This window comes from Lissotriton helveticus, chromosome 1_1, assembly GCF_964261635.1.
Source record: "Lissotriton helveticus chromosome 1_1, aLisHel1.1, whole genome shotgun sequence".
Classification (NCBI taxonomy): Eukaryota; Metazoa; Chordata; class Amphibia; order Caudata; family Salamandridae; genus Lissotriton; species Lissotriton helveticus.
This window is the reverse complement of record NC_136057.1, coordinates 1,411,706,237-1,411,778,175: the sequence shown is the minus strand read 5'-3', so window position 1 is coordinate 1,411,778,175 and position 71,939 is coordinate 1,411,706,237. Positions and strand designations below refer to the sequence as shown.

At 46.2% G+C, this 71,939-nt stretch overlaps 1 protein-coding gene across 1 annotated transcript; it reads left to right on the top strand.

Annotated features, from left to right (window-relative positions):
- Nucleotides 1-25,189: 25,189 nt before the first annotated feature.
- LDLR (low density lipoprotein receptor) lies at nt 25,190-63,231 on the top strand. Its single transcript, XM_078684939.1, has 18 exons — nt 25,190-25,453; nt 35,596-35,718; nt 36,531-36,653; nt 37,339-37,719; nt 38,386-38,508; nt 40,725-40,847; nt 41,979-42,098; nt 42,868-42,993; nt 43,749-43,920; nt 44,097-44,324; nt 44,797-44,915; nt 45,095-45,234; nt 46,740-46,881; nt 49,078-49,230; nt 49,814-50,062; nt 50,888-50,965; nt 52,069-52,226; nt 60,602-63,231. Exons 1-18 carry the CDS (start codon nt 25,387-25,389, stop codon nt 60,635-60,637), a joined length of 2,661 nt encoding a protein of 886 aa, XP_078541065.1. The 5' UTR covers nt 25,190-25,386; the 3' UTR covers nt 60,638-63,231.
- Nucleotides 63,232-71,939: the final 8,708 nt, after the last annotated feature.

The following is a 71,939-nucleotide window of genomic DNA, read 5'->3' as shown; positions in this document are numbered from 1 at the left end:
GCCACTGGAATAGAATTGCACTTAAGTTTTATCTTGTGTTGATAACCTTTCAGGCAGCCAAGACCCGCTCTATATACTTTGGGATATTCCTTCTTCAATGAGTCAGCTATCCCATCATCAGTAACATTCTCAACACAGCAAGATACCTCAATAAAATGGGGGGATCAGAATTTGGGTCCAAATATATTCCTAAATCCCCCTGATGAATCCAGCTTATGATGCTATCACCATTTTTTGATACGTAAATCTTTCCTGAAATCATCCTATCCTTAAACTAAATTAAACCATGAAAATAACCATGAATCGTTATCGGTTCACCACCATAAGCTATTGGAATGATATCTGGTTTGAAGAATTGTATCTTATCCATCAAATTCTTAACGTAAAAATCATTGGAGATAATGGTTATCTTTTCTCCTGAATCGAACAAAACACGTGTGTAATAACCATCAACTTTGATGTTATCCAACAGACAAGATTTTTTTGTAGTTCCACTACTAACCACAGAAACTATTTGTCCACATTCATATTCTTCTGGAGAGGAGTTAACAGAATCTCGGAGATGATCAAAAACGTCTTGCCCTTCTGATCCAAGACAATGAAGCAACAAAGAAGTTTTCCTTTCGGCGCTCAACGATGCACCACAAACTTTAGCATAACGCTCAAATACATGTTTCCACTTATTCCACCTAATTGGTGGTTCACCAGAACAGGCCAAAAAGAATGGAGCTGCAGTAATATTCTGCATTGCTCCAAAAAGTATCAGCCCCAAATATACTAAAGTAATTTACAATTTAATGAATTATACCAGAAAATAGGAGAGATGAAGCTTATAAAAATACCACAAGTAAACTTGTTATTGTAAATCAAATATGTGATTTGAAGATATTAGCATCAGACTCAAGTGTATACTCCACGAACATGTAAAACATTTGGAATTACTATTATAATACAGTAGTGTGAAGAGTTAAATAAGAGTTGCAGCTGAATAATAATTGTCGAAATGTATGACATGAACAATATAAGTTATTAGCTCAATGAAACTTGCTTGTAGAAGTTTTCCATCTAATCCGTGCATATCACAGAACAGTCTGTATCACAGAATAGTTGGAGAGATAGACTCTTATGAAAAATAATAGTTAAGCAGTTCAACAACACGCAAAGCGTGGTGTTCGGTAGTGTTTATGCTCCTCCCCCGCTGCAAGAAGCCCTGATAGAGAGACTGTTCGATGTTTGGGCTGAGGTCCCGCATGCCTTGACGATTGTGGGTGGTGACTGGAATGACGTGATGGATGTGCGGCTGGACCGCTGTAGGCCAGGGGGGGGTCAAGCGCCTGAGGCCACCACGAAATTGAGCAGGATGGTGCAGGGGATGGGTTGGATTGACGCCTGGCGATATCAACATGCCTGTAATCGTGAATTTACGCTTGTTTCTGCAGTCCATAAATCCTTTTCTCGCCTTGATTACCTCTTCATCCCTCAGCCCTGGATAGGGAGGGTGGACTCTACCTCCATACTTCCGAGGGGTCTGACTGACCACTCCCCGGTAACTCTGACGCTGCTCTTAGGTACGAAGCGACAGCCGTTTCGTTGGCGCCTCTCCGCGTGGCACCTACAACGCGATGACTATCAGTCACACATGAGGGAGGCTATATCGCATTATTTGACTGACAATGATGGCCCAGATACGGATGCCATGACCCTGTGGGAGGCCCTAAAGCCGGTGTTTCGTGGTGTAGACATTGCATGGTGCGCGGCGCACCGTAGGGCCCGTAAGTTGGCTATCGTGGAGGCAGCGAGTCAGGTTCATAGCCGAGAGGCGGAATGCATGTCGGGAGGGGGCAGCGACGCAGTGGGGCAGTTACTTTATTATCAGCATACATATGCCTCCTTATTGATGGATGAGGCCCGTCAATCTTGGCTGGCCACACAGAGTAGAATTTATCAATGGGGGGACAAATCCGGCACGATGCTTTACAGACTATGCCACGGTGCATATCAGGCCCAGTCCCTGCCGGGACTCCGAGATGAAACTGGTGGCCCCATAACGGCCCCGGAAGTTCTGGCCGAGACCTTTGCTCAATACTATGCGACGCAATACGCACCCCGGGAGTCCCTTACGGTGGAGGAAAATCGACAAATTTCTAGCGGACCTTCCGCCCCGGGCGCTCTCGGATGAAGGCCGTGCCCGTCTGGACCTCCCGTTGTCGGCGGCGGAACTGGGAAAGGCGCTTGGTGAACTGAACGCTGGCAAGGCCCCTGGGCCTAACGGCTTCCCATGCGAATTTATGAAAACGTTCCATCTCCAGTTAGGGATGCGCTACAGGAAGGCTTTGGAGGCGGCCAGGGACTGTGGGAGTCTGCCAGCAGACTGGCGTCACGCGGAGGTAGTGGTCTTTTGCAAACCGAGGAGACCGCCGGATCACCCGGAGTCGTACCGTCCGATTTCATTGCTTAACTTTGAAGCAAAGATTTTAGCTAAGGCCTTAGCAAAACGCCTTCTCCCTTACATTACAGACCTGGTCCATCCGGACCAGGCCGGCTTTATGCCCCACAGAGCGACGAGACACAACATTCGACGGGCGCAGTTGGTGGTCGAAGCGGCGCGAGCGGCGGACATCCCAGCGGCCCTCTTACTAGCAGACATAGATACGGCATTCGACTCCCTCAGTTGGTCGTATCTTCAGGCACTACTTCTCCGCCTCAATCTGGGCCCGCGTTTTCTGTCCTACATTAATTTACTATACACGGACTTGACAGCGGCGGTAAGGGTGGCGGCGGCGGTCTCCAGCTCATTCCTTATAGGCCGAGGCACCCGGCAGGGATGCCCACTTTCGCCATACCTGTTTGCCCTGGCAATGGAGCCGCTGGCGGCTTGGGTGAGGATGGATGCACAGCTACGTGGGGTGGAATGGGTGGGGGGCCCGTCCGACAGAATCACACTCTATGCCGACGACGTGCTTTTCTTTCTTACTGACCTAAACAGATCGGGTCCTAGGGTCCTTGATATAATGCGTATCTTCGGAGAAGTGTCCGGTCTCATGCTCAATGTGCAGAAGTCGAAATTGTGGGTCTTGGGAGGCAGGGGGGCCCTGGGTCCTTGGGCCTCGGTCCTTCAGGAGGCGGCGGGCGGTATTAAATACTTGGGGGTCTTCTTGACAAATGTGCCAGGAGTTTCGTGGTCCCGCAATGTGGTACCTGTGTGGGATAAAATACGGTCGGACATGCAAATATGGTCCAGGATGCCCCTGAATGTCTATGGACGCTCTGCCATCTTTAAGATGGTAGCTTTACCCCGTCTCCTGTACCAGCTCCAAAACCATCCGTACCCTATTTCGCCGCAGTGGTTTAAACAGGTGAACTCGGCATTGGGTCGGTTCTTGTGGACCGGGGGGGCTGTCAGAGTGGCACTCCGCACTTGCTTCCTCTCGACTTACTGTGGGGGACTAGCCTCTTCCGACGTCCAGTCTTACTACCAGGCGTCACACCTGCTGGTCCTCAATGAATGGTGGTACGGGGACCGAGGGGATCTGACCTATGCTTTGGAGAGATATCTTATGGACCCATACACGCTCCATACAATCTTATACTCGGCGGCCATCCGGAAAAGACTCCCAGAGGTCACTCAGACAATTTTCCGGGTGTGGCGCGACGTGCTCCGCCGCATGGGATGGTGGAACAGACTAACGGGGGAGACCCCGCTGTGGCACAATGGGAGATTGCCGGCTCTAGCCTCCCTGCGAGGTTTTGATGGCTGGGATGCTATCGGCGTCTCGGCGCTGGGCCACGTCATGAAAGGCACGGCCCTTAAGTCCTTTCAGGCTCTGCAGGATGAATATGACATGCCCCAATCCCAATTCTTCCGATATTTCCAGCTCCGACACGCCCTGACCCCTGCTATAGCGGACTTGACTTCTCTGCCAGAATTCAGCCCCCTGGAGGCTAAGTTGTTCATGGGGGAATTAGAAACCCGAAAGATCTCGAGTATATATCAAACACTAGTTACCCACTGCTCCCCTTCCCTTGATAAATTGCGATCGGTTTGGAAGGGAGAGTTAGGGAGTTTGGAGGAAGAGGACTGGAGAGAAGCCCTGGAGGCCCCTAGGGGTGCAGCGATAGCAGTGCGCTTGCGCTTCATTCAATTTAAGTACCTTCATAGGGCGTACTATACGAGGGAACGACTGTGGAGGGCGGGGCTGATAGCATCCCCGGAGTGCCTGCGATGTGGAAGTGCTGTGGGCTCCTTTCTTCATACAGTGTGGGAATGTGTGAGATTGCAGAGATTCTGGACTGGAGTGTGGGATTGCTTGGAGGAAGTGCTGGGCTGGGTCTTCTCCATGTTATGGAACAAGTCGGGGGAAATGTATATAAACGTCATCTGCTTCTTTTGGGCCTCACAGTGGCCAAGAGAGATATAGCCCGGGCCTGGAAGGCTCCTAGAGCCCCATTGCTGGAGGTGTGGAAACGGGGCATGGACTTTAACATGGGCCTGGAACGCCCAATATTTGAGGCCAGGGGGTGTCCCAATAAACACTTCAAGGTCTGGAGGAAATGGGCGGACTACAGGGGTCTACTGCTGGACCCCCCGACGCCTCAAGCCATAGACGCGGATCGAGTACCTACTGACTCTGGGTGATTTGGTACACACACAGCTATTGAGATTGCAAAGCCCCTCTGGATGAACAATGTAGACACCGTGCGGGGTGGAGGGTGGGCACCGGGTGGGATAGTTGTGGGTGGGATTCTGGGGGAATGTTGATGGAATGTCCTTAAAGATGATGCTACTATATGCACACCGCCTCTCTGATTCTTAGGGAGCGGTGTTTTGTTTCGTATATTCTGTCAACTACCAAAATCTAATAAAATTTTGTTCTGAAAAAAACAACAACACGCAAAGCGTGCGTGTCGCTGTAGAAAATTATGTGCACTTGATTAAAACATCTGTGAGATGGAAGTGTAAAGCGCGTGTGTCGCTGTAAAGACACACCACAAATTGCAGAGAGATAACTTCCTTGAAGCGAGTGTATCGCTGTGGACACACTGACTTTTTAAAAGAATAATGCTCAACAAAAATGTGAAGAATAACCTCAAAACCACAAAGTGTGCGAGTCGCTGAAGAGGTATGTAAATAAACTCACAAAGATCCAACTAAATTATGTTCGGCAACTAGAGGGCTTGAGATTGTTAACATGAGTGCTTAAACAGGCTTCACGTAGGATTTCAAAATGGTCTCCACGTCGAGACGTCTTGACGTAAGCTTAACAACGGGGTTGCTTAGTAACCAGGGAAAAGGTTGGAGCTCCTGCGTCAGATCCTTCCGTCGTGCTTAATGCCATTGTTCCTGTAGCAGCCGAACCTTCAAGATGCATTCGGTAAGTGTGAATGTTTAAATCCAAACAGTGCGCGTAGAGGTATTAACGGGAAAGATACGCTCGCGCTGCTAATGTTTAAAATAAAAGTCGTTTCAGTGCCTTTTTGTCTTAAACAAAATTAAGACAATTTTTGCGATTAATAGAGTTAATTATGAGCAAGCACCACACAAAATAAGCTCAATCCTGAGCAAGCACTACATCGATTAAGCTCCCAATCAGATATTTTAATACAATTAGAATTGTTGGTGATGAGCATGTGCCGAATATTGCTCAAACTCTTAAAATAGACGAAAAGGCACAGCATAGAGATTATGAATAATTAAGTTCAAAACTCAACTGAAGTCAAATAAATGTCTTTCACCAATAGATGAAAATGTCTATAGAATTCTGTTGTTGAGATCCCTGAAGAAGCTTCCGACTACGCCAGTGTAATATTTAAAAGAAGGAAGGTCCAAACTTGAAGGTGATCATTCAGTAGTTTATTCTTAGATAGGATCTCATCCATCCAAGTCGGAATATCAACTGACCAACTCACATTCCTACAGTCTGACATACTAGAAGATCTAGAACTAAGAACTAACACATCTCATAACCATAGAGAATACCTTAAAACCTCTGTAGAAAGTAAACAATGATCATAGAAAACTTATGATGGAAGATATCACAAGATCCTTCTTCGTATTCTTGCTAGTGCTGTGGCCTGAGATAAATCCTCCATAATCTGCATGGATTAATGCAGGAAGCACTTTTTTCAACCCGTTCGCCATTGTTTTGATAAAAATGTTTGCATCAATATTAATTTGTAAAATAGGGCAGTAGGAGTCGCAGAGCCTGGGCTCTTTGTCCGGCGTTAGTATTAGGGAGATTGATGCCTGTGCTATTGATGAGGGTAATCCACTTGTAGGACTAAAACTACTGTAAAGTGTCACGAGTAAGGAGGTTAGTTGAGGAGCAAAGGCTTTGCAAAGTGTAGCTGTGAATCCATTTGACCCATTATGTTTGGCCAATTTCAGGCTCTCTTTTGCTGTTAATATTTCTTTGGTGGTTAGAAGGATATACAGGCTCTTTCTTTCATTTTTTTTCAGTAATAGATTCCAGATAGGTGTTTCTATAAGTTTTGTGGGAAGATTCCACTGTGTAGTGACTGGTAAAAGTCTTGAAAGGTACGTAACTTTCATTCCTGCATACCTGGCGTCTCCCATCCTTGATTTCAGGAATGAAGCTTTGTATCTGACATGCTTGCACTTGACTGGGTAAGAGTCTCCTTGGCTTGTTACTTGCCTCATGAAAGCTTGTGAACATCCTTGCTACAATGTAGTTGACCTTATTGTATTTGATGGTACGAATCTGACCTTTTCAACTAATAAGACAGCACCACTCTACCCTATAAGGGCAGACATGCATTTCTCCTCCACTAGTTTCCGCTCACTGCAATGTTTAGCCAGGTCAGCTTTTCTCACTGCTTTTAGTCGAGTGGACCATTGATTCAAGGTTCCGTGTATTATAGATTAGAAGTGCCCCACACCACTGTCATATCCACCTCTCCTGTTTCTTTAAGCTAAATGTATTCCCCTGTTTCCTCACAATAGCTATCACTAACTGGTCTTGGAGGAGAGAGTCATTAAGTCTCTCAAACCGCCACTGTCTCGGTAGATGACTTGAGGTCCAGCCTGTAGTTCCTATTACGAGCCATAATCAGACAAGGTGAGTGGGCCATGCTCTATTGTTTCGAGATCACCCGGTAACAACCTATTTATGAGCATGCAGTCTGTCCTAGATTAGGTATTGTGGGCAACCAAGAAATGAGAATAATCAGTTGTTAAAGGATGACGGTAATGCAAGGCATCAATAAAACCCATATCTTCTAGGTCCTGTTTTCCTGCGGCTGACAGCTCAGGTGTCCCTCTGTATCTTTGCTGTGAGCGCTGGTGACCCATGTGCATGTTTATGTTAAAATCCTCACCTGTCCCCAGCAGGCTTGAGCAAAATCTTCTATCTTGATTATGGATCGCCTCAAGATACTTCTTGTCCCTTTGTAGGGATATGTATTGAGGCCAATGAAATTGGGTGATTGTTCCACAACCCATTCATTACTTACCCTCTACCATCCTTATCCTTCATTACTCACTTCTCCGCAAAGGGTTGTTGGTCATTTACTAATATACCCACTCTGGCTGATTTTCTTAGTGCGGACAGCATGATACTGTATGGAGTTGAGGCAAGATCCTATTCTTCTTAGATGTATTCTAAGTAGATGCAAATCCTGAAGGAAGCAGACATGCACTCCAATGTCAGACATCTCTGTTATGATATGTAGACACTTAACTGGGTTGTTAGGACCACAGAAATTATAGGAGGCTAGCTTTAATGGCGTCAGATCTAGTGTTTGTCCTTTTATCATGCATTCCCTAATTGGTGTGGCGTTCTGTTAGCTTTCTCTACCTCACAAAGAAAAGTAGAAAAGGGTCCGAGGGAATTTATAGACCCTACATGGATTAAATCCCCCTTTCCAATTAATCACAAAAACAAAAAAAATAATCCGGGGTCTACTATGCTAGCTGCCTATGTACGTGAAAAACTATACAACTGTGTCAACCTGAGTGTCACCAAAAGGAATACAAAGAATTATAGAATGAGAAGACCATTCTTGATGAGTGGATTCCCATCACACACCAAAGTGATCATTATCATCATTTGGGTTTCCAGCCAACCTCCCATTTGCCCTCTTGATCATAGAAGGGTACTGGGTGGATTGCATTCTCTATAGGGTCATTCAGAGGAAAAAGAGCAGAAAAGAAGTAAGAATCATATCTGACCTCCAGGGAAATCCCAAATACGTGTGGAAAAGTGCAGTGCAAAAGTTATGTGCGTGATTAAAATAGGATTTGAAAAACCTCACAGGTAGATGTAAACTGCATATCGAATGAGGGCACGTGGTATCCTAATTCTGTTTTGCTCCCCCCACAACCCGAACAATCCATAAAATTTCACAGTCATTTTAGTACAAAGAACAAGCCCTTTGATAACAAACTGCCTTATACCCAAGGGTATAAACATAGCGGGTCCTTAACCACCCAGCTAGAAATTAAAGTAATCATTGGTGATAGGCCCTGTTTGCATCATAAATCCTGTAAGCTCCCCAGACCCATCACCTCACCCCTTGCTCTCAGTGTCTATAGCGATACCCATGGGCTTCCACTGTTTTTTTTTGTTTATTGGCATTTACAAAGTCAAACAATTTCAAACAGAAATTAACATACAGACCGTTGCACAACAACATCCATCATCCAGTTGTGACTATACAGTATAATCCTTAATAACAATTAACAGTAGTGCAGCTAATACATACAGTTAGTCAACGTTGTACGTTTTCAGGTATTCTATTAAATATTTCCAGTAATCTCTAGGTCTCGAACCCGCAGGGCCGGCTCTAGGCTCACGGAGGCCCTGAGCAGGGAGTGTAGGTAGGGGGCTCGAGGCCGCCAAATCCCTGCCAGGGGCCGCCACGCAAATATGTATCTAAGGATATATATTGGCGTCGGGCCCCTGGGGTTTGGCGGCCCTGTGCAGGTGCACAGCTTGCACATGCCTTAGGCCGGCCCTGCGAACCCGCAGGTAACTCTTCCTCATAAGTTTGCAGGGTGTCTCTACAATAAACCAAATCTTGAATCCAGTGTTTGATCCTCGGGGCCTTTCTAACACCCCAGCCCAATAATATTCTACATTTGGCTAGGAGTAAGGCAATTGCACAAAATTTGCTCTTAACAGCGCATACATCTGGGACCAGGCCTAACAGACATGTGCAAACATTGTATTCAATAGTTGTGTCTACCATGCTACCCAACATTTGTGTTACCTTCCCCCAATAATCCGCCACTACTGTGCAAGACCATGCAAGGTGTATAATATCTGCGTTTTCAGCGTTACAGCGTTGACACTTGGAGTCCATACGTAGGCCATATCTGCAAAGCCATGCAGGCGTATAGTAGGTCTGATGAAGATATTTGAAATGCAATATACGCAAGTTCCCATTACGTGTTAGTAAGCCTGTCAATGCTCCAGTTGTGGCCCATTCTTTTTCTGTCAATGGGGTATCTAGACATTCATTCCATTTCTCCAGCGCTTTTTGCGTAGTGTCTGCTATATCTTCCTGCAATTAAACATACAATTTGAATACCATATGTTTAGGAGTGCGAGTGGTAAGTAGTAGTTGTAGTGATGACAATTGCTGCGGCTACGCAGGGTAAGATGGGTATAGTTTTTTTATCGCCTCCTGTAATATGTGATATGTATATCTAAACAATAATGTTTGGTTGCTTATGAATAAAAGGTCATCTATTGTTTTAAACAAACCGTTGTAATATAGGTCCCCCATGGTGTCAATGCCCACTTGCCTAAGTAATCCCATACCCACCTCTTCCTGGGTCACTGATAGATCCGGATGGTAATGTAGTGGCAGTGCAGAAGCATATAACGGCAATTTGTGTGCCTTACGTCCCATCGTGCGCCAAGCATTGTTCGTTGTGTATATAGTGTTGATATCTCAATTGTGAAGTGGGGGTCTAGCTGCAGTTAGCAGAATCGGTAGTGCATACCCTTCTTCAATTGAAACATGGGTGAGGTAAGGGACTTGGTGATAGCAAAAATGGGTGTTTTGTGCTTGTGCGCATAAATAATACAACAAAAAATCTGGGGCTTTAAACCCTCCTCGTGTGTAAGTTAACGTTAGTGCGCGCATTTCGATCTGGGCCTGTTTACCCGCCCATATCAAACGTAGCACCATAGCGGAGAATCTACAAAACACTTCCACAGGTGGTTTAATGGGGATATTATTAAAAAGATAGAGAAGTTTTGGCAGAATGACCATTTTCACAATGGCCAAGTGATCCGCTAACAATAGTGGTAAATGGATCAACCTCTCTATTTTCTCTTCTAACGCACTGACTGCCCTACCGTAATTCATGCGAATGACTACTTCTGGGTTCCGGTGATACCAGGCACCCAAGTATTTCACTGGTTCTGACTGCCACTCTAACGGGTAGTCTGTCAGATGTGGATGGGTGGTGTCTGTTAATGGTATGATTAGTGATTTGGACCAGTTGATTTTGAGTCTCAACTGTTGCCCAAATTTGATATACTCCCTCAATTGTGGGTTTAAATGTTGCGCTGGGTCTCTGACATATAAAATCATATTGTCTGCGTATAACGATATATGCAAAGGTCTTTGCGGGAATTGAAGCGCTGAGTAGTGGTGCCCCTGTCTTATCTTACAAGCCAACGGCTCAAGCGCAATGGCAAACAGCAGGGGGGATAGAGGGCAACCTTGTCTTGTCCCCCGTGCTACAGGTGTGGTGTCAGACACATATTTGTTGATGTAGATGCGTTCCGCAGGCGCCGTGTACAGCACTTGGACCCATTGTAGAAAAATAGGGGAGAAACCCATTTGCCGCAAAATCATATGTAAATACGGCCATTCTATAGAATCGAAGGCTTTAGCCGCGTCTAGTAAGATCGCAACAGCTTTGGTACTAGGGATTAGATAATGTGATAACGCAAAGAGTGTTCTAGTATTATGAGCCGTCGATCTTGGCGGAATAAACCCTGACTGGTTTGGTAGAATTAAGTTGGGCATCAGTGGCTGTAAACGGGAGGCAAGCAATTTGGACAAAATCTTCGTGTCCACATTGATTAGGGACAGGGGACTATAGGAATCACAATATTCTGGATCTTTATTAGGCTTCAATAGAGCTATTAACAGGGCTTCTCTAAATGTTTGCGGTAGTAACAATTTATCGTGTGCATCACTGTACATTACCACCAGATGAGGCGCTATCTGATCAGCAAAGGATTTATAAAATTCGCATGTAAACCCGTCAGGGCCTTGCGCTTTCCCATGGGCTTCCAATTTCAATCCCCTACCTCCACTTTGATTCATCTTCACCCAGTGTCTTTATCACCTGCTTATGGGAGCTGTCTGTCGTTAATCATTTGTGCACTGGTCTCAAGCAGGTGTTGATGGGTCTGCTCTTTGTTCGTGTTTATCATGGCAGAGTATATGTGGTTCCTATTGTTAATTTGAGAGATTCTGTACAATTTTCCTCTAGTAGGAAATTCAACTCACCCCAAGGTACGGAGCACCTCAGTATCCTCTTCAGTATCCCTGGTTCCTACTGGGAAGATACTGCCCTCTACTGGTCCTCCCACTGAAAGAGTATGCTAAAGGTGTGTCCCCACCTATAACGTATTTATATGGAGCACAGTAATCCCATAACTGGTTGAATGTTTTCACTTAATCAGAGTCACTGTGGAGAGATCCTAGAACAAACACTGCGGGTTTCCTTATAGGAAATCAGCCCCCATTGTCTTGCTTTATCCACTTTGTGCTATTGCTATCCGGATGAGTTTCTTACCTACATGCTCCAAGAGTGAGAGTGAAAGAAGTCACAAACTTAGTTGCGGGTCCTCAGAGCAAAGGATTCTATGTGCCAGGTCCACAAACCAATAAAAAATTGGGTGAGCTGGTGTTAGTTTCATGAAGTTGTGACATCCAACTGGAGGTCCTCCATTGAGCCCGCAGGCACCACACAGATGGTGTTATGGAGCGGGGTTTAGTTCCTCTCCACCCTTAGCGGCCACTGCAAGCCCCGATCCAGAAGATATTTTGGGCCCATCAGTCCCAGACTGATGTCTCGCCATCAGTTCACACCCTCAAGCGTTTCTCCTGGATTCGGGCTTGGCCCCTGCCGCACTTGAAGACTCCTTAAGGCCCTCCAGGTGCACAGCACCAAAGCATCCTAGGTAACAGGGAAACCCACTATGTCTCTGGCTATATTGTCCTGATTCACTGCCATCAGCACTTGTGAATGAATGACTTTCATTTGTGCAGTTAATCAAAACCATTACAAAACGCATCATATTTTAAAAAGAACAGGAGCAAAACCACTTTTAGAAATATAAAACAATAAATATTTGTTCAAAAAATGATTAAAAAACACCATTTGTTTTTGTTTATAAAATAAGACAGAAATTTGATAAAAACCTGTTGTGGGCAAAGCAAGTCAAAATTTCAGTGTTGTCCAAGCCTTCACAACCCGGGCCCAGCTTTCTATGGAACTCCAAAAAGTGCTCCTGACTCGGCATGTGGAGAGTTGCCCTTCAATAGTGTGCGAGTGTGGTAAACAAATTTCGCAAAGCTCGCCATGTGCTTTACAATGTCCAAAGTATAAAGTTGTTGGACTGCCTCTTTTGCTGCACGGGTGCCCAATTGAAGGAGGACTGGTCTAAGATAAGTTCTACGAGCTGGCTGGAGGGCTGGGCAGCAAAATAGAATGTGAGCCAAGGATTCTCGTTTGTAATTGCAGAAGCGGCACTCCCTAATACTTTGCCTTGGGTTCACGGTTGGATATAGTTCCTTTAAAGGAAGAGGGTGTAATCTGGCAGCTAAGATCCTGTGTAAGGCTGGCCTCCCCACGGCCTGCCTAAGGTGGTGTTTCTGGCTGGACTGTGTGTGTGGGAGACTTTGGGTCTCATGAAAGCCTCTTGCTGCCGGGGATTCCATATCCAAAGTGCGAGAGCGTAGCCACAATTGCTTTTTTATTGTTGCCTTGATGATAGCATAGTTGGTTAAACTGGGGTCCCAATTCTCTGTGGCAAACTGCAGAAGATCTTTAGCTAAGGCAAGACAGGCAGACCATGGGTTGCTGGTTTGTAGGAAAATAGATTTTAAAACCGCCTTCATAGAGTTTATGGGGGCTGCCATTGTTAAGAAAAAGTATTTCGAGAGAATCGCCAGCTCCTCTAGTATTTGTTGATTGAGGTAAAATTCCAAACGAATTAAGGTGTTCCTGGTGCAAACTGGTAGACGAAATATCTTTTTGTAGGCGGTGCAATTTATTTTTTCCAGGTCTTGCGCAAATTTCCCTGGAAATGCCTGTTGCGCGTAATTGAGGGACGGTAAAAGTTTGGCCCTCAGGACTCTTTGTAGGGCTATCCAGAGTCGCATATAATTTGCAAAGAGCATAGGTGACCACTTTCCCCTTCTGCTGCAGTTTGTGGAGGTGCACCTGTGGGTGTCCCGATTTGCTGATCCAAACTCCCAGGTAGTTGTAAGATTTGACATAGTCCAGAGTCAGCGTGCCCAACCACCATTTTGCCATCTTTTTTTCGGGTAATGGCCAAAAATTACTATTTTGGACTTCGTTGAATTAGCGACCAGCTTGTTCTGAGCATTGTATACCAAGAGGGCCGTAAGCGCTTTTTGAAGCCCTATTTTAGTATGGTCAAAAAGAGCTATATAAAAACGCATAAAATAAATAAATAAACCAGATCATCGGTGTACTGCAGCAGCTGTATCTTTGTAAGGCCAATCCTGGGAGTGGCTAATGAGGCTCCATGCAGTGCCCGGCCCATATCCGCAGTATACAAATTAAGGAGCATCGGGGCAAAATTCCCTGTAGCGAACTGACTGGTGAGTTTGACTCTTACCCAGGTACGCGAGTATACTGATTTAATGGATTGTAATAGGGGTGGACTGATGTTTCAGCAAGCCAGTTTCTGCCAAAGGATGGATCAGTCTACACCATCGAAGGTCGCAGAGTAGTCGATGAAGCAGGCAAAAAGCGGCGGTGTAATGGGACACTGCCTGCTGGGCTAGATACAACAGGGCAACAATGTTATCCACAGTTTAGCCCCCTGGTCTAAACCCGGTCTGATAAAAGGGCAAAAGTCTTTGCCCCTCGCCCCAGTCCACTAATTCAGCCAAAAGTAAGCTTGCATAGGCCTTGCCCTCGATGTCCAGGAGGGCGATCATTCGGTAGTTCGCAGGGTCAGTGTTTGGCCCTTTTTTATATATTGGTTGCAACAGTGAACCCCTCCAGGAGTCTGGGACATCCCCCGGTAGCCTACATTCCGCATATAATTTCCCCAAGGTGTCTGACCAGAAGTCTGTATCGTCCCTAAAAAGGGAACCTGATGACCACTAGGGCTGGGGGCTCCATTCTGTTGTATCTTTTTTAGAATTAAACGGACCTCCCCTTTGCTTGGGAAAGTTGAAGCGGCTGCTAGGGTGTTTCCATGTCCCTCTCCAGATGTTGAGGCACTATTCTACGGAGTGCCATTCGGGTCATCGGTATACAGTCTTTTAACATGAGCTACCCATGTAGCTGCATCAAGAGGATTCTCTCTGCTTGAGGTCCCGTGGAATAGTTGGTTTAGATATCGCCAGAATTCTTGAGATTTACACAGTACCAACAGGTCAAAAATGTTCTGCCATTTTGCCTCAGTGAGTTCACGTTTTGCATTCCAAACCTGTTGTGAATGATTTTTAGCTGCTGATTTGAGTTCCTTTTTGGCTGACTCTGACCTAGTTTTTTGAAAGGCCATTCGTTTGGCCTTTAAGCATTTAGCGCATTGCTTTATCACTGGAACTTGACCCAGGGCATATGTTGGATTTCGGGGGATATTGTATATGGAGTGCCCACGCAGCAGTGTGGCCAGTGCGTATGCTAGTTTGTCCCATTCCCCTATACTACCACATTTATTGGGGCCGGTCTGCCATCCGACCCATGATGTTTTCCATGAGGCAAGTTCATTGGTTGTCCTTGCCCCCCATTTAATCCTTCTAAGGAGCCTAGACTGTTCTTCACCATGGGATGCTCCGATGCAGGGGACGGTATAGCGGATGTCTGTTCTGATGGTACAGTTCAGAGTAAAGGCGGCATGATCACTTTCGCTCCGTGGAAGCACTTCGAAGTTTAGCATGTATTTTTGTAGCCTCTCACCTAATAGAATGTAGTCTATGATGGCCTGGTTGTTGTAAGTGGGTGCGTGAGATACCCATGGCTTGACCTTTGTAGATAGGGAGTGCGTGGTGGCCAGGTTATATGCCCGCATAAAGGCATTAAATCTCCCAGCGCTCCCAACGGAGTGGCTTCCCGGCACATCCTCGCCTATTTTATGCATGTTGAGATCCCCAAGGATGACAGGTTCCATAGAAGCAAACTGTGTGAGCAAATACTCAATTTGTGCAATCAGTTGAGTTAGCTTGTCCTTGGGGGCCGGCCATGGGGGTTGTAATATACATTGATTAAGAGAAGGGATAGGGGACCCTCGCCCGTATTAAGCCCTTTCAAGATCCCAGACAGGAACATGTCAGAGTCATTCTTTATCTCGGTGAAATGGACTTTCAAGGCATGTTTGATGTATATGGAGATGCCCCCCGCAGGTCTCCTGAATATAGTGCCTTTGATTGCAGGTTTGAAGTATTCCACATAACCTCCTATTGGAATGGACGTGGTTGACCACGTTTCTTGAGCGCAAAATACATCAGCTCCTGCAAGGAGAGTGGTCGCCGAAGTACTTTGCAGAACCTTCGCCATCCCTGCGACGTTCCAGGTCATTATGCTTAGTGATTGGGTGTTGGCAGAAAAGGGCCTGGGCTGAGCAGGGCTGTTACTTAGGACGAGCCAGGCCTTTGTCAATCCGGGCCCCTCACATGATGGGGCCTTGAGTTTTGTTGGCCAAGTTGACCGCGACCCACCCCCAATAGGCCGAATTTGGAGACGGTGGGGAGCAAAAGGGGGTGGGGGTTTTGATGTGGAGTCGACCTGTCTCTCCCCTCCCAAGTCCCATCGACCGTGCATTGAATGTTCAAGTTGGCTTGAGCAAGGGAGCCCTCCCCTCCTTGGATCCCTTTCAATATGCTAACCATTGGGGAGTTCTTTGTGGGTGCCTAGAGGATATATGGATACTTTTCCTGTTCCAAACTCTGTACTTTGATCCCCCATTCAGCAAATTGTTATTTTTCCATGAGGACTCTGTCAGCAATGTCTATGTTGGCCCAGGTTACGATGGTTTGTTCTTTCCCGGTGTGTGAAGGCAGGGAGGCAAATTGGACCCTGACAATGTCCCCTGTTGAGATCTGGGAGAGTGTCTGTGTATGTTGGAGGAGGGTCAAAATATTTGTTCTATTAAGAGAATCATGATTGCCCTTTGACGTATAGCTTGGAATCATACTCGTTTTTGAGGAATGGGCCTCTCCCAAGGTTCCCTTGGGAGGCTTTGTTGACCCAGGGTTGAAAAGAGGTCATTGCGTAGTGTGATTAGTGCCCATGTGGGTGGATCCAGGCTGGAGGGCTTTCAGGGAGCCTGGGGGGTCAAATTCCGTTCCTTGCTTTGATCTTGGAGACACAGTTCTGGTGGGGGTGACATTAGGCTGATAGAGTTGAACTACTGGTGGTCCTTAAACATTACCCGGGCAGGATGTTAAAATTCCTCTGTGCCTGGTGTTATTCTGGGTACTAGTGGAGGAGGTTGGAATCGGGCTGTTAGGTTGATGGAAATGTGCCATTGGTTGGCCTTGTACATTTCCCGGCCAAGTTGTTAGACAGCCTCCATGTCTGATGTGATTCTTGATACTGGTGGGGAAATGTACCGTTTGTTCGCCTTGTACATTCCTGTGGCGGGTTGTTAAGTGTTTTCCATCCCTTCTGTAGTTATGGCTGACATTCAGGGTTGTGGTAGGAGGGATTGAAGTCCTGGTAGGGGACCCGATGGTTCGTGAGTTTCCGTTCAACCGCCTTACTGCTGGGTCGGTGCTTTGTGCACCCGACATCCCATCATTATTGTTGTTTAAGTTGGAGGGGCTGGCTGACTGTCCAAGTCCAATGTTGGCGCAAGCCCTACAGTGTCAGGCCCCCCCAGCGTGTGGCTCCTCGACTTCTTAGGACCATTCCCTGCAGCTGTAATCTCTACTGAGGGCTGGTTAATGGTTTGTGTGTTCAATGAAAATAGAGCAGGAGAGGGCTTGCCGTTAGACTTCTTGCAGAAAATTGGGAAAAGAGGCTGATTGTGTCCCGGCTCAGTTGTCCGATTGAGTGCAGGATTTGTTTGTTCTATGGCCATAATATTGCACTGGCGATTTCTTAGCGCTAGACTCCTGACTTGCTTCTTTTGTTTTTTGAGGCGTTTCTTCTCTCTCCGTTTTATTGGCGGGGCGACCTTGGGAACTTCCGACCGATTAGTGGCACCTTCCGACCAAGGAGTGGACCCTGAATTGATGGAAGTGGTGTCTCCTGTAGTGTTGCTCAGTCCCGTTGAGCCCTGTAAAGCTACCAGAGGGGAGGGCTGAGTGGCCGATGTTGATCGCTGATGTGATTGTATGGGCTCTGGATTTTTGTCCCCGGCGACTGGTGTGTGGCTGCTGGTATACTGCTCCGTGTTAGATGCGACAAGGCATGTACTAATACTGAGCTTTAGTTCCTCCACCAACAAGGAAAGTACCGTCGGGAGCAAAGCCAGTTTGTCTATTAGGACTGGACATCGGCAATCGGGGAGGAGAGGAAAGAAGAAAGTTGTCCCTATTTGCGGCCAAGTTATCTATTTTTTTTGTCCATTTCTACCATTTTCGTTGCCATGATTTGCAGGGTGTCCATTTGCAACTCGAATTTCTCTGATTGCCATGTTAGCATGTTAATGGCGGTAGAGAGGGATGTGCTGACTGATCTTAGCAAGTTGTCCTGAACGCATGAGAGCTCAAAAGGCAGGAGCGGTGGTGATCTGTATAAGGAGTCCCTTGTCCCCGGATCAAACTCAGGAGATGATCCTATAGAGATGCGTGATACACATTTGCTAGTATGGGCTACAATACCTGGGGTTGAGGCGGTATTGGCTGTGTCTTCTTTCGGCATTAGGCAAATAATCGTCTGGATTTTTTATATGTTATGCGGGCTACAGGAGCCGGTCAGAGTCGCCCCGGCTGTTTCCGGGTCCAAGCCCTCTTTCTGATTATGAGAAGTTGGCCTGATGTATGATGTTCACTATTCTAGTGATCACCTTGTATCAGTCCAAACAATCCCTGATGGTGGTGGTTGTAAAGTCAACCTTATGGACAAGCTATCCTAAGGGTAGCATGGACTAAGCAGTCTTAGGCTTAACTCAAGAGGGCATGTAAAGCCAGCTGTTTTACCATATGCAATCTTGTAATATCAAATGAAAGGACACAACACAAGTTATATATTATAAAAATATATGTATTTATTACTAGAATAATCCTCTGTACTCTTTATGAGTCCAGAGGCATAAGCGTTTAAACAAAAGCACAGTTAAACATACACAAGTTGCACAATTTTGGATATGCACGGTGGCCACTCTAACCATATACTAAAATAGTGGTTTAAGTACCACCTCTTGAACAATGGTAGGGCCTAGGGCCTTGTGAATCGCTGGGACTACTCGGGACTAACAGTGATGAAGTCGGGAGAGGCCCGCGGGACACGGGTGCAGTGCCTAAAGCACACGCATGCACCAATGCAAAGTCAATGGCGCATAAAAGTTAGAAAGTTACTGTTTTGGAAATCTTCCGACTGGAATAGAATTACCCCACTTTAAACTAGGACACTAGAGGTGTAAACCACTACAGGAGCACCGGTGTTTGATTGTTACATCACCGACAGGAAGCGGGTGCATAGGTGCCAAAGTGTGTCAGGTTTGGTCGTGGAGATCTATGGAGCCTGGAGATGGAAATGCTGCAGGCGGCCAGGAGGGAAGAGTCCGGTCGGATCGAAGATGTAGAGTACCTCAAAGCAGAGGGGACAGAGTCTGGGTCACTAGCCAGTGACCAGGATGGAACCAGGAAGGAACCAGGCGATGTCTGGCACAATCAGGTGGTTGTCGAGAAGCTTGTCTCCGCTGCCACGTGGACTCTGGGGCATCGAGAACGTCCAGGAGTGGATCACGAGCTGTCCCACAAAGGCTGTCGCTGTCGGCGGTGTCGGCTTCCGGATCGGAGTTAACAGGCCTTGGCAAATGCAACCCATGCAGGAATTGAAGATCGCTTCTTACTCTGACCAGCAAGGTCAGAGCGGTGGCTCCTTTTCCGGGGAGTGAGGGCCAGTCTGGAGCAACCAGACCAGCAGAGTAGTTTTGTAGTTTCGTCGTTGTAGGGGCCACTAGCCAACGGGCAAGTGACCGGCAGACGCGTCAAGCAGGAAAATGTAAAAGGGCCCCACGCAGCACTCGATGAGTGTGGAGGGGAGCTCTTCGGTGCACAAGCTGCTCGGGGCTGGGGCTTCTCAAACCCCAATGAACAGCTTCGAGGGTGCCTCGGGACCTGCACGGTCAGCACTTCGCAGTCTTTTCAAGATGGCCGGCCCCACACTTCACGTCACCTCCACGGGTCTCAGATTCGCTGGGACTGTGGATCGGGCTATTAGAAGTCAGGGAAGCTGGGTCTTGTCGATCTCTGTCGCTCGAGTTCCGGCGGGAACTGCAACAAAGCAAACCGTTGGGCACTGGATGGTGCCTGTTTGCACAGGGTGGTCACTCCTTGACCACAAGGGAGATTCTTCAGTCTTCCACGTCGAGTGGGATGTCGAAGGGTCCAGAGTTCTGTATCAAAGTTTTGGTCAGGATAATCTAATGCTCCTGGGCACAGCTCCTATCTTTATTCCAAATCAAGGGGCTGGATTACCTGCTAGGTCCCTCCTATGGGTGGGACCCAGGAAGGGGGTGGTTACACCCCTTTCCCTTTGTTCAGTTTCGCGCCAGAGCTGGGACTGGAGTGTCCCAGCACCGGTTTGAACTGGGCTATGCATGGGGAGCCTTGTGCGCCCCAGGCAGTGTCTAGTTTCACTCGCCCTGTCTGCCTCAATCCACTATCTCCTGTCTGGGGTGGTGTAACACCTCCCTGTGACAGGAAACCTTTTGTCCAGGCCTCCCCTGCCGGAGTTTCGGTCAGCAGCAGGAGGCCAGACCCGTGTCTGTGGCAGCAGCATCCATTTTGTGATGCTGAGGCTCTGGTTAGATTTAACCGCGCTTAAGTAAAGTAACATGTCTTCTCCCTCTAGAAGGGTGGAATGCTACCTCCGTCGCCAGAACTGGCGAGGGGGTAGTATTCCAAAGTGTATGACACCTTACACAACATGTTTTGATAAAGCCTAACCAAAGTTAGCAATAACCGCGAGGATTATAATGCAATTAAGAGTATATGGTATGGCAATATCCCAGAACAGCTATAAGGACTTGGTTCCGAAAGCTGCAGACAGGCTCAGCTCATGCTAGAGCACATCTCACACAATACCAAGCACTCTGCCTCCAGGATTGTTAAGGCCTGCCATAGGAGTGACTTATAGGCATATATGTGTCCAGATATAGGTTTAGATATAGGTATACTATATCTAAGCAAGGGGTGATTACACCACCCTGCCCCAGCTGAGTGATCAGCCAGTTGTGTCTGTATGAATGGCCAGCCAGGGGTGGCAAAAGATATGCTGCAGCCCCTGGTAGGCCTTGGATGCACCTATGCCCTGGGTGCCTATAGTACACTGTACAGGGGCTGATAAGGTGTCCAGTACCAAATTGGTGATGTACCTAAAGTACATGTCTGTGAATTTAGAGAGAGAACAGCAGTCTGTGGGTCTGATTAGCAGGCCCACAGCCATATTATGTCGAAAACCAGTGAAGCAAAAAGCAAAAATTGGGGTGACCATAGGAAAGCAGACCCTACTCTCCTACACTGATTTACTGCCTGTTTTGTTATATGTGGATCAAATAAAGCTGGAGAGGCTCCCAAATTGTGGCAAGACAGAGACCTTTTCGTCCACCCCCTGAGCAGTGTAGATGAGAGACGATGGGAAGATGACTTTGTCCCCATTAATGGGAGGATGGAACTGTTGACCCTTCGAATGTTGTTGTCCTGACTCTGGGGGATTTCTCTTTTGCAATTATGGCTCCAGGAGATGTTGTGGCTGTAAAAAGCTCTGGGCCCTTAGGAACTTCTTAGTCGTCATATATGAGTATGGGGGATGTTCTGTCAATGGAGATATCTACACACTTTGAGGGCTGATCATTCCTGTGTCCAGCGTACAAGTTTGTCCGCTCTGGGCTGCCCGCTACTGGGATGAGGTCCTTGGTCTTTGCCCAGCTGCGCAGGTCATATATATTCCCGCTCTTGGTGTGGCCCTTTGGCTGGACCTTTGGCCCGTCGGGGCCCTCCCCCTTAGCGCCCTTGTTGGCGGGCATAACCACAGCAGTGGCTACAGCCCTCCTGAAAGGGGGTGGAGGTGAGGCAGTGGGGGCAGAAGCGAAACAAGATGAGAGGAGAGAGTCCGGGGACTTCTGGAGTGTCAGAATTATAGGGCTTGCAATCAAACCTCCTCACCGTCTCGGCAGGTCTCAGCAAGGAGGAGAATTCCAGGCAAGCGCAGCGGGTGGGCCAACAGAGTGGTCCGCGTCACACTCTGCTGGCCGTTCCCGTTTCTGAAGCCTCCGGCAGCTTCTGCAAGGTGGCGGGCTCGAGCTTGCAGGACAGGTAGATTGGGAGTCGCCGCTCCGAGTTCACCGCACCCCAGCACCCCACAGTTGGCAGGCTCGCAGGGCGGACAGAATAGAGACTGCCGTCAGTCCAGTCTGTGCCGCCCCGCGCACTCCATTGGTCCGCTTAGAAGCTGCCTCCGCGGGTGGCAGGAGTGGGGAGAAAACAGTCCTCCAAGTCCCGCAAGTCTGCGACACCCCTCACGCTCCGTTGGTCCGGGGGCTTTTAGAAGCTGCCTCTGCGGATAACAGGTGATGGGGCGGGGAGGAACAGTCCGGCAAGTCAAGGCTGCAGCCCGCCACACCGCACTCAGATGCTGCTCTGCTATGAGGGCGCACAGGAAACTCCGGTTTGGATTCTCTGCAGCTCACCGGAAAGATGCAAAAGTTGACCCCCGCTAATGGCTTTTGCTGGTCTGACAAAGACTTGTTTAACTTATTTGTAGTAGGACCATGGGCAGCTGAAAATTGGCTGAAGATTAGGTCGTAAGGAGGCCTGTGGCAGTGGCAGCGGCCCAGGGGTCCAAGGTCCGGGATCAGAAACCACCAGGCTCTCTGACAACCCACAAGCACACCACCCCCAGCTGGGCCACTCCAGCCAACGCCTGCCAACGCCTGGTTACGGGGCTACTGAGTTCACGAGGGCTGAGTACAGCTAGCATTCAACAAGGCACCCCCAACGTGACAGGCCGCCCCACCACACCTCAGTTCAGCTCACCTTGCAGCCGGCAGTCCGAAGAGTCTGGAGAATCAGGCGTCAGTTGCAGCTGTTAGGCAGTTAGACTGTTAGGGCTATAGGAACAACAGCAACTGCAAGTGCCTGCAAGTGTTGCTCAGGGCGTGAAAAGGGTGAAAATTGGAGCAGCAGGGAGGTTTGTGGTGCTACCCACACCGCACCACACCCCGCCGTCCCGGCCCCAAGAAATCGGCTGGAGTCGGGTGAGAAGCAGTGGGAGGTGGCCTCAGCAGCCCGGCACCTCCCAACCTTCCGTGGTTCCGGCCACTACTCTCTTGATGTAGCGTTAACCCCTCTGGCGTTCCTCACAGCTCCTCACCTCGCCTCACTTCTCCTGCCACCAGCTGCTTGCACCTCGTCACTCGCCTCTGCTTAGCGCGTGTTGCTTGTTGTTGCGGCCGCCGTAGTGGTGGAGGTGGCAGAGTGCTTCTTGCAGAGTACACAGGGAACTGAGAGCTGGAGAGCGGAAAGACCTGGCCCGGTCTCTCGGCAGCACTTGTGCCTCAACTGTAGGGGTCCCCTGCATGCCGTCAGGTGGGTTTCAGGCCTCAGCAGAGTTGCATCACCATTTTAGTTGCTCACATATGGCCTTGACTTCGCTGTAGCACAATGGGGTACCAGTTGGTGGGCGAGACCCCTAACTTGCTATCCAGACCAGGTATATCACAGTATTGCACCTATGCTGCTCCATGGTCTCCTGGGTTGATTTTTTGAAGGGCGAGGTCTCACGATTAAGCAGGAAGCAGAGAGGAGATCTGGGGTCAGGAGGCCACATCCACGTTGGCTCAGCCACACCTCACCCCAGTCCAAACTGTATTTTTTAAATTAGTTTTATTACATGTGGATATAATTCAAACATTCGATCGGACACTACCCCTGTGAAGAAGAGGTAATAGTATATATTTATTTTTTTCAGAGTTTTATATAGCGCGAACTAGACCCGAACCGAATCAGGTATCAGAGCGCTTTACATAGCACCAGTTACGTTACATGAGGACGGACACACAATAATATATAATATATATATATAGTATATAATCAGTTCAATCCATAGTATGACATTGAGAGTCAAATGAATCTATCATTTTCCTACATGTGTTTTGGGGACTCTTTTTCTCTTTGACCTAGTGTGGCGTCTAATCCAGGAGACCTTGAAACCATAGGATTAGGCCCACAGAACCCTGGGAAAGAGAGAGACAGTGGCTCATTTTAAGGGACTTTGAGTGGTGGAACAGGACATTGGGCTTTTGCATAACAAAACCAGCACAGTTATGCTAACATATTGTTCTGTTAAAGTGCTTTGATTTAAAAAATATGTATATAGATTTGTACACAACCAAATTACTGAGGCGGGTCAGCACTTTGCTACAGGCTAAGTTGAAACATCACTTGGTGCCAGTGTACCCTGTTTCAGTGGGGAATGTGTGCGAATAGAAAGGGCTGCATGCAATAATTTGCTGCATTGTTTTACTAGAATCGTATGACCTAAAGGTTGCCCGCACAAGCCCACTAACCCATTCCCTGCTCTTAGTACTAGGACGTGAATCAATGACCTGCAAATTGCACACCCATTCCTGCAACAGGTATATAAACCCACCAGACAGTTTTGAGGCAGATTACAATCTATAACCTTCAGGTTACACCCGGCTTTCAGCAGCAGGTAGGTCAACTGACCAATGGATTCCACTGTTATTGGATTTTTTTGCTCATGAGATCAGATTACAGAAGGACTTCAGCTGTAGCAGGTTCACTAATCATTGAATTAGCTTTATTTGGTCATATGCCATCATCAAAGAGCAGACAATTACAATCTCGATTAAAAAAAAATAAGAATACATTAAAAACATGTGTTAAAACCATTTAAAAGTGCTAATAAAACCCTGGAGAGGGTAATAGATGAGTCAATTCCACAAGTCTAAAGTTGTAACACCACAAATGATACTAATCAGTTTCTGTTTTATATTAATGTGCCTAATCCTCCGCACAGCCAACAAATACCTTGAGACTGCGAATACCACACACCGACTAGCGTCACATTTCAAAATTCTCAGCGCTGCTCGGCACGTCCTAACCCCCAAATTACATCAGAGTGGACGGATGTACAGATCCCTGGGGCCACGGTACGCTGAGCAAAAGAATAAAACATGCTCCAGCGATTCATTCACTGAAAAGCATGAGGCACATTCCTCATAAGGTGTCCTCTGTTTAGCCCCCCTCCCCGCCTAAATGTAAAAGTAAGTAGGGGAAGGGACCCGTATCTAAATTGGATACAAAGTTTCCTTGCTGTTGCCGGCACAATCCACGAAATGTTCTTAATCATTTAGAATCTGGGCGTCCTATTTTCCTTTTCGGGGATTTCTGCTGTGAAATGCATCTATTTCAAGAAAACTATTAGTAATGTATGCCTAGAGTGAAAGGAGAAAAGAAAGAGAAACTAGGGTGTATTTTAATTTCAAATTAAGAAAGATGCTCAGAATCGAAAGAAGCTTTATTATTCACAAATTTTAACAAAATATAGTGCAATTTAAAATATTATGGGGAGAACTAGAAAAATGAAATGATTTTTTTCCCAGCAGCTTGGGGTATTCTTATTACGTAATAAATACGGAGAAGGGCTGAGCCAGGGTCATTTTGGGGGAAGCACGCCATAGACCATAATATTACATATACGTAGGGTGAGGCCATGGGAGGTGGAAACCTGCTGATGTCATATCATGTGTTGGTGTAGCACCACCCCCAAGGCCTGAGAAGGCTGGAGATTTGAAAATCACACCACCTAGCAGTCTCCTCCCACAGCCCTGTAGTAAAAAGCACATTGCATTTCTGCCCGCAGCTTGCCTTCCCAGTGCTATAAGCCTTCAGAGGAGGAAGAGGCCCGCTGGCAGGATCACCCACTGCCCCAAAAGAAAACACCCCCAAAATTCAAAGAGCTCTGAGTGTCCCTATCCAGCCAAAGGAGACCCCTGCACTATGGTAGCATGTGTGGTGCCTTTACTCTTCTTTGTACTAATGTGCCACCGAGCTGCAGCTACATCAGGTGAGTTTAAATTGCCAAACTAGTCGGGTTTAATGTGATTGAAATACTGGGTTAATGGGATTGTATATTTAATTCGGTGTAGAAAAATATTTATTTGCTATGCTGCAAAATGACGATGTTCGCATCTTATCAGTTGTCAAATTGTTTTATTTCTGGTTTGGGCCCCTGCTTGTGACCCAATTTATTTTTCGTTTCTATGCTTGTTTATTTCAATTTGTGGAACTGTTTCAGAGTGTAACGATATCCCCATGTGTTCATATTTTGGGGACAGCTGGGGAAGTGTTAAAGGGTCACGGCGATGTGAACTTGAAACCTAGATGGTCCGCTCTTGGTTTGCACCCTCCCAATGTTTCCACTCATTTTTTGTAAGTTTAATTGTAAAGTGCACATGATATAACACCCTTGCTTGCGAGTGGTGCCCACTTTGCTTGCACGTCTAGCGTGGCTTGGGTAATGTTGTGGGGTATATAAAAGGGGTTGGGCGTGGCACTTGTTTCTAGTTCATTACGATTCTCTTCTTGAACAGTTAATTTGACTCCAGCTGCCAATTAGAGGTAGTCTCATTCATTTATGTGAAGCAAAGTTTTTGTCTTCGGTTCCCAGCTGACAGCGGGGCTGTTTGAAATGGTTTCCACGTCAATGCATAGTAGGTTTAAGTTTCGACGCTTGTTCTATATTCATGCAATTGTATGCTGTTAAAAGCTTCTCGTACTATTAACACTCGCCCACACCCCCTCCTTTCACCTTACCAGCGAGTGAATGGGAGGGCGATGGAAGCCGGTTTAGAGCCTCTCCCATTGGGCGACGTCATAACTGCCGATCGCGAGCCCTCGACTCGTAGCCAATGGACGAGCACAGCGCGTGAGGCCCGAGGGTGGTTCGAGGCGTGGCGACTGGTGGCGCGAGGGAAGAGGCGTGACGCATGGCGTTGCGTGGGGCGGTGTCCCCGCTATGTTTCCTGTTATACAGGGAGCCCGGCGGGTAAGGGGTGTACTTTGGTCTGCCGGCTGTCATAGGTCGAGCCAGCCCTTGTGGCACTAGGAATGTTCTGGCCCCTCGATACATATCTCGTTCTCAGAATGCCGTTCCTTTTCGCGAAGATACTATGTTAACCAGTGACCTCCATTCTCCCAATTGGAACCGTTAGCTAGCATCCACCTTTGAAAACGAGTAGTGTTTTACTAAACTGTTGACGGTGGCTATAAAAATGTATCATGCGTGCTTTCCACATAGGGCATCTAACTTGGCAAAGTAGCGCGTCGAGAAATACTACCTACCACTTGTTCAGAAATCTGACGGGCGATTTCACCCTTTACTATTTTACCATCTTAGTGCTCTTTAAAATTCTTCTCTTCCTTTTAATTATTTTAGGGCACTAGCCTGCCACATTTGGGGGTGGCGAAGTACATATTTGTTTAGTTGTTCATTATCAAACTGCTGTTTCAGTTTTGATGGTTCTTCCATAAACGCATTGTCTCAACATGTCTAGGGCACGTGTGTTATTGGATTAAACAAAACCTGGTAGGCCTTTTTAAAAGTATATCCAGTGTGGTTTATCTGAACTGGGCTTGCCTGCAGAATACACGTCGCGCACATTCAGAAATATTTCCCAGAATAGTAATGGAAAGTTGCCTCCCCTCGTGCAAGAGCGAGACCCACTAGAAGGCCTAGTTACATCCGGGTTCCTCTTTTAGTTCGTTACTGTAGAATCACAGGCACCGCCCTATATGTTCTGCAGTTTGAATGGAATGTCTTAACCTAACCTTTTTATTTTAAGACTTCCCTTTGAATCCATAATGATGCACCTGTTGTCAAAAAGGAATGTATGTAATACTAGCAAAAATGCAGCAGAGTGCTACACATATTTTAGGTTTATGCAGGTGTGCACCTGGCTTTTAAACATAACGAGGTTTGAAGCAGAAGTACTGAAGATATGTGGAATATGCTTGCAAGGGGATACTAATATCTCTCAGGCGATTATTTTTTTCTCCTCCTTGTTAAATAGTATTTTGGATCTACTGGAGTGAGATGTGATCCCTTGGATCGGAAGATGAAGTCCATAGAAAACGAATACTTTTAAAGTGCAAGAATTTCTGAATATCTGTGGGTTCTTTGGAACAGTGAGCTGAGCGTTACACCCAACCCATTGCAAGTGTCAGGCAATTTTATCCGATTTGGTCCAAGTAATGCCGCCATCTTGCACCCCACCCCCTTTTAAGATTAATACTTTTGGCTGAAACCTAAAACTTATGAACCTCCTTTTTGGCGTTGTTGGGGATTGCAAACCTGCTGTGAACGAGGGTGTGGCAGAACTCCAGTGCAACGTCCATTTCCTTGTTTGATCTTCCATCTTCTGCTCAAGTCGTGCATTAGTGGCCAAGCAATCCAATGCCTAGTGCTTTTTTTAGCCAATTGGGGTCAACTTTCCAACTAACCAATCAGAGAAGATCAAATGGGAATTCCCTCAAATGTGAGAGGTGCCTAAACATTCTTAAGTTGTCGGACACTGTAAATAACTTCTGTAACCCCTTGACACCCCCTCCACCGACCCCCAACTAATTATTTGCCCTTTTCCAGGCTAATCAGATAGCTGGATGTTGCTGAGACACTTTTCCAGTCCCAGGTTTTACTCTTGCAAATAGTTTGTATCAAGAATGTTAATCTATATTTCATGTTTAGCAAACAGGACCACCTAACTTGAGCTGCGGTGCTTCTTTACACATGCATGAAAGCCCAGTACTAAAAAGATTGTGTCTTCGTGACATAGTCACTTGCCAACCATATGTATTACCAACCTCATAAGGAGGAAAAACAGCCAGCCCTAGCAGGATACCTCTGTAGGTGGCATTCATTTTGTTAAGTCATCTTATTTGATGCTTTTGTGGAATACACGCAAGGAGCCTTACTGTTTCTATCCTTTAATCCAAAAGGCAGCAATGAGGCCTTGGTATTGAAGGGCTATACATGCCTTAGGTGCTGGGAGGGAGGAGGGCTCAAGAACGGTTATAGGTGCAGAGTACACTCTTCAGAACACCTTAGCCTCCCGAGGGGGCAGAGAGTAACTTCTAGTTGACATGTGTAAGCATGAACTCTGGCGTGACTGCGCTGCTCACACCTGATAGGAGACCCCTTTGAGATTTTTGGACTGAGGCAGCAGCTCACACTTGACATGGAGCAACTAGAGAACTCTGTACTGGGTGGCATCAAAGCAGTTTAAATAGCATGAAGAGAGCATGTGACCTAGAGATATGGCCCAGAAGGATGAAGGAGGAATTGGTCGTCAGGTGGTTAGATCCAGCGATCTTCCCTGTCTTAATCCGCATAATTACTTCTAGGTCACATGCTCTGCTCATGACACGTAGATTACTTGCGTTTTGTATCCTTCATGCAGGGCACACATCCGGGTTTATACATGCAGCACTCCCCTGCTAATTGGGCCTTTTTCTCAATTCTATAAATATAAAGAAAAATCGAGTGAACTCATTATGCTCGAGGCCTCTGGAATGAAGGAGCTACACAGGCGTCAACTCGGGCAGTCTGAGATCTGCGCTTTGTGTGAGCTTCTCACACCTGACGAGCTGGCTTGAGATGTCTGGCCTGGTATGGACTGCTCATACATACCTTGAACAGCTTCAAATAAGCTCCAGGCTAACTTACGATTTCTGGATTCTGTGGGCTACTTCCCCCAGATATGGGCAGCTAGAGATATCGAAGTGTGGAGACATTTCCTTGTCTTGCCCACTCAATTATCTCCTCGTTTCATGTGCTCTTGACCTTTCCTTGTTGTGGCCTTAATGCACCTTTTGTATATTAAACCTGGGCTGGCCAGGCCTACCTGTGTCTTGAAAGCACCCTCCCTATTGTGTAATATTAGTATTCCTTGGGTGATAAGTATTCTGCAGAGAGATGCTCTGTTTAAGGAGTCCTGTTGGGCCAGTGCCACGGATAGGACGGGACAGGCCCCTGCCTGGAAGAACACACTCTTAATTTAGGTGTCTTCAATAATATATAAAAACCCTGCTGGGTTGTCCACATGTTGTCGACCTTGGAAAGCTAAAAGCATGATTTGGCTCTCAAGGCTTGCAAACAATTAGCAGACTGCCTCAGCCTACCGTGCTATAGCTAAAACGACAAAAAAAAAAAAGAAATGTCACAGGTTTGGCACCCCTTGTGACCTGGTTACACCTAAACAGTGCATTCCCCCAGTCAAGGCCGGTTCTAGGATTTGCGAGGCCCTGGGGCCTGGGTTAAAAGAAAATGTGCGAGGCCCCTCTAATGTAGATAAGTGGCCCTTTGCAAGGAGACCATTCACAGACACTGTGGGGGGCCTATTGTCCAGCATTTTGTCTCCCCCCCCCCCCCCACACAGTTTTAACTTTGAGGCCACAAGAATTTCTCACACCTTCAGTCCGATAGGTGTGAGAATTGCTTGTGGGCTAAAAGTTAAAACTATGGGGGCGCCAAAATGATGGACAATGGGCCTCCCACAGTGTCTGTGAATGGGTCTCCTTTCAATTGAAGGGAGCGTCTCCCTCCCTTATGTATCCAGATACCATCCCTGAGAGGCCCGGGGAGGGGGGCCCCTCCATTTCAAAGAAAGGTGACACCTTTCTTTGAAATGGATCGCCAGGGAACCGACAGGACACATCACCAGTGCCTGACCCAATGCTGGTGGGCTGAGTGCGAGGCCCTGGGCAGCTGCCCACGCTTAGCGCCGGCCCTGTCCCTAGTATTCCACTCTAAAGACACTCGCGCTTCTCTTGAAGCTGACACGCCTCAAGATGGCGTCTTTACATCTTGTATGCAGAGTTGTTAGGCGTGGTAGCTCTGTGCACGCTGCAAAAAGAATATAATATGCACGTACTGCCTACGTAGCCTTCCATCATTGTGCTGATGCCTCATCATTTAACTAGACCAGTTGATCAACTTTCCAATCGATGTTTATTTAGTCTGCATACTTATTTTATGGCACTCAAGGGTGGACGGGGTGATTGCTTGTTCTTCTAACACAAAACCGGGCCTTAATATATGAGACACAGTAAGCATCCTTGCCTTTTTAATAACGTTTGTGGAACCTGACCAAATGCATGTTTTGTATTAATTTCATCGACAGAGGTGGGAAGTGGTGCCTTGCAGGGACCCCCTCATGTGTCCTGCAGGGTACACGCAGATCTATATAGCCAGCGCCTATAGATCCCGAATTATCTTACCCGGGTATAACCTTGTAATCTTCTTGGTGCAGACTGATCTCTGCGGTAGATGCATTAACCCGCTGAGTAATAAAATAAAAATAATGTGTGGATTCTAAAGTGAGGGGACCCAATGCGATGAAGTTTAACTGCAGTTAATTACAATGGCTTGTTTTAATTACAGACATCTCGGACCACTTGAGAGCACCTTGGGCTGACACAAACTTACAGAAATATTAAACACAATAAATAGTTTATTTGCACTGTCCCTTGTCTTAAAGTTTTTCAGTAACTTATTGGAAAGTGACATTTTGATGATAATTCGTGTATCGCTATGTTCACGTTTTTAGTTGTTTATATTTGAACTACCATGGGACATGCAGGTCGCCATAAAATGGAACCCAGCTTTCCCTGCAGGCTGCATAAAGATTGAGGTTGATTTACTACGTGTTAATAACTGTTCAGAATTTCCATTACATTCATTTGCAAAGTTGACTGGGCAATGGCTGAGTGAATATCTGCTAGAGCAAGTCTCCCTCAATTCCAGAAGACCATTTCTATTAGCTGGCAAAACTTATGAAGGGAATATATGACCCCTGTTGCAGACTCACTCAGAAAACAGTTTGTGATGACGTAAATTAGCGTGGCTTCTCAGATTTTCCAGGAAAATGACTTCCAATTTGCATTGGCCATGTTCCTTAAAGTATCCCCGTATATTTCTTGAATGCAGCCTTTCTGTACATATCAGGCCTTGTTTTTCTTGACCTTTAGCTTCCAACGAGCTTTGGTCTTCTGAGAAACTGTCATCCAAACTACAACATGGGCAGAAATATACAGAGAACTGAAATCTGCAGCGGCGATAAAACAGTTTTTTGTGTCTACATCCGTATGCCCTACATAGTTGTTGGCTTACTGTCTTAAGGACATGGCTGTCATCTGGGACTAGACAGTCCAAGGCCTGGTTAGGCAATCTGCATTTGCAGTTACTTTGTTATTAAAGTCAAACCTATTGGACCTTAACTGCGAAGCTGCTGGGGCAGTAACCCTACTCTATTGATCTGGGATTGTGCGGTGGCGCAGTTGACCCCCATCAAGACACGCATCGCCTCAATTCTGGGTACTGATTAACTTGTCAGGCGCATAAACATTGTGCAATGGTATTGGATTGCTCTTTACCTACTGGAGTGCCAGGGCAACAATGTGCTGGAATTTGGTCACCCTCTTGACTGGCTGGCTGGTATTTGCGCTAAAGGGTCTCTAGGCGGTGAGACTGCTGTTCCCTGTTGCTGTTTCACCAAATGAACTATCTACTTGAACTTGGGGCTCAGGTTGACTTTTTTTGTGACCGCATCATGGGATTTTGTAGTGGTATGGCTTCCCAAATTTGCAACATTATTTCTTATAAAAGTCATGGAAAAAGACTGGAATATTCTGACCGTGTACATCTATCTGCCTGTCCCTCCCCCCATCTTTACCTGCCCTTTGTGATATACAGACTTTTAGAAAATGCCCTTGAAAGACTTCGCTCTTGCTATAGTGCAGTATTAGTATGTATTCAGGGTCGCCGCCGACTGATTAAGTATAGAGAGGGACAACACCTCCTATAACCAGAAAGTCCCCAGTTAATGCGAAAAATGTAACTTTCACATTTCCCCTCACTAATGTGTTTGCCCCATAACCAAGACAATCAATGTCTGCTTGGGATGCAGGAATTTTGTGCACCCCGGGAGATTAAAGGATCCTTGATTGCCACAACTGGTAAATTATGGACCTTCGATTTTACTTTATTCTTAAGTGTATATATATTTTAATTGCGTTTAAGGGGTTTTATAGGAGTCTTTTTTTTTTTTTTTAGTTTTTTTATCCTAGGATTATAGATTTGTGCTGCCCTCTTGTGGGTCCTTATAAAGTGCATGCTTATAAAGATATTTATTAAAGACACAATGAATCTAGGAAATAGGTGAAGGGAATGTCTCCTTTCTTTAGCTGTGCAGGTAGACCAGGAGTGTCCAATGTAGGTTCAGGAAGACAGAAAACATGCTTGTCTACAGAATGTTCACAAAACTCAGATTGACATTCAAGCAACCGAAAACTTAATTTTTTTACATAGCCGGTGGTTATGAAAATCTCAAAGATCCAACCCTCTTGAACCTAGATTGCACAAACCTAGTGCAGGCAAGCCAACTCCGCCTGTAGATCAAAACTGCTAGAACCTTCACTGTAGAATGTTCTCTTCTATGTTAACTCCTTTATAGTGTTATATACACGCCCGCTCTCACTCACTCTACTGTGTGGTTGAATCCGCCTGGTTTCCTACTCTTGAGTGAGTATATGTGAGGGGCTACCATGAGAGTGTGACCTAAGTTGTGACCCACTCCAGCTTATATTCCGACAACCTCCCTGTTGGCTGCCTGCAGCCCTCATGTGATGGGGATGAGGTTGGTTTCAAAGAGCACGTGGAGGCTTATGATACATTAACCAAAGTAGGCCATCTCACAGTGACTTGCAAGCTATCTTCTAAACCACATCTTCAGCGTGCACTCGTGCGACCTGGTAGTGCCTGAACATTTTTTTCTGTGCTTTTCCCCACACTTTTCTAAAGCAAAAAAAATAGAACTGGCAAAAAATGTAGTCAAACTAGTTTGCAAATAATTACATTCTTTTCCTAGCTGTCCATTGTGTATATTCTTTTTCCAAAGCTAGTGCCTGCTATTCAGTGTTAGATTCTAGTCACAAGCCTCCCTGTGGCAGCACTGAGCCTAAACCACCTCCCCATAGTTGCCTGCTGATTGGTAGTAAGGCCTGTGGTGTGATCCAAATTCCTCCTCCTTTCCTCCCATATTCTAGCACAGCAAAGCCCAAGGCAAATTTGGATCTGGTGAAGCTGCATGGGTTTGCCCTTGCTGAAGGTTTGCCAATGGGCGGGGCTCTCTTTGCCCAAGGAGAAGTTGCTCCACTTTTGTGAACATGGTGAACTCGGGCTTTCAAGGTGGTGACTCAGCTTCACTGGGTGTGCCACTGGTTGCTTATTTCCCCAAGAAGGTGAAAAGTGTCACTTCTTAAGCAGCAGTGTGGTTAGTTTTGCCACGTTTGCACAGTGCAGACTCCTTCTGAAGATGAGAAATGACTGCCCAAGAAGAAAATGCTTGAATCCTTAAAACAGCAGCACAACATTATCAGATTTTTATATGTCTTGCATGTTACAGCTCCCAGTATTGTTTGTAGATACTCAGCTAACCACTTCATGATTTGCATCCTTTGTTAGATGGTCTATTCATAAAATCTAAGTTCACGATTGTTTAGACTGCCCCTAGCTGAGTTAGATTGTCCCTAAAGAAACCTTGCAGAGCCTGTACTGTCATGGGTGGAATGTTGTCCGTGTCGAGATTGACATTGCTTTGCTTGGATGCCTTGCTGAGGGGTTTTCAAGTAGACTTGCTGGAAGAGCATGCTTTTGGTAGTATTCTGAGTTTTGGGTGTTACCTTCCTTTATGTACTTTAAGAAGCAACTCATGGTCTCTGCTGCTGAGGCCTCCTGGGGTGATTGTTCTTTTTTTTGTAGTAGTACTATTTTATCTAATTTGATCGCTGATGCTTGTATGTTCCAAAGACCAACCTTATAGGAGGCTAAGAGGAACCAATAGTGGTATTCTTACAGTAGAAATGTCGAAATAAGTGGATTCCTATAGTTGGATCGGGATTAAGAAAACTGAGGCCGCCTTCAGATGAGCTTTGCGGAGTTATGCTGAGCTATTTATCTTCTTGAATATGTGGTTCTACATTTCTTATCTTATTCCTGCAAAGCCGACCCACCCCGACTTGTACAGAACAGCACACGAACCACACCCAACTCTACGAACCACACCCAACTCTACGCTTCATTGGCCTGTACGGCATCAGCCCATTAATGTTAAATGCCCTCAAGAAGGGTGTGGAACACTTTGTGATGTTTTCATTTAATTTGTATGATGTAAATGGACAGGGTTCTTCTGGTAGGCGGAGCAATGTGTGAGGAGCATCACAGCGCTGATCTTTTTACAAATTTCAGAACCAGAGAGGGGGCTGCATAAATGCAGGCGTAGTTGGGTACAGTGCCTGATTCAGAAGGTTTACAATCTGATGTGCAGATGAGGCTAGTAAAAAAAGATTTGAAAGTTTAGTTTGAGCTAATGCCTTGATCTGCAATTAGTCATGCCTTACTGTAGAATCGCAGCACTTTATGACCACTACCATTTCACAGATTGTATCAGAAAGCCCACAGTTTTGAATCGTTAATTTGTGTTATTTTTTTAATTTTTAATGTGCTGCTGCTTTGGGTCTGCTCCTTTTGCTTGGTAGCATATTAACAACCGAAGCACTTTGACTAATGGTTTTCTAAATTGCACTTGTAATTCATGTTCAGAGCGATAGTGTACCTGTTCCAGTCAGGCAATCTTAAGCTGCCCTATGTCAGGTTTCAGAAGATCACCCTGTCCACAGATCTCACTCTACCATGTCATGCGAGCACCGCACCACCTCTAGAGATCTCGTACTCGAGAGAGAGAGAGAGAGATCTCTAGATCTCCCATGTCTGAGGTGAGTGCAGTATCCAGGCCAGAGATCCTACGCTTGCCTTTTCAAGTGCAAGTAGCTGTTCTGCTCAAGAGATCTCAAGCTCTTCAATGTCGGGTGTGAGTAGATCAGAGTTTGTACATCACAAGCTCTCCCATGTCAGTTGGGTTCATCTCATCAGACATTTTTTTTCTTTACAGTGTGGCACTTGTAATTTTGACGTCCTTGAGCCAAAAAACAATGGTATAACCGCTGCTTGCTCCGCGGCTCATGCCATGAGCTCTCTGGTGTAGCAAGATTTTAACTAGACCGTTATGCTTTTGGGGAATGTGTATTGATGAGGCCAAAGGTTACTGCCGTCCATCAATCTGAACTTTGTATCTGTCTTCCCCCATCACGTAGGTGTTGCAGAGTGTGGCCGAAGTGAGTTCCGTTGTGGTGATGGAAAGTGCATCCCATATAAGTGGATCTGTGATGGCAGCGCGGAGTGCAAGGATGGTTCCGACGAATCGCAGGAGACCTGCCGTGAGTACTGCTAGCCCTTGACTGCCATATGGTCTTCATGTTTGCCTCAAGGCTGCATTTGCAAGCTCTGTGCTGTAATATCAGGCTTTGTTTAATCTCCTTGAGGAACATGGACAATTTGGCTTCTTAATTCCACTTAGTTTGGCCAAATGGCACTTGGCCTACATACATGAAGTAAAATGCTGATGGAAGTAACACCATCCACAGATTCACAGTGTTACTTTTAAACTGGTTTGAAAAAATACACTTTGGAAAAAAAACATTCTTCTTCATTGACTTCTCAAGTGAAAAGTCGACAGGTCATGCCTTACCAATGGCTTCCTGACTATGTGCACGGGCAGGGCGTGAATTAAATAGTATGGAAAATCCTACTAAGGCTGGCCTAGAGCCAGCAGGCTGTGTCATGCCAAGACCACGGACTCTGTTGGTCTCCTGTTTCCATAATTCCCACTGGGTGCATCTCTAAATTGGATTTTTTTTTTTTTGAAGGAGTGTGTATTAGGTTTTTAATGTCCCCTTTGGTATAGAACACACAGATTTTTGATTGGGAGGAGGAGCAGGTCCCTGTAATTTGTGTCCTCTTATCTGGTTTGAGCTTCACCACAGGAGTATGTTAAGTCTGTTTGAAGTCCATAAGCTGGTACTAGAGAGACGGGGGTTAAACATTGGTCTGGGTTACAATGAACTGTGAAATGGACACCTTGTGTTACCATGCACTATGTTGCAATTTTGAGTAGTCCCAATTTTTTTTAAAGTGATGGGTTTTTAGAGAAACAATGTGTGCTCACCACTTCTCTCTGCTTTTTCTACAGGATCTGTCACCTGCAGGCCGGAGGAGTTCAGCTGTGGAGGGCGAATTAACCGTTGCATCCCCATGTCCTGGAAATGTGACTCTCAGGCGGATTGTGAAAATGGCTTCGATGAAGAGAACTGCTGTAAGTATTGGTCTGAAAATCCCTAGTGTTTTTGGTTTTTCCCCCCACTCTTTGGTTTGTGCAAGCCGGTTACTCCAAAATTAAGTGCTTGGAAAGAGAGAGTAATGAATGAGTGCAGACAATGTTTGGTATTTGTTGCCGACCATGGCGCATAGGCATAAGACCATAGGCAATGGATCTGCTTTCTGCAGCACTGCACACTGTTTCCAGGTCTGACTTTGTTCTTGCAGTATTAAGATTCCCATTTTGAAAACTATTGTCATCCTTAAAATTCTAAAAATGGCCCTGTCAAAACTGCTATTTAGGCCCTCTGATCTTATCCTTGCCTCCTTTAATTATCCTATAGGTACATGCCTTTGTCGCTTTTCTCCTAAAGCAAGACCTGCTTAGGGTGCAATTGTCACATGCAGCAGCTGTTTCTCTGCCAGAGTAAGAATGAAAGAGGGGCAATGAGGTTTTAGTACTAACACATTTTCCCATAGACCCAGAATGGGGAAATCCTTTTGATACATCAGACCTTTAGTCATTCGCTGGACAAGCGAGCACTATATGATCCCCTCTTTGCATATTTAGTCCATCCTTTTGGTGTGGGATGGGGGTGACTTAGTGTCTATAGAAACAAAGCAGTTTTGTTCTGCTCTTACTGCGTGTTTATGGCACCTTTTTTTTCTCCCCCCTTGACCAGCACCAAAGGCGTGTGCCGATGACCAGTTCCAGTGCCGCAGTGGGAAGTGCATTTCAGTGCAGTTTTTGTGTGACGAGGACCATGACTGTGATGATGGCAGTGATGAGGAAGGCTGTCCCCCGCCCACCTGTGGTCCTGCCTACTTCCAGTGCCAGAAAAGCAGCTCCTGCATCCCTAAACTGTGGGCCTGCGACGGTGACGATGACTGCGATGACGGTTCTGACGAGTCGCCAGAACACTGTGGCGAGACTCCGGCGGCCCGTGAGGTGAAGCCGTGCTCGCCACTAGAGTTCCACTGCGGCAGCGGCGAGTGCATCCACATGACCTGGTATTGCGATGGGGGCTTTGACTGCAAGGATCACTCGGACGAAGAAAATTGTGGTAAGTCTCCAGGATATGGCTTTCAGGCCGCTCGAAAGTGGAATTTGTTTCTTGGAAAATTAGGTTTAATCTCATCCGGGCTATTGGGCCAGACCTTTGAAAGAAGACCAAAGATTACATGTCGTAATTGCTTGACAATTCATGGGAATGTGGGAGTGAATCAACGCTGTATACCAAGTACCAGCTTAAATGTATGGCAAGCAGTGTATAGGGTTTGCCATCCAAAAGGCTTGAATGTCAATGATTATCCTGGAAGATATCTGGCTTTCAGGAGATAGGCTGCCTCGTCAGGGACGTCCTTCCACTCATTGCTGCAAACTCAATGTGTGTGTGAGCACAGCCCAAACAAGATGGAGTCCACACTGGCACCTAGCCACTTTTATCTTGTATATTTTGTGTCTGCAACTCTAGCTACCTTTTTTATGTAGTACAAGATGCATTTGTGTCAAGAAATTGGAGAAAACAGGCTGCCAAGCTACACATTTGAATCATTGCTTGGATACTGCATGTTTGCTGACTTTAGGGTGAATTGGCTTTTGAATGCAGTAGTAACGCCGGTTATTGAAAGTGCTTCGAAATGGCGCAAGTGTGGCGTGAAGCACGATAAAATTAATTATTATTAAAGCAATCATTTTAATAGGTGGAATTACTTTTTTCTTAATATAGTGAAGGCGACCTGCAGGCCCGATGAGTTTCAGTGCACTGATGGTGCCTGCATCCACGGCAGCAGGCAGTGTGACAAGGAGCATGATTGCAAGGACTCCAGTGACGAGATTGGCTGTGCAAATGGTAAGCTAACTGGACCTCGACAAATGGGCTCAAGTCAATGTGATCTCCAGTGCTGTGTCCCAATATTGTTCAGCCTCCAGTGTATTTATTTGTCTTCTTGTGTAGTACTGTGTGCCAACTAATGGCCACATTGGCTCCAATTGCGTAGCACATTCATGTGTATGTTGCGTACAACTGTTCCATGTATGATACTACCAAGGAGGCAGTCATGGTCAAACCTTTTTTTTCCTTGGGTTTACAGTTTCCTTGTGTTTGATGTAGGAGGTGTCCTGGAATGGGTGCTTTTTCAGTAGTGTCAGATGGGCGTAGATTAAATGCCCAGCCAGGTTTAAAACAATAAAAGTCCCAACTATATGGTCATTATCGCCTCAGCAGGAAAATCGAAATTATCTAGAACACTGACCCATGCAAGTGCCTTTTTTGCCTTGTGAAATATGAGACAAGTGCACTTAGAACTAAAGAAGTGCTTACTTTTTAAAGTGGTAAAAAACATTTTTTAATGAATCAAGCTACTTTAAATTGGTAACCAACACGTTTTTAAAAAAAGTTGAAGGTTTCTTAAAACCTCTATTGAAATCTTGAACTTGCTAAAAAATATATAAAATTCCTCATTACCTTTTTAACTAACGCATCACTGCTTTAACTAACGCATCACTGCTTTTTCCTAGTCATGAAAACTTGCTGAAAAAACGATCTATTGGCTTTTCCTGCCTCTGCTTAAAAAGTTATGTAGTCACTACATTTTTAAGCTAACGGTTACGAAAAGGTAAATGGAAGTTTTAAAATATACAAACCTAGGGATTGTTGTAGAATGTGTGGACGGATACTGCATCATGATGGATATTCCATTCTCCTGATTAAAGGTGCACAATATGCTGATTCACTTGTAATCAGATTTGCACGTTTGTGATGGAGCACCTGTCCACCAAACTCTAAATTAGGCCCTTAGCCTTTCCTGATGGTGGAAAGTCCTTGGTTATATGCAGTTTTCTCCCTTGAAATCGCACGGTGAGTGAGTTGGCTAGCTTCCCAAGAGGAGAGTCAACTGAGCTGGACGAGTTCTAGGGAGAAGTGGATCAGCAAATAGTTTAGCCTGCTGCCAGCTCTCCCTGTCTGTCTTTCCGTGTGTCTGGCAGTGTGTTTTAATAGCAAAGTCTCCGAGGCATGTCTGTTCCACAAGTGACATACTAGAGTAAACTCTGATCTCGAGGGTCGGCGTCGCTGATTGCTGACGCTGTGTTTTAAGAACGAGCAGTAAAAGTGCATTGACTATTCTCGCCAAATATGTACTGGGCCTGACCTGGGCCAAAATTCTGCTTTTTGCCTAAATAATTTAAATTAGTTAAGATTAAAACAGGACTTTAAATCAGTCATTTCGAAAATATCATTATTTAAATTGATATGAAGATGTTTGCTGCTGATCATTAGTGCGATTGTGGGGTTTAGTTAAAGAAGTAGTGTCTGTCAATTTAAGTGGAATAAAATCAACAAAGTAAATCACATTTTTCACCCACCAAGTGCATTTATTGAGCTTGGCACTTAAAAAAGTGAAGATAAATTGCTTATCTTTGGGTAAATACTCAATGAGGTCTTTATTATTAATGTTACTATTAAGTGGCTTTAAGCTCAGCAGTGGGAAATTAATGTAGAATCGTTGATGTTTTCGGAGGTATATCCCCTTTACCTATAAAGAATAAGGTTATTTGCTTTTGTGGTGCAATAACTGTCTTGTGAGGGTATGAGGTGTATCCAATAGACAGGCTTTACTATAAAAAATAATGTATGTAAATACATCTCTGAGTGGATTGCTGCAGCGTTTTTTGAGACTCACTCACTCCAAGCACTGAAAGTTCAACCTTGTTTATTAACTTTGAGTAGGAATGTGCGTGTGATGTAGTGACTTTTATATGTGTGGTTCTGAAAGGCCTAAAGACCTGGGGCAGAGCAGTCTGTGTCGGGTTAGACTGACTTTGAATGGCAGGAAGTGGTTGGCGGTTGACTATTGGGCACTGCCTGATATGTGACCACATTACTTAGACCTTTCAAAAGCACGATCCTACCAAAAACCTTTCTGGTTCCTTCCATTCATGCTGCTGTAGGCAACAACTCTTCGCTGAGTGCCCTTCAAAGGCTTTAAGCAGGCAATGGGGCTCAGATTATAAATATTCTTGCCAGTCAACACTTTATTCATCATGAACTTCTCATTCTCTCTCAAGTCACCAAGTGCGAGGGGGCAGACAAGTTCAAGTGCCGCAGCGGGGAGTGCATCTCCATGGACCAAGTCTGCAACAAATACAAAGACTGTCGCGACTGGTCAGATGAACCGCTGAAGGAGTGTGGTAAGAGACATCTGGCAGTCAACTGATGCTACAGAGACCTGCTTGCGTGGAGTGATTGGTGTTGGGATATGCAAAGGGGGAGGAGTATGTGCAGAAGCATAGGGTGGATTACAGTTTCCTGTTGGGTTTTCAGACCAGGGCCTGGATGATGTGGATTGATAACAAACGTCAATATACATTCCCCTCTTGGCAGCTGGTTCCAATTCTACCGCGGTATATAGTGACTAAACTACCTTTTGCGATACCAAAGATAATGATGGACGGAGCGTTTGAGCAAATCAAACACTCACCCCCAGTCAACTGATCTGGGTTTAATGCTTCATTCTTTAGCTCACTCCACCACCCCAGTTCAGACATGGCCATATGCAAATCAGTCTGACCCTGTGCCTCATGGGAACAGTCCAGCCCGAACTGCCAAGCCATGTCTGGACCGGAAACCAGCATCCTGGGACCGGTTTCGGGTTCATAACCCTCATCAGCCAGGCTATCTTGAATCCAGTGGCAAAGTGAGCCAAGGGACCCACGTCTGGGCATGCCCTGCCAAATTGGGGCGAACAAAGCGATACCAAAGGGGATGATGGACTCAGCATTTGAGCAACTGCCTTTTGGTCACCTCCTGGCTCGTGTACCATTGAGTCTATCAAGATTGGTCATTGTGCATTACGGAGTGATGTCTAGCTCTTGTAGGCCAAGACACTCTAGCTGTCTGGTATGTAGGTTTTGAAGGTTTAAAGCGTACATTTGCTCTCCAATGCTTGGGAATCTTGTATTGAGATCCTCTGGATTGGCACCCCATTTGACCATCGCACTTTAACTATCCTGCACTGGATGGTCATTCCATTTTGGGAGTTGGCTTAAAAGCCTTGACTGCTGTCCTTCTGAAAATTGAGAATGCATTCACTCGCCAGAGATTTTCTACCCGGAAGAAGATCCATTATTTCTTCTTTTTCCCTGAAGACTGTCCATTTCGTAGGCAGGGCAGGTCATTGGCTATGTTTGAGTGTCTTTACTCCTCCTGTTGCTGTAAATGCCCAGTGCGCCTCCCCTCGAGTCCGAATCTGGACATGCTTTGCATTCATAGCGTTGGTAATTGTGTGTAAGTGTGCTAATGAAACACTCTATACTTTGCAGGTGAGAACGAATGCTTGGGAGGAAATGGCGGCTGCTCGCACATCTGCAAGGACCTAAAGATCGGCTACGAGTGCATGTGCCCCCCTGGCTTTCGCCTTCTCGACGGCAAGCGCTGTGAAGGTAAATTCTCCAAGATGCAATCTTCTGCCCAAACTGCACCCACATTATAAACTTTGACACAGAATAGAAAAAGTGACGGTAACTAGGTGCTGGGTATGTTCCACTCCACAATATTACAAATTTACAGTAGTTGCCAAGGGGTGTGCCATAAATACCATTTTTGGTGCCGCAGTGTGGACATCGAAACGACCAGCTTTTGTAGTGCTGCTCTGGTTATGCCACAATTTTTACTGAGCAGGCTCTACATTTTTGCAGAAATTGGTTCTGTTAACACTAATGGCGCTACAACCATTGCCCCACATGTATCAACAACATCCTAATCTGGCCCTACTGACTTCAAAATGTTTTATAAAACAGGCTTTCACACAGCTGCAAAACATAAACTTGCTAGTACGCATCTCTCCCTAGAGGAAGTGAACATTTCATACCAGAGGCTTTTTTTTGCTTTTAAATTATTTGTACAACTCATTTAAATATTTCCTAATTTATGTTTGTACTGTATTTGGGCATGTGGAATTTTTCTGGATCGTAATTCTGAATGGATCATCTCAGTGGACGACTCCCCTCATCTGCCCTATCTGGGAGTGGGGAGGGTTTAAGGGAGAGGTAGAATTTCTGTTTTCTTAATCTATAAATGTTCTCATTAATGATGGGCAGTTTGCTTGTGAAATTGTGTCCTAAATGTTTTATTGGTTCATATAATTCCCTCTTGCCTTTTTTTTTTTTAACTTCTCTTGTGTTTTTTTCCCCTCCCTCTACTCCTCTTCAGACATAGATGAGTGTCAAAATCCCGACACCTGCAGCCAAATATGCATCAACCTGGAGGGAAGTTACAAGTGTGGCTGCAACGAGGGTTACCAGATCGACCCGGTGTCCAAAACCTGCAAGGCTATTGGTGAGTAGCAGATGGCTTCTATTGCGCTTGGTTGCTTTTGCTCCCCCATATCCCTCAGCTGTGCCCCTTGCATTCTATGTTTTCCTAGTCCTGCGTGATGTGAAAGAGAAGCTGAGCCTTTTGGGTTGCTTTCCAGCTTGTTGTCACATAGATGCCTTTTTGGGCACGTGCATTTGTATTCCATTGGCTAGCAGCTTCCAGATGTGGTGGGCAACTTAAAACTTTGTTCGGAGTCCAAAACCGCCTGTGTGTTAGGGTGCCAAAGTAGTGAAATGTCAAATCCAACAGAAGGAGCTATACGGTGAAAGTCACTCTATCTTGGCTTATTTCCTTTTAATCTTTCTTTAATCTAAAAAATGATACAAATTAAACTTTCAGGGTACTAATAAAAAAACCCTCTTTATGAATACCTTGAATCAAAAAGTACAGCCAGCACTCGCGTGTTTCGGAGACTGAAAATTTGCCTAATTAATTTGGCCAAAAGTATTCCACATCGCAGACGTTTAAAAAAAAATAATAATAATAATCTATTTCTCATTGCCCCATTCCGGTATTTGAGAGAGAGCTCCTCCCAACTACCGTCCCGTGTACAGAATCCCAGTAAATTAGTTTTGGCTTTAGTTGGAAGACGCGCAGAAGGCAGCTGGACTTCAGGAACCGCAGGGTTTGCTGTATTTTGCTTGAGTGCGATTTTTTCTGTTAACAACCCGAGGTGCAAGTTTGACATGTCCATGGCACGTTTCTTGCTCCTCCAGGTACCGTGGCCTACCTCTTTTTTACTAACCGACACGAGGTGCGGAAGATGACTTTGGACCGCAGCGAGTACACCAGTCTGATCCCTCGGCTGAAAAACGTTGTGGCTCTCGACATGGAGATCGTCAGCAATAAGATCTACTGGTCGGACCTGTCGCAGAAAAAGATATACAGGTGAGTTTTGATTGGACCGCGAACCGGAAGTGCCACCTCTCCCAAACAAGATGTCACTTATAATGCTTTTGTGTTTAGGCTTAATGTAACTCCGTCATTATCTGCTTTAGTCAGGGGAGGAAAAATGTAATTTGTTTTTTTTATTAATTGATCTTCCCGTTCCCTCCACTACGCAGTGCCTTCCTAGACAAAGCCAACAACTTCTCTCACCATTCCACTGTGATCGAGCATGAAATCAAAGCGCCCGACGGCATCGCCGTGGACTGGATACACGGCAACATCTACTGGACCGACTCCGACATCAGAACCATCTCCGTGGCCAACACCGACGGCGCCAAGAGGAGGACGCTGGTGAAGGAGGGGCTGGCCAGGCCCAGGGCCATCGTGGTGGACCCCGTTGAAGGGTACGGTTTGATGGAGCCCTTTGGGGATGCATGGGCAGAGACCCCTGTTCAATGAGCAACTTCTTCCGTCCTGTGGTTAAAACGGAGAGATGTTTCCATGCACGATAATGGTGACTGGATTCAGGTCCCCTCCACACATTTTGTTTAGTTGTTTCATTTTGCCTGTTAGGGACGTTGTGGTGGGCCTAAAATGGCCTGTTAGGGAGGGTGTGGTGGGCCTGAAATGGCCTGTTAAGGAGGGCGTGGTGGGCCTGATGGGCATATGACCTGTTTGGGAGGGTGTGGTGGGCCTGATATGGCCTGATGGGGGAGGATGTGTATATTGTGGAAAGTGGGCTCCCTGTCTTGTCATCTGGACACTGCTCCAGGTCTGTCGTGCCAGAGCACCGGAAGAACACTAATAGGGTGGGACTAAAGTGATGATGGTCGACTGCTGATAGATTCGCTCACCTTCGGTCTCTGTGTTTTTTAGATTCATGTATTGGACCGACTGGGGCTTCCCTGCCAAAATCGAGAAAGGGGGGTTGAACGGAATGGACCGCATGACTCTGGTGCAAGATGGCATTGAGTGGCCCAACGGCATCTCTTTAGGTGAGTGAGGGATGGAAATGCATGCAAGTCACATGACTTTGGTGGCCCCATAAACACCTGGAGCATAGTTGGCTTCTTCGTAAACGTGCCTAGAATTAACCATTAATTATAGTTTCCCCTGCATTTTTCAAAATGTGAATTTTAGTGGCTCACCTTGCCCTTACCTTGTTTCTCTTCAGACATGGCCAATCAGCGCGTGTACTGGGTAGACTCCAAACTGCACTCTCTGTCCAGTATTGATGCAAATGGTGGGAACAGAAGAACTGTAATTATGGATGAGGAAAAAATGGCACACCCATTTGCAGTCACTATTTTCGAGGTGAGAGTTCTATTGGTAACTTATTCATGCGCCCTATGGATGTTGTTTTAAGTTAGTTTTCAAATTGCATGTTTATCCTTGTATGTCATGGCTTTAATTAATTCCATGCTGTCTATGCATTGATCTGCCTTGCTGCTTCTTACCCTTGGCTACCTGAGTTTTTCTAGTACTTGAACTATGCCAGAAAGCCTTTTTCCTTGAGTTCATGTAATGACTGTAGCCACGGGGGTAGCTTTTCTTAGACCCGAAGAATTTGAGTAGCCCCAAAAACTGAAAGCTGGTTACCTTCAATTTTCAGCAACCTGCTCACTAGATCCTGATGCTTTTTGCCTTAAAAATGAATACATACAAATGATCATGTCTTTTGCTAACTAGCAGCTGTTGTCTTCGGGTGCTGTGACGTTGGTGATCTGTTGTATTCCTAATGGACAAGGGCCACTGGAAATATTAACTCCAGAAAGAATATTTTTTGAGAAATGATATCTTGTTTGGTACATCAATGAAAGTGTTCATTTTCGTTGCAAAGCACCAAGTCCAAGGGTTGGGCCAGTTGTTATGCACTTCCCCTTTTCGCAGATGAAGAAAGTGAGGAGTAGTGACATGGGTGTCATGCCCAGGATTAGTGGAGGGTAGCCACGTTACAAATGAGGTCACCGCAACTCTTAGTCTGCCACCTTTTCTGTTAACATTATGCAATTTCCTAATATACCGAATATCTTGTGTGAGAGTAAAATCATGCAAGAATAGGACAATTGTAGCGCCATATGGAGTGACCCCTACCTCACTATCAAAGGTACACTTTTTTCTCAAAGTTGTAGTGTCGTGCAAGCCTTCTCCTGGGTATGGTAGTTCTGTTTTAATCGCAAGAAAATGTAGGTTTATCTGTGTCCAGTAAATTTACTGGAAACCCTTAATCCTAATTTATTTGGTGTATTGAGGAATTTTTAATGTTTATGCATTTATATTCTTCATCTATTTTAAAGCAAGTATGTTTTAAATCTGTGATTATAGCCATGTGCAATATTTCTGTTCTTTTTCTGTTCTAGTCTTATTTAGACCAAATAAAGTGATAGATAATTTTTCGGGTATTCCAAAATTTCCATTGTCAGACTCTTTTGAATCCTACAGTCTGTTGGAGCCTAGCCTCCTAGAGGCTTGCTTCTAAAATTTACTTTTAACAATACCGCAAAATGTTAACGATTTAACCCCTTGTGTAGTGTTTGCAAACTTTTTTTTTTTTCCTTTCCATTTGTATGAAAGTTTGTGAACGCCCGGGCCAAAGGGCTGTAACGCTCAGGTCTGCTCAGAACTCTTGCCAAGAAAAAAAGCGATTTTCAGCATTTTTCTACTGTTTCAATATTTGCTCTTCGTCTCTGCTACTGTTTGTTGATCTGTAAAAATGTGTTTTGCAAGTCCTGAACATTTTGTCTGCTTGAGCCGTTGAGAATCTCTGGACTACCTTTTTAAAAAATTTATTATAATTCTTTCTGAATATATATTTTTAGGACAAAGTATTCTGGACCGACATTGAACACGAATCCATTTTCAGTGCAAACCGACTGACTGGGGGCGATATTGTGACTGTCGCTGAGGATCTGATGTCTCCGGAGGATATCGTTCTGTATCACAACCTCAAACAGCCAACAGGTACAGACTAAGATTTGACTGTCTCCGCACCTTACTCTAAATCAGAAGGGGGGGGGGAAGAAAGAAGCAGAAGTTCACTCAGCTTCCCATTAAAATATCCCTAATAAATAGCAGAGAGTGAACCATATACATTTAACAGGATCTCCAAGAATATTGTCTTGAAGACCCTCAAACACGTCTTTACACCCGAAGGTGCATGACATCACTCGAAGTGCGATATTGTGGATAGGATCATCCTCTGGTTAATCACTTGAGTGTCCTGTTCTCCAAGTGACAACGTCCACCACCAGGTGGGCGACTGTCTTGAGTGGTGACCGTGTCAGGATGTGGAAAGTGGATCGTAAAATTGTCTCCTGTCTTTGAAGAGATATCTTTAACAAAAGATATCTCAGGGAAAAGGTTAAAAACTGAGCCGTAGTGTTGAAGGGTTATTGGTCTGAAACACCTAGTGGTCTGGTCGTTTCAGACAATCGGTCGCCCCTACAGATCTGAGGCCTTTGGCAGGACCGCGTATACAGGGAAAATTTATTAAAGAACAAACGGCAGACCAAGGTCAAGCACATCCAGTCAGTACGTACAGTCAATTCAGGTGGTACAGTCACTTCCCACACCTGCCGTCCAGGGGTGTCCATAGTAGCCAAATTCACAAGAGGAAATGGAAGGTGCACTCGTTGCGGAGTCAATACACAGACGTCAAGATATGTTCCAGAGTTACTTCTTTTTATTCAATACATCTTTTTAAAACTGGCATATAGCCAAAACGTTTTGTTCCCGATTCTTGCCAGGAGGAACTTTGTCAGGGCTCCTATATGTTCAGCTGGTCAAGTAACAGAAAATGGGACCAAATTTTAGCCTCAATAACGGTATAGTTTGTGAGGTTTCTCGCAACTTCCGTTAGTAGGCGTAAAAACTTCCTATGCTGTCGAGTCTAACTAGAAGTAGGGTCCAAAAGTCATTTATCCATCAATGAACTGTGAAATAATGGAGTAACAATGTATTGGCTAATAAAGGAACGTCTCCTCGTCAAGTGGCATGATAACCAGCAGTCCTGTAATATTTTTGTTTTTTATATTGTCAAAAATACCATTATTTGTTCAGCATCACTCTAGCTCTCCCATCGCACATTGTTGGAGGCATAAACTTTCCCAAGTTAATGTTTTAAAACTAGTGAGACTTTTTAGTTTTACAAATTAAAGTATTCAGACGCCGTTTTAAAAATGGCATTTTGGTGCTCGCCAGTGTTGAAAAAAGAGCCATAACCAGGCTAGGGATGCTAAGAACATCTTTAACAGACGAAGAGCCAGGTTTTCAGTTTGCTTCAGAAGGTCAGAGGTTTGTTCTCTGGTCGAATCAAGGAGGGCGAGAGAATTCCAAAGTTTAGCCAGCAGGATTCCGTAAGCACAAACTTTCCTAAAAGTGTGAATCTTAAAAGCTATTCAGAGATGGGGTGTAGGTTTCCACCAGGAACAAGCAGCCCAACTACTTGGCCAGCATTGTTTGAAGAAGTCTCAGTTGTTCTTCAGAGGCCGCATGCAGGTCCTGGCTTGAGACTCTTCAGCGACTGTGCGCTCGCCTTGGAGTCTCACGTGTTTTAAGCTTTACAAAGTTTTGTCACCCGGTTGTGCAGTGTTGTCTGCTTGAATCCTTGCAGAACGGGAATCCATTGACTGCTTGCCGTTGTGATGGAAATATGCTGCTGGTGATCCGGCTTAATAGCAATGTGGATTGCGGAGGTCTGCAGTGGCTATAGACCAGGTCTACTTGACGTATGACCGCTCTAAAGTTGGGACTATTGCCATAGCAAGTCCCTCAAGCCAGCTGTTTCCTGAGGTGTTCAATTATACTAGTGGCGCTAAAATTATATAGCTGATTTTTAGGGTCTTACTTTCATCATTGTATATAATATTTCTTTGCAGAAGTCCAAAAGTGGGGTTGTGCAACATAGACACTGATGCCTCTAGCCATTATATTGCTTGTATAATGTTTTGCACACTGATCACATTTCAAGTTTTGTCACTATACTATATTTTTCACTAGCCTTACTTGCCTGCTCTATACATAGTTTGAAATATGTGGTAGGGTGGATAGCCTGCATGCAAAGTTGCGGAGGGAGATCACCACTTGTGAGGTGGGAAAAACCAAATTTGTTGTAACCTGCTCACTTTTTTTCCCCCCATTTCCTTCCGTTGTCTAAAGGTGTGAACTGGTGCGAGACCAGCGCTCTTCCCAATGGCGGATGCGAGTACCTCTGTCTTCCTGCTCCACGCATCACTGCCAGGTCTGCGAAGTACACGTGCGCCTGCCCCGATGACCTGCACCTAGCCCTAGATATGAGGAGTTGCGTGACTGGTAAGCGTGGCTCATGTTAAAATTAACTTTATTGTATTAAACTGCTAAGTGTGAGGACTCGTGGGGTCTCCACCCTTCTAGTTCAGCTTCAGGAGTAGTAAACTAGGTCCATCTGTTTATCAAACCCAAACTGGACTGCGAGCATGGCCTAATGGCAAAGTGGTCCTTGTGCCTGTCGAGAGATCCTCGACCGGGCAGAACAAAGCGGGTTGGATATTGAAGATATTGGTGACTTTGTTTCCAGGGCCTTTGAGTAATGCAGGGCTGTGGACCACCACTTTTCATGTTACTAGTGGTTTGGCTTTCGCAGATTTAGATCCCGTTTTTTGGGGGGGGGGGGGGTGGCAGGGGCGGGGGGGGGGGTCGGATCGTTTGGCTACTTTCCCCTTATTGCATGTAAATCCACTCGTCAGATGTTTTCTCATTTACAAAGTATATTTTACTCTCACTCCGAGGGCCATGCAGGGTTTAACCCATTTTTGTAGTTCAATGTTCTGTGCTCTTTTAGAATTGCTAAATTTCCAGGTGCAAAGACGAATTCCGTGCTTACAAACTAACGTTTTCTTTTCTCTTCTTTCAAAAGTACCACCTGCAGTCCCCTCTACCAAGGCCAGCACCCCCTCTGCCACCACCGGTGCCTTGCGGACGTCCACCGTTGCTCGTTTAGTCACCACAAGAGTGCCGATTCCCCGGTCCACTCCCCCAGCAACCAGGAGCACAACCCAAAATCCCAGGATTACGGCTCGGGCTCCTGCCACCAGCATGCCTAAGAGGAACCCTGCATTGGATCTGGAGCCCACCACCCCATTGACAGAAACTGTGCCGCACCAAGGTAAGGCCTAGGCCTTTGCTTCTGGTTGATAGCAAATTGGAGCACTTGGGTCACACCAGAGTGCTGGATAGCCGTTACTTGAGTCACACCAGAATGCTGGATAACCGTTACTTGGGTCACACCAGAATGCTGGATAACCGTTACTTGGGTCACACCAGAATGCTGGATAACCGTTACTTGGGTCACACCACAGCGCTGGATAGCCGTTACTTGGGTCACACCAGAGCGCTGGATAGCCGTTACTTGGGTCACACCAGAGCGCTGGATAGCCGTTACTTGGGTCACACCAGAGCACTGCATAGAGGTTACTTGGGTCACACCAGAGCGCTGGATAGCCGTTACTTGGGTCACACCAGAGTGCTGGATAGCCGTTACTTGGGTCACACCAGAGCGCTGGATAGCCGTTACTTGGGTCACACCAGAGCGACGGATAGCTTTTACTTGCCTGCAGCATTTAGTTTTTGCCGTGTCCACAGTCACACATGCGCACTGATTACAGTTTTCTACCATACGGTGCATGTGTTGAATGGGTCTGGAATATTTACAGAAAGTTCACTGTCCCTTGAATCGAGGGCTTCTCTTTATTCAGACCTCCTGTAAAATCACATATTGATTTGAGATCCAGTGATCAATTTGTACTGCACATCTTTTAGAATGGGTGGAGGTGGAGACCCACCTTAGTGACTGTTGACCGCTACCTTGCGAAGGGCACTCTGAGGGATTCAGTGAATGGGTTAAACCAATTACATCACATTGTTTGGAAATGCATTTTGTGGCTCGTGTGTTTATTTGCATGACCCATTTATTATTTTTTTGTCCCTTCAGCTCGCAATGACGTTGCAGCAGAAATCAGCACAGGCAAGCATGGTAGCCCTACAGCCCTCTACATAGTTATCCCTCTCGGTAAGCACATGTCCTTCTACTTGTTTTACACCACTCTTTCTTGATGGGGGAAGAGGGGGTGGCTGCCTCAAATTCTGCATTTTACTTAACTGCCTTCTTGCGACTTGTGTGAACGCCACATTTAAACAGTAGCCAGAAAAACCAGGTTTTTTTTGGCACTTGTTTTAATCACTTGTATTTTATACAGCACCCAATTCCATTCTTATCATCTTTTCCAAAGTGCTGTGCTTAACAGATGTTATTGATAGGCATGTCATCCACCTTGTGATTTAGAAAACTGGTTGGCCATGCCATGGTTCCAACTTGTCATCTGTAGGCCACACAAAGATACCAGCATTAAGAGATCGGTGATCTTACCCAGAACTACTGATGTTCATTGTGTTAAACATTAGACAGATGAGTAGGCAAGGTCCCTCCCTCAATCCCTGTAATCTGCCGTCTCCAGCTGGGGCACTGACCGAATGGCCTATCTTGTTTTGATTCAAGCCTGTGACCTGCAGGTTATGCATCGATCTCTGTGGCGGTTGTCTTTAGCCACACAGCTAATGGGGCTGGAAAATGTTGCATGCAGGATAGGCAGCAGGTGGATTTGTCCACGTGGCCACCTTTCCAGCAAAAGAGCTGATGGCCTGAGTGTTTTATCAAGTGAAATGCTTTTGGTGCCAAAACTAAGAAGCGGTCTTGCTGTTCAGCTCATGCCATGTCTAGCCCACAGTGGGTGGCGAACTGATGCAGCGTTTCACAAAAAAAGGCTAGACTGCAGGGGGGAAGGGGGGGGGGCACGATTTGTAGAAGCCACTTCAAAACCTGCTAATTTGTGGCATCTAGAGGAGGAGAATTTAAACATATTTGAGATCAGGAAAATTGAAGGCCGGTTGTCCACTACCAACAAGATGGCTGCCTGACAAATTGTGCTGACTTTACCCTGACTTGCCATCTTGTGGTCAAATCAGCCTTTAGCTTTCTGAGCTTGATAAAATGTGCAATAACACTTGTTAGCAGCACCAAGTTATTGTGTGCAAAGGAATTACTGTGACCGTGTGAATGAATGCTCGCTTCCTCATCGGCACAGAAACTAATGGCTATTTTGCTTTTCCTTCTAGCTGTACTCTGCCTGGTGGCCTTCAGCGCTTTCCTCCTGTGGAAGAAGTGGCGGCTCAAGAACACCAACAGCATCAACTTTGACAATCCAGTGTACCAGAAGACCACCGAAGATGAGATCCATATTTGCCGGAATCAGGATGGCTACACATATCCTTCCGTAAGTAGACTGCGGCCTCCTGAGTTACTTAGTTCCCTTTTACTGTTCAGTCGTTGTCCTCCCATGGTGCGCCTCCGCCTTTCTCCCAGATGCTGCGTGACGAATCTCTCCGCATCAGCCTAGTCTTAAAAACTGAGAAAACATATGTACCATACAATATAAAAGTAACCTGCATGCATGGAACAAGGCTTTATATCTGGGTTCTCCGAGGTCTGTCCTGGAGAGCCGGATCCACGCCAGATTTTTACGATAACTACTTTTATCTGAATGGGACAATGCAAAAAAATCTGGCATGGATCCGACCCTCCAGGACTGATTTTAAAGAACTCTGCTTTGTATGATACTTGTGCTTTCCCCGGCTGTCAGTAACTGGCACTCAACAGATAGGAAATTGTGTAAACCTGGCTACCGGTCTTTAACACAAATGCTTCCTAGTTTCCACGCTGAAGCATGTTCGAGGCACAGGGTTGCTAAAGAACGAGCTTAGGCTTGTGATCTCTATGCCTGGTGAACAGTTTTCTTTCCTTTCTGTAGCTCTTAGTTCAGCATTGTTAAACCCTGGTGAACAGTTTCCTTTCTGTGGCCCTTTGTTCAGCATTGCTAAACCCTGGTGAGCAGTTTCCTTTCTGTGGCTCTTTGTTCAGCATTGCTAAACCCTGGTGAGCAGTTTCCTTTCTGTGGCCCTTTGTTCAGCATTGCTAAACCCTGGTGAGCAGTTTCCTTTCCTTTCTGTGGCCCTTTGTTCAGCATTGCTAACCCCTGGTGAGCAGTTTCCTTTCTGTGGCCCTTTGTTCAGCATTGCTAACCCCTGGTGAGCAGTTTCCTTTCTGTGGCCCTTAGTTCAGCATTGCTAAACCCTGGTGAACAGTTTCCTTTCTGTGGCCCTTTGTTCAGCATTGCTAAACCCTGGTGAGCAGTTTCCTTTCTGTGGCCCTTAGTTCAGCATTGCTAAACCCTGGTGAACAGTTTCATTTCTGTGGCCCCTTGTTCAGCATTGCTAAACCCTGGTGAGCAGTTTCCTTTCCTTTCTGTGGCCTTTTGTTCAGCATTGTTAAACCCTGGTGAGCAGTTTCCTTTCCTTTCTGTGGCCCTTTGTTCCGCATTGCTAAACACTGGTGAACAACAGTTTCCTTTCTGTGGCCCTTTGTTCAGCATTGCTAAACCCCGGTGAGCAGTTTCCCTTCCGTGGCCCTTTGTTCAGCATTTCTAAACCTTGGTGAGCAGTTTCCTTTCCTTTCTGTGGCCCTTTGTTCCGCATTGCTAAACCCCGGTGAGCAGTTTCCCTTCCGTGGCCCTTTGTTCAGCATTTCTAAACCTTGGTGAGCAGTTTTCTTTCCTTTCTGTGTCCCTTTGTTAAGCATTGCTAAACCCTAGTGAACAGTTTCCTTTCCTTTCTGTGGCCCTTTGTTCAGCATTGCTAAACCCCTATAGTTAAAAGAAATTGTCTTTGGGCGGCTTAGTCGCCATTATTTTTCTGGTTATTGTTACAGTAGAAAAGACACGTCTCCAATAGTAATGTACATCTAACCTCTGTCAGAAGGATTTCATGCCGGAGGGGGCAGAAGCAGCACCTATGCGAGTTATCCATGAGGAACAGCCACTTTTTATTAGCTTCAGTGATTCCAAATTGCAAAACCCACAATCTCCTTTAGAGGGCGTTGGTAGTTGGTAATGGTGGTTCTGTAGTAGGGGATCTCTGTGTATAGTCATAATCTAGTGAATAGTCCCGCCCATATGCGTGGACCCCGGAGCAATCAAAAATAATCTCTTACAGTGTCAAAAAATGCAGAAATGCATAGACACTTAAGAGAGAATTTAAAGACAGATAATGCAGCCAAAAAGGCTACACTGTCCAGTACTTCAACTAGAAATTCCACCACAAAATCCACAAAACAGCAAAGCCTGTACAGATTTCCCTTGCTTAACAGCAAAATCCCTCAGGAATGATAGAGAGAAGAACCTGGACAGACAAGCCCCATAGGCTGCCATTATGTGGCTTAAATAGGATACTGTGCCTTTAAGGAACCTTCCAGAACCTTCTACCAGTATCCCAGAATGCATAGCAGGTCCAACTTAGTTTCAGTTCTTTTTTCCGGCTCCTGCAAGCAGGACCCTGGAGCATTGAGCTCTCCCTTTTCAAGGGTTTTGTTGGTGTTTTTACACTAAATTCGATTTTTGGTGCTTTTAAAGTACTTTAGTGACTTTCTTCTTGGGTTCCTGCACTCTTTTATTGTCCATAATGCCAGCATTATTTGACAAATGCCCGGAGTGCTCCAGGAAGAAGGCCAAGTCAGACCCCCATGAGGTCTGTATCCTCTGCCTTCCCTCTTCCCACATCCCTGAGGAGTGTGTGATCTGTAGAGGCTTCTCTGGAAGGACCCTGAAGGACAGGCGTAAAATCAGACTTCAGGGACTTGAAGAAAGAAGATTGAAGGCACGAGGTGGGTCAGGAGGGGCTCCTTCTGCCCATGCTGAGGCCTCTGGGGGGCTCCCCAGGGGCAGGAAGTCCAGCCCGCGCCCAAGATCTCCGTCTGGGTCAGTTGCGCTGACCACGACGTCGAGGGGAAGGTCCACGGCCAGTTCCCGGTCTCCCCAGGGCTCTGGGTTGAGAAAACGTCGCCCGTCGACGGGCGTGTTGCCGCTGTCGAAGCCGGTGTCGATCTCCTCGTCGCCGTCGGCGTCGAGTGGTCGACATCGGAGGACCCGGCGTCGGCGCTCGCCGTCGAGGCGACACCGCCGTTCGCCGTCGAGGACATCGTCGTCGAGGGGATCCTCGTCGTCGAGGCTGCCGTCGAGACGGAAGAAGTCTCCGGCGCGGAAGACGTCGACGTCGAGACATTCAAAGAGATCGACGTCGAAACGTTCCAAGAGGTCGACGTCGAGACGATCCAGGTCGACGTCGAGACGTCCGAAGAGGTCGAGGTCGCCGTCGAGGCACCATCGTCGAGATTCCGTGGCTCGTCCATCTGGTCGGGGTCGACGTCGAGACGTCGACACCGTTCGACGTCGAGGAGTGAGAGGCGGTCGACGCCGAAGGGCCGTTCGACGTCTAGGGACCCAGGCTCGCCGTCTGGGCACCGATCTTCGGCGTCAGGAGGTCGAAAAGACAGGCCCAGGACTGTGGGGGGCTCCCCACATTCCGGACAGGATGATGGCTCGCCGGGAACGGCGTATTCCGAGGTATATACCCCGAAGGAGCCTTCAGCGCCTCCTTCACTGCCTCCTTTGCCAAGGGGTCCGCCTCCGAAGGCTCCGACCCCCCCTGCATTGCCTGCTCGACCGGCTCCGCAAGCCCCGCTTCCAGTGACACCCCCGGTTCCACCGCGGGCGGTGTCGATGCCCAAGTTTCCGACGCCGCCGAAGAAGACTCCTAAGCCGAAGCCTCGGACTCCGGAACCGGGGAGGCCGGCGGACCGTCCCAGGCCCAAGAGATCGAGGTCTCGCTCGGGGAGACGGGACAAGTCTAGGAGTGGACGCGGATCTTCGAGATCCAGGCATCGCCATAGGAGGCGTCGGTCCAGGTCACGCTCATCTGGGACCCGTTCTTACTCGCCCACGCTGTCTGATTCGCCGGAGACTAGGGTGTCCCCGATCGGTGATATCTGCACATTCCAAGAGGTTCTCCTGCGCGGAGCGGCGAAGTTGGGGATCAAAGTTGAAGCGCCTACGCCTTCGACTTCTGTCATCTTTGAGACGTTACACAAGAAACACTTGTCTCGCCCCCTACTGCCTCTGGTGCCGGGGCTCCTCGAGCCGGCTGAACAGCTTTTCCTGACGCCGGCGGTTGTGAAGTCTGCGCCTTCCAGGCTCCTCAAGAAATACAGAGCTCCGGACTCGGACCCAGCCTTCTTGAGAAAGGACCCGGCGCCGGATTTGGTCATTGTGACGGCGGCCCGGAAGCTTCATGCCACCTCCCCTGCGTCCACGGTGCCTCCGGACAAGGAGAGCCGCTGGATCGACTCTGCTGGGCGAAAAGCGTGTGGTACATCCTCCTCGTCAATGAAGGCTGCCAGTGACTCTGCTTTGTTGGGACGATACGACCGTGCACTGTGGGACTCAATGGAGCAGTTTGCGGACCTCGTTCCTCGAGACCGCAAAGAGGACTTCATGGAGATCATCCAGGAGGGGATGCTGGTCTCTAACCAGGCCATTAGCGCCGAGGCGGATATTTCCTTGCTGTCTGCGCACGGATACTGCCACGGAATTAACCAGAGGCGCCATGCTTGGCTCCGGTTGACGTCTCTTAAGCCAGAAGCACAACAACGTGTGGCGAATCTCCCGTTTTCCGGAGATACCCTCTTCGGAAAACACGCGGATGACGAGATGGCCAGGATGAAGGCCGAGGCGGAGACCCTGACGGCGGTGGGCTTGGAGAAGCCCAAGGAGAAGAAACCCTACCGCCAGTTCCAACGGCGGTTCGGGTCGCAGGGTCGTGGAAGAGGGCAGTCTGCCGGACAACATCAGCAGCAGCAACTGCAGCAGCAGTACAGACGGCCCTTCCAGAAACGCCAGGGGGGTAGAGGTAGACAGCAGTCCTCTACCGCTTCCAAGGGCCCGGCCGGGCCTCGACCCTGAGCTGTTACTTCCCCCTCGTCCGTTACCCGCTCCGGTGGGGGGGAAGCGTTCAATTTTTTCTGGCAGAGTGGAGAAAAATTACTCCGGACAAGTGGGTGCTGAATATTGTTTGCAATGGATACAGTCTGCGTTTCACCAGCCCTCCTCCATCGATTCCTCCCGTCAGCTCGCAGTATCAACTGCGCGAGCTTCAGGCGGAGGCAGACATTCTGCTAAGGAAAAGGGCGATAGAAGACGTACCTCTGTCTCAAAGAGGAAGAGGTCTTTACTCTCGGTTCTTTCTTGTCCGCAAGAAGGACAAAAACTAGTTCAGGCCCATTCTGGATTTGCGACAGGCAAACAAGTGGATTCGCAGAGAAAAGTTTCGCATGCTGTCGTTGCATCAAATCTACCCTTAGCTGCAACTAGGAGATTGGATGTGTGCCATAGATCTACAGGACGCATACTTTCACGTGCCCATTGCATGCAAACACAGGAAGTTTCTGCGTTTTCAAAGTCGGCACCAATCACTATCAGTACACGGTGCTGCCCTTCGGACTGAAGTCTGCACCCAGGACATTCTCGAAATGCATGGCAGTGGTAGCGGCACACCTGCGGAAGAACAAGGTGTTTGTCTACCCGTACCTGGACGATTGGTTGATCAAGGCCTCCTCCTTCTCGGAAGCTCAAGCACACTTCCAGAAGACGTGCGTTCTCTTGAACAAGCTGGGGTTGCACATCAACATGTCCAAGTCGGTCCCGATTCCGGTCCAGTGCATCCAGTACTTGGGAGCCTCCATCAATACACTGTCGGCAAGCGTGTCTCCTTCGGAAGAGCGACGTTTATCACTCCTTCGGAAGGCTCAGGCTCTCATGTCTACTCCGTCCACGACAGTGAGGACGGTGTCTTCTCTGCTGGGATCGATGGCCTCGTGTATCTTCCTGACGCCACATGCGCCGCTGCACATGAGACCGCTACAGGAGTGCTTGGAGGATCAATGGGACCAGAGGAGAGGATCTTGGGACGACAAGATACGACTGTCTCTGCATGCTCTTCAGTCTCTGAAGTGGAGAATCTCCTCAGAGGGGTTCCCTTCCACAAGGACATTCCCACACAGACTATCGTGACGGATGCTTCTCTCCAGGGCTGGGGAGCGCACTCCGGAGACCTACAAATTCAAGGGACGTGGTCCCAGATGGAGGCCACGTACCACATAAATTTCCTGGAACTCAGGGCTGTGCACTTGGCACTGAAGGCTTTTCACCCGTCCTTTCAGACCAACTCTCTGCTTGTTCAGACGGACAACGATGTATTACCTCAACAAGCAGGGGGGCTTGAGATCGCACACTCTGTCGCAGGAGGCGCAGGCGATCTGGCACTGGCTTCTGGCTCGAGGACTGTCTATAACGACCACCCATCTGCCAGGTGTGCAGAATGTTCAGGCAGACGAACTGAGCAGACTCATTCAAGAAAACCACGAATGGGTCTTAAACGACGAAGTACTAGGAGAAGTCTTCGCAAGGTGGGGAACTCCAGACGTGGATCTGTTCGCCACCGCCGAAAACAGCAAATGCCGAGGCTTCGCCTCCAGGTGCTACCAGCAGGGGACGCTGGGGAACGCGTTATGGATCAACTGGTCAAACAGCTTTCTGTACGCTTTTCCACCAATTCCCCTGATTCCGGCGGTTCTCATCAAGCTGTCCCAGTCCAGGGCGCGGATGATCCTGGTTGCCCCGGAATGGCCCAGACAGTGGTGGTTCACGGACCTGCTTCACCGCTCTCTCCTTCCTCACATGAAGCTGCCGTGCAGGCCGGACCTTCTCACGAAGTTCGGGGGGCGGATGGTACACCCCAACCTCTCGTCTTTGAGTTTGGCGGCATGGCTCCTGAAATAGTGCAATATGGCCATCTGAATCTCCCAGGAGATTGTATGGACATACTGAAGGAGGCTAAGCGACCTTCCACTAGGACTTCTTATGCTTACAAGTGGAAGAGGTTTTGCATCTGGTGCAAGTCTAAGAACTATGACCCTACGACATGCAAGGAAGATGTCATCCTTCCGTATCTGCTGCATCTGGCGCAGTCGGGCCTTAATGTCCATTCCATTAAGGTTCATCTGGCTGCTTTGACTGCCTACAGGAAAGGCCCTTCACAGACTTCCTTCTTCCAGATCCCTGTGATCAAAGATTTTTTGGAAGGCTTGAAGAAAGTGTTCCCTCCTGTCAGGCTTCCTTCGCCTTCGTGGGACTTGAATGTGGTGCTGTCCAGATTGATGAAGGAGCCTTTTGAACCCATTCATAAGGCTTCGTTGCAGCACCTGTCCTGGAAGGCGGCGTTCCTCGTGGCCATTACATCGGCCCGCAGGGTGAGTGAGATTCAGGCGTTGTGTTGCCAAGAACCTTATACTGTGTTTCATGCTGCTACGGTTGTTATGCGTACTCACCCTTAGTTTCTTCCCAAGGTTGTTTCTGATTTTCATATCAATCAGACTATCACTTTGCCTACGTTCTTTCAGAATCCGTCATCTCCAGCGGAAAGGTCTTTACATTCCCTGGATGTGAGGAGGGTGCTGAAGTTTTATCTTGATAAGACTAAAGATATTCGTAGGTCAGACCAATTGTTCATTAATTATGGCTCAGTCAGGACAGGTCTTGCTACCTCTAAGCAGTCCATCTCGAGGTGGATTGTGTCCTGCATACAATTGTGTTACTGCAAAGCTAATAAGACCTTAGGGGGTAAGCCTAAGGCTCATTCCACCAGAGGCAAAGCTGCTACGACAGCTATGCTTCGTAATGTTCCCTTTGCAGAGATCTGCAAGGCGGCCACTTGGAAGTCGGTCCATACCTTTGCTAAGCATTACTGCCTGGACACTGATGCCAGGGCAGACGCTCAGGTTGGGCAGGCTTCGCTGCGGAATTTGTTCGCACAATAGTGGCGTGATTTTCATATTCTCCACCGCCGCTTGATGTGGGGATGGGCTTGCCATTCTATTCACTAGATTATGACTATACACAGAGATCCCCTACTACAGAAGGAGTAGTTTCTGTCCTGTAACTCCAGTTCTGTAGTAGGGGTATCTCTGTTATAGTCATAAGCGCCCTCCCGCCTCCCCGGTGGAGATTTGTTCAGGTACATAATGCTACAGGTCTGGTGTTGTTTACGCCTTCAAAAAGAACTGAAACTAAGTTGGACCTGCTATGCATTCTGGGATACTGGGAGAAGGTTCTGGAAGGTTCCTTAAAGGCACAGTATCCTATTTAAGCCACATAATGGCAGCCTATGGGGCTTGTCTGTCCAGGTTCTTCTCTCTATCATTCCTGATGGATTTTGCTGTTAAGCAAGGGAAATCTGTACAGGCTTTGCTGTTTTGTGGATTTTGTGGTGGAATTTCTAGTTGAAGTACTGGACAGTGTAGCCTTTTTGGCTGCATTATCTGTCTTTAAATTCTCTCAAGTGTCTATGCATTTCTGCATTTTTTGACACTGTAAGAGATTATTTTTGATTGCTCCGGGGTCCACGCATATGGGCGGGACTAGTCACTAGATTATGACTATAACAGAGATACCCCTACTACAGAACTGGAGTTACAGGACAGAAACTACTCCTACCGAAATACATTTTATAGTCCCAGTTCTAGATCTGGCGTAAGAACAGAATCACTCTTTACACAGGCTCATTTTGTAAATACAAGCAAACAAGAAGCAGACATAGGCGAAGCCAATTTCTTTTGTCTTTTATATTATTCCCCACTTCCCCCAACCCTTATACCCCAGTTCCAGCCCAGTCTTAACCTTCTCTGTACTTTTTTTCTCCTCACCAGAGACAAATTGTTAGCGTGGAGGATGATGTTGCGTGAAACATGCTTAACAGGTCATAACCAAGATGCTGCTACTGCTCACTGTGGGGAGAGGAGTTTATTGAAGTAAAAAAAAAGTACACGAAAAAAAGAAGAAAAAGATGGCTACACTCTGCAGCTCTTAACCCAACCCATCCAAGTCTGAGCACACTGCAACTCCCATCCTGATCAACTTGACGGACGCTTAATTTTTTAACACCTTAATTGAAATGTTTTTGGAGCTTTAGATTTGTTTTATTTATTATGATGAACCAAGATATGTATTTTTTTTTTCCAATTCTCATTTTTGGTCAAGCTACAAGAGTGTGCCACTTTGGCCCCCAAGTTTTATCGGGGAGTCTTAAACATGAAGGAGATCGAAGGTCGGGTCGTGGAGCCAATCAGGTCTCTGGAGTAGAGACTAATATCTGTGACGAGCGCTTAAGTCTGTGGAGCACAAGGTTGGACATGGGCCAACCGTCCCACTTTCAGCTATAGAGCTAAAAGACTAACTAACCCACCCCTTGAAGGGGAGAAGAAGACTATTGGGGAGCAGTGGGAGGTGGGGTAAACTTTTGTTAAAAAAAAAAGTGATTGTGTTTGCCAGACTGTCGCTGCTCTCGACCTCAGGAGAAAGTACTGTTTACGCTCCCCAGGAAATCCCTGAGGTTTGCCACAAGCCATCCTGCTGTCCTCCTTTTGCACAAAAGGCACGCTTACCTGTGCCACTCAGGACTGCTGCCTATTGGCTGACCCTAAGCTTTAACCAAGGTTGGCGTGTCTGGATGATGGCGAAAGGAGGGCAATTGCTCCATCTCAGTTGAACCACTACTGTGCCTGTAGGTTGTAGGTTTTTTTTTTTTGCCCTAGAAATGTTCTCCCTTCCCTGTGCACTTTATATACATATTTTGTGTTGTTTGGGTTTTTGTATATTGTACAGAAGGACTGTTAATACCTTGCACTGTTTACGATGTTTTGTAAATAGAAAATATAGTGGTATGAAGGCGTTTTTGTGTGGCTCTTGGGCACATGGGACTAGGGCAGCCAGCCGCCCTACCCCAAAATCTTGTTCTTATGATTCTTTCTGATAAGCTGTAATCATGATATATTCTTATATCCTGTTCTGTTGCTCTTGAATACTTTGCTGGGAATGTCAATATTTGGGTTTTGTGGGAAAGAGGGTTTTAATACTTGGCACCGATCAGAAATCCATCTGTGAACCGCCAGAATTGTATACGGTTTTGTTGCCAACACTTGAGAAGTTTGGGTACCAGTGTTGCCAATTTCTTTTCTCCACCTATTGTTTAGCTCATTTGACCATCCACAACCCAGTGGGAACCTTGCACAAGACCAAGCAGATATACAGTGGTCATCGAACTGGAAGCACCTTCCACCCATTGCACCATTCTTTGGTGTGGTGTTTACCTGCCCTAAATTCTGGGATTTTGCAACACCGTGCCAATGTGGTTTGTGCTTGTTTGGCAGAAGTATTCTCCTAGTGCGCACACCTGTTTTCTTAAATATTGTAGAGGGTTGTAGATTGTTTTTAGAAAATGTAGCTGCATCAAGTATGGCTTTTACAATTTCTGTAGAACGTGAGAAACGCCTTCTTGACATAAATGTTTGCAGACCCCTCTTTAAACAGTCTACCCACCTAGAGACCTATCTTGCACCATCCTTCTAGAGACAGGTGACTTCCTTGCTTTAAGCAATGTTCTGCACATAGCAGAAAACACCTCTTAAGTCATATAGATGAAGGTTATTGCCTTACCTATCAGAATATTCTCTGCAAGGCGCACACAGATGTTTCATGAACTAGTTTCACGCTGTGAATGTTTGTACAATTGTGCCTTCCATCACGTCGCCAACCACAACTGTGCCTTCTGCAAAGGTGCAGAAACGCCTCAAGTGAGGACTACAAAGGTGGACGTGTTGCCATTTCTCTGTGCATGGAAAGGTGCGATATGAAGTGCCTAGGATGACCAATTGTACTGGTCTCATTCAAAAGAGTTGGGTCCCAAGAACAAAGCAGTATGTGTCTCCCTGTAGTAATGGAGAATGCTCACCTCTCTGAGGGTCAGTATTGCCAATGTCCGAAACAGGCGGCTTCCAGGTCTGATGATTTATTCATAATATTGGGCTAGCAAGAACCAGTCCCCAATCCTGAGCACTATATTGGAAACTAGGTTTGCTGTCCCATTTTGGTATTGACATCTATGACCAGATTCACGAGTTGCTTAATGCACTGGGATTATCCTGCATTACTTCTTCCAGTAGTGTGGTAGGTAGCCAAGGCCCTGCTACATTATGACGTGGGAAGTTCTTCCAACGTAACTCAGAAAAGGTAAAACAAAAAACCATTCTGCACTAAATTGAATGAAAAACTGAAATGGGTCAACCAGAAAAAGAAGTCCCTTCCCACATAGTGCCTGAAAACTGTCAAAACCACTTTTCTGATCTTTCTTCTTCTCTGATGGGTGTAAATATGTTAATTCCTAAAAGATCCTTTTTTATTTTGCACATCAACGCTTTTGTTTCCATTTGTATGTACATTTTGTTTCAGAAAAGATGTTATTGCTAAAGAATTTATAAAATATGATTTATTTATTTCATAAGACCAGTGCCTTCGAGTCTTTAGTTTGTCTTCTGTTTCAATTGACTAGTTCGTGGAGGTTGGTGATTTGTGATGGTTGGTATTTCTGTGTGATTTTTGTCAAGTTTAATTTGCATCTCACTGCAGAAAGTTTCAAACTTGCCGATAATCAGAAACTTGATTTCACTCCATTTAAGCCCCTTTTTGATAAGCCCACAATTACATAGCTTCATTCAAACCAAAAGCCTTTTGGTTGCAAGTTTGAATGCGTGAAATTGATGGCATACAACGTATATGTAGCCTTTCGACCTGAAAGAAACACCAAAATTAACCGATGGATCTTTTTTGCTTCTGTTAAAGAACTCATTTAGTAAAGCACAGTGTATATACTTGAGAATTCTACTTGAAATAAATCAGCAAAGTAGAAAAGTTTAAGTGTTCGCATTTTAGACAAATGTTCATACATGATGAGCCATTTCTAAAAGATGTTGTTTTGAGCGAGTACAAGGAGGGAAGGGACAAGAACGAAGAAAGGTACAAAGAAAGAAAGGTACACTAGACACATCTGTTTAGTTTAAGAGAGAAAGAGAAGTGTAAACCAATACAAAAAATAAGCAAAGCAGAAAGTGAAATCGAAAATGGAGTAGTAGCTGGTTGTTTTTAAATACAATGTATGTGAAGATTAAGGCAAAGTAAATAAAAAGCCATATGTGTTCTGAATTGGTACTTAACGGAGCAGTTAAATATTTCAGTAAGGCTTCCATCCAAAAACCACACATGAATGTGTAAGGGGAGAGAGAAAAGATTCAGTTAAGGGGACCATAATGATACTGTCTCCCTTGCGTGCTTGAAACAATTTAAGGCAGATTCTCTCGTTTGGGGGCATGTTTTGGTGCAAGTACAAAAAAAATTGTTTTAAGCATGCAAGTTAGTGACGGACCCACATGGGTGATACTTGGACTTCCTTTCCCATGACATATCAAAAACAGTGAAAAACACCACTGGGTATGGACTCCCAAGCAGCAAGGCCAAGTCACAGCCTAACGTAATATAATCACCAAATTCGCCAATGCTGCCAACACTATTTTACCAACACATTAGTTACTTTCCTCACTTATGACTAGAACATAAAATGGGCGGCATCTCATTTCCTTGAATCAATCTTGATTTTTTATTTTATCTTTTACTTCATAGCATTCTTTAGTTTGTTTAATTTTTTACAAAAACAATTTTTGCAATTTACAAATAATATATAACATACAAATTTATTCATTTATGAAAACATTTACATCTCTTAAAACACACCCTCTCTCTCATTCATACCAAAATTTAGTGAGTGAACCACTTGCATACACTAACATACACTCTCAGTAGACACCAAAAAATTAATTAGCACTGTTTTTTGAGAAAACTCATGCACTGTTAATACAATGTTGCCATAGATGCCAAATTGCTATATTTTTCAGTTCATTTATGCAGATTTTAACATTTCAAATCTTATGGCATATTATCCATACGGTCTACGCGTTTCGAACTCTGTTTACTTTGGAGTTCTCATCAGGACCAAACTGTAAGATATAAAGAGGGTAGCCTTGTTTAGGTTCAATTCACTATCATTACAAAAACCATTTGGTAGCTCAACAGCCACCGTAAGCAGCTTACCTCGTTTTTTAGTCACCTTAACTTGTGAGCTATATGAAAAAGAGACGACGCTGGACAACCTAAATGCAACCAAAAGATACTCCTTTAGTTTACCCACACCACATATACTTGATCACTGGTGTTTTAAGCCTAAATTTTACTCACCACTAATGATTGTCGACCCTGTGGATAGATAATAAAAGGGTTTTGATTTTTTAGGCATGTCAATGTCTGTGCTTACAAATAATTGCATGCTCAGTGGGATAATGTTTCTCACCTTTTCTTATTTTGCCGGGGATCCCCAAATCTTTAAAATCGCTTTTTGAATTGATGTCTCTGTGGGGGTAATCACATTTTATTTTTATGATGCTGTGCTTAAACCCATTGTTCCTAGATAAGACACACACGGCGGGTGTTTACCTTATTTAGCGAGACGCCATGCCGGGAGCCAGTTCGAGAATCTGTAAGGGCAGAGTAATGCGTCTGTGTTAGAGCGCAACTCTCCGTATTGCATGGCAAACTATATTTTGTTAGCTTGAGCGGCCGGGCGTACTGTTAGAAAGTTTTACCTTATGATCTCCGTAGTGCCACTTTGTCCACTGGCTCCTTGGGGTCCGTGTGTGCACCAGTCGGGTTCCGATCGAGTGCGCACGCATTCCAGGAAGTGCGTGTTGATTTTAAGAAAAGTTCCCACAGGTCCATTGCTCAGACAAGGCGATTTTGAGCGCCATGTTGGAAGGGGGTCAAATTGCCGGTGCTCAATGTTTATTCCTCTGTTGTTGCACATAATCATTGCTCTGACATTCTCATTTTTGATGCTTTCATATTTTCAATCCCTCCATGGCAGATATGAAGCAATGATGATTGTGAGGTTCAATTCTGCCATGGAGGGATTGAATGAATTATCTGAAATGTATAAGCTATAATCAGGACGACAATATTCATTATAACTTATGTGAACACACCACTCCTAAAATATGCCACCCTGGAGCCAAATACACAAAATATGAAAGCATCAAAAATGAGAATGTCAGAGCAATGATTATGTGCAACAACAGAGGAATAAACATTGAGCACCGGCAATTTGACCCCCTTCCAACATGGCGCTCAAAATCGCCTTGTCTGAGCAATGGACCTGTGGGAACTTTTCTTAAAATCAACACGCACTTCCTGGAATGCGTGCGCACTCGATCGGAACCCGACTGGTGCACACACGGACCCCAAGGAGCCAGTGGACAAAGTGGCACTACGGAGATCATAAGGTAAAACTTTCTAACAGTACGCCCGGCCGCTCAAGCTAACAAAATATAGTTTGCCATGCAATACGGAGAGTTGCGCTCTAACACAGACGCATTACTCTGCCCTTACAGATTCTCGAACTGGCTCCCGGCATGGCGTCTCGCTAAATAAGGTAAACACCCGCCGTGTGTGTCTTATCTAGGAACAATGGGTTTAAGCACAGCATCATAAAAATAAAATATGATTACCCCCACAGAGACATCAATTCAAAAAGCGATTTTAAAGATTTGGGGATCCCCGGCAAAATAAGAAAAGGTGAGAAACATTATCCCACTGAGCATGCAATTATTTGTAAGCACAGACATTGACATGCCTAAAAAATCAAAACCCTTTTATTATCTATCCACAGGGTCGACAATCATTAGTGGTGAGTAAAATTTAGGCTTAAAACACCAGTGATCAAGTATATGTGGTGTGGGTAAACTAAAGGAGTATCTTTTGGTTGCATTTAGGTTGTCCAGCGTCGTCTCTTTTTCATATAGCTCACAAGTTAAGGTGACTAAAAAACGAGGTAAGCTGCTTACGGTGGCTGTTGAGCTACCAAATGGTTTTTGTAATGATAGTGAATTGAACCTAAACAAGGCTACCCTCTTTATATCTTACAGTTTGGTCCTGATGAGAACTCCAAAGTAAACAGAGTTCGAAACGCGTAGACCGTATGGATAATATGCCATAAGATTTGAAATGTTAAAATCTGCATAAATGAACTGAAAAATATAGCAATTTGGCATCTATGGCAACATTGTATTAACAGTGCATGAGTTTTCTCAAAAAACAGTGCTAATTAATTTTTTGGTGTCTACTGAGAGTGTATGTTAGTGTATGCAAGTGGTTCACTCACTAAATTTTGGTATGAATGAGAGAGAGGGTGTGTTTTAAGAGATGTAAATGTTTTCATAAATGAATAATTTTGTATGTTATATATTATTTGTAAATTGCAAAAATTGTTTTTGTAAAAAATTAAACAAACTAAAGAATGCTATGAAGTAAAAGATAAAATAAAAAATCAAGATTGATTCAAGGAAATGAGATGCCGCCCATTTTATGTTCTAGTCATAAGTGAGGAAAGTAACTAATGTGTTGGTAAAATAGTGTTGGCAGCATTGGCGAATTTGGTGATTATATTATATCAAAAACAGTGGCACACCTCGACTCCTAAAACATTCTACAGAGGTTCTTCGAGTAAACCATTTTAAAGGAAGAAGTCGCAGAAATAATACCCGTACCTCAAACAACAAAACCAAACGATGACTTCCTTACCATTCCCCCAGACACTTTTAACACGGTCGGAGGTAGTCTTCAAAATGTTCTCAAAATGGGAATTGATCACAACAGATCAATGGGTGTTGGATATTATCCAGCATGGTTACTGTCTGGAGCTCATTATAAGTCCTCCAATCTTTCCACCTCAACACAAATTATCAAAGCATCAAAATCTACTACAAAAGGAAATAACCGCTCTATTACAAAAAAGGACCTCACCACTAAATCATTACATCCTATCCGAACACTTCCATATGGTCACTCTTCTGGAGATCATTCCTTTACTACAGAAATGCAAATTCATGGCTGCCTTTGTCTTAAGACACCTACTTCCATATACCTATCCATCCCACAAGCAGAAAATATCTAAGGTTTCAATTCCAAGGAAACCATTATCAATTAAGTTCTGTAGTAGGGGGATCTCTGTGTATAGTCATAATCTGTGAATAGTCCCGCCCATGTGCTTGGACCCCTGAGCAATCAAAATAGTCTCTTAAGTTGTCCTCTTCTCCAGTCCTGCATAGACACTTAAGAGAAAATCAAAGACCAATATTGCAGCCTAACATTATAAAGGCTACATTGGCCAGCACTTCATCCTGAAGTGAAAAAGGATAGCCAAAGAATATAGAAATTTACACATTTTACAGAGTTTCACACACAGAGAAACTCCCCTTCAGAAAAATCCTTTGTCATGATAGAGAGGAAGGGTTGGACAGACAAGCACTATAGGCTGCATTTGTGTGTCTGGAAAAGGGATACCGTGCCTTTAAGGAACCCTCCAGAGACCCTCTGTATCTCATGATGCACAGCCCCGGGCAAGTTACTTCCAGTTCTTTTTTCCGGCTCCTGCTAGCAGGACCCTGAAGCATTAAGCTCTACCTTTATTGGTATTACTTCAAATTTTGGAGCTTTTTTGATCTAATTAGTGTTTCACTCGACGTCTGGGGCCTTTATCTTTCATTTGCTGCTTTTTTTGAGCTGCCAAACCACCTATTTCCTGTCGAAATGACAGCTTTGTTCAGCAAGTTCTCGGAGTGTGGTAGGAAGAAGGCCAAGTCAGACCCACACAGAGTGTGCATACTCTGTGTTAGAAAACTAGGCAGCATCTGTGAGGCCTGCACAAATAACCTGACACATTTGTCCTTCACTGGGAACCAAACACCCTAGGGCAGCGCCTGACTCTCGGAGGGTAGCGTTTCAGAGCAGTCTGAGGCTTACTCAAGGGAGGTAGTGTGGCTAGTAATCGCCATTTGCAGGTGCGCAAAAATAACTCAATAATTGATTGTCCAGTCTGTACTTTGCTTTATGAAAGTAAGAGTACATTTATTACTATACACCAATTTACAAATATACATAAGCCCTGCACACTGGCACCATCCCAGTGGCGACCCCCCCCCATTACCTCAACAAGCATTAAACAGGCTACACCTGCCTTGGTGACACATGACCCTGACTGAGCATCTCCTACTGACCATACAGTATGCACCTCTTCATCTTGGGGGATAACAACCTGGGGTCTTCACCTAAGCGCAGCAGCAAGAATGCATGTTTACGCACACTTTAGTATGACAGTACTCAGCACATTTGGATATCATTTAATATGCAGTGAAATCACAGTCCCTAAAGGCATCACAGGATTAAGTAAATACAGTCGGACACCCTAGCAGGAGTGTCTAGCCACTTAAATCCACTTTTCTTATGACCTCACCATAAACCAGTACTTCACATGAAACATCAGTCTCTTGAACAGAAATAACCATTAATAAATGCATTTCGGTGCAATTACACTTTTCACCTCCAGGGGATGCCCTTCTCCAGACATCCCCCACCCAGCCCTTTCCTCCTTGATGCAATTATCAAAACACCCTCAGCTGAAGAACAAAAGTTCCAGCCCAGAAGGTGTTCAATGCAGGTTGAGCCCTGGAGGGGTTATTATTTTCAAATCCCCAGGACACCTAGGGTGACGTCATCTTCGCGCTGGGGGAGACTGCGTCGCTCCTGCAGCTCCCCCGGCACCTTTACACTCATGTGGTGGTGACCCCGTTGTTGGACTTGGCCCTTCTGGCAGGTTCACCCCTAAACTTTTTGCTTTGTGAATGTGAATTGGAGGTAGTGATTTTTGGTTTCTGCGCACTTTCACTGTGCCCCAGTGGAAAGTGCGTGCGCACTGAGTGCATGTGGTGAGATAGGCCTGCCCTCCCATAGGAATGCATGGGGAATGTGTGTGTCCCTGGTAGTTCCTGATGCGTGGGGTGTACAGGCTCGAGTCTGGTATGTGCGGACTCGTGTGATTGAATGCTGCGAAATGATGTATGTGGCATGATTGTGTCGTTTGTGGAAGTGCCACTTCTAGGAGTTGGCATATTAGTGTAAAATGTGTCTGGCGTGTGATTGGCTGGAGCTGGCTTGGATGCCCGGCTCCACGAGTCATGATGGGTCTGCCCGGTGGTGAGTGTGGAGATTAGCATGCTGATGGTTTAGGAGGAGTGCACCTGGTTCCTGCATGGGGCTGGGTTTTCCCCACACAATGCTGACTCCGCCCCCTGTGGTGCTTCTAATGACCCTAGCCCTGCCAGTGAATAGAGTGGGGGGCTGAACCCATCAAGGGTGCTCACCAACCAGCTGCGACTGGTTCTTCCCCTCACCCTGTGACAAAGACAAAGGAATGTGGTGTATAAAAATGGGGCTGTGTCCCCACAGAAGTTGTTCTCTTCCAGGATCTTGCCAGAGGGGGCTGCTGCTGTTGCTGGGGCCAGGAGGACCGCCACTTGGAGTGTCTCCCTGCCTGGAGACCCAGTGAGCTGGCTCTGGGCCCAGCCTTGCCCCCCTGCCTACCTAAAAGAAGTTTGTTGGGTCTGGACCTTGCAACTAGCGCTGGGCAGCGCTTTCTTTGGACCCTCTTGACCCCCCCTAGCGCTTGGGAGCGCATGACTCTGCCATAGCGCTTGGAAAGCGCTTTATTTCCCCTCGAGCGCTGTATTTGCCGTTATAGCGCTTGGGAGTGCTTTGTTTGTTGAGGCCGGTGCCCACCCGGCATATTCCCCCGCTTAATTGCCAATTTTCTAGGTCCCTGGAAGGTGCCCACCCCGCCAGGGACTCTGTGCCTCCAAGCGGCTGCCCACGCCACACATGTGCCATTATTTAATTTACACGGGAGCCTACCCCGGATTTACCCGAGATTGTCCCTGCCGCCCCGCAGCAGGAAGTCAGGCAGGCCGGGGGCGGGACTGAGGGACACCCGGAAGTGCTTCTACTCGAAACCGGAAGCGGACGGGAGCCCACCCCGCGCTCCGGCGAGAAGAGAGAGGGGAAGCCCGCAGCCGGCGCCTTCCACGGGGCTCCCAGGAGTGAGGGAGAGCCCCGTGGTAACCGGCTTAAAGGAGAGGCCGCCTGATTACCCGAAGGAAGGGGCGTGAGGCACATTGCCGTGCCTGCCCCACCTCCACCCAGAAGAGCGCCGCAGAGACGGAGCCCCGAGGAGCGGGAGCTCTCGTGGAGGATCCCCGCTGCAGAGTCCGATGAGTGGGGGATCCTCGGTACAGCGCTAGGGAAAGGAGGGCGTCGGGGCACATTGCCGGTGCCAGCCCCTCCAGCTCTAGAACCTGTGTTAGAGCCGTCCGGGCTCGTCCGACGACTAGGGGCATTGCTTCTAAGCCCTGGCGCTCCAACAGAGGGGCCATTGTTTTCAGAGTCCCCCGTGAGGGACTCCAACGGTCGGGGGAATTGGTTCCTTTCTTGAGCTCAGAAGGCTCCCCCGTCGATTCTCGCCCCATTGGTTGTGTCGAGTCCCCAGAGGGGGGACTCCACAGAAGGTGCCAGTTGTATTTAGAGCCCAGAGAGGCTCTGGGGGCATTTCCTTGTCTTTAAGCCCAGAGAGGCTCCAGCCCATATTTGTTTCACGAGCCCAGAGAGGCTCGAGGTGCCATTACTTTGCAGAGCCCAGCGAGGCTCTTGAGGGACAGTCAGTTGGTTAGAGCCCTGTGGCTCCCACGCTGTGTGTTGCATCCCCCTTGTTGTTCTTGAGCCTGTGAGGCTCCAACGTTGGCCCCAGAATTGTCCTGCCAGTAGTTCCACAGCTGCCCAGCTCTTTATGGGCAGCTGCCACATTTAGGCCCCTGACTTTGGGACACAGGGCGTCCTAGCCCCCACAAGGCCAGTTGGCCTAGGGACAGTCACAGGTGGTGACTTATGTGAGTTTGGCGCAATTGTTCTTTTGCTGCACCTCTGAATGTGTTTTCATGCGTCATGTGCCTTGTTCTTACACCTCTGAATGTGTTGTTGATACATCATGTGTTTTCCTTCCTACACCTCTGAATGTATTATGTGCTTATACCCCTACAGGTATTGTGATACTTAGGTGGTTGTTTTCTTGCTAGTACAGGTGGTGCTAGTGAGGTCCTGGTTCCCTGCGTGACCTGTTCCTAAGGTGGTTAGGGTTGCGTAGGTGGTACTTACCTGTTACCAGTAGTTACTGGTTGTGTGCTTATGTTCTATTTTGTGTTACAGTGATTTATATTCCATGTCCAA

What these genes read in the sequence shown, in the direction of transcription:
- LDLR (XM_078684939.1), top strand. Translation starts at nt 25,387, where the DNA reads ATGGTAGCATGTGTGGTGCCTTTACTCTTCTTTGTACTAATGTGCCAC. An exon ending in CTCGGACGAAGAAAATTGTG is followed by an intron (nt 37,720 to 38,385) that starts GTAAGTCTCCAG and finishes TTCTTAATATAG; the next exon opens with TGAAGGCGACCTGCAGGCCC. An exon ending in CAACCTCAAACAGCCAACAG is followed by an intron (nt 46,882 to 49,077) that starts GTACAGACTAAG and finishes CGTTGTCTAAAG; the next exon opens with GTGTGAACTGGTGCGAGACC.